Source organism: Rutidosis leptorrhynchoides, chromosome 1 (genome assembly GCF_046630445.1).
Source record: "Rutidosis leptorrhynchoides isolate AG116_Rl617_1_P2 chromosome 1, CSIRO_AGI_Rlap_v1, whole genome shotgun sequence".
NCBI lineage: Eukaryota > Viridiplantae > Streptophyta > Magnoliopsida > Asterales > Asteraceae > Rutidosis > Rutidosis leptorrhynchoides.
Genome location: NC_092333.1, coordinates 649,835,572 through 649,907,660, shown reverse-complemented (window position 1 = coordinate 649,907,660; position 72,089 = coordinate 649,835,572). Strand labels below are relative to the sequence as shown.

Sequence of the window (72,089 nt, the reverse complement as noted above, 5' to 3'; positions counted from 1 at the left end):
CCAACAATCGCAACATCAATCGCAACTACAACAAACGGCCCAACAACAACAACAACAACAACAACAACAACAACAACAACAACAACAACAACAACAACAACAACAACAACAACAACAACAACAACAACAACAACAACAACAACAACAACAGCAACTACAACAATCATCCCAACAACAATAACAACCGCAACAACAACAACAATCAGAAGCAGCTATGCCAAAGGTGTGAAAAGTATCACTCGGGGTTCTGCACCAAATTTTGCAACAAGTGTAAAAGAAATGGTCATAGCGCGGTGAAGTGTGAGGTCTACGGACCAGGGATTAACAGAACGAAAGGAACAAATGGTGTCGGAACGAGTAATGGCAGAGCAAGTAGTGTCGGAGCAAGTTATGCCAATGTAGTTTGTTATAAATGTGGAAAACCGGGCCACATTATTAGAAATTGCCCAAACCAGGAGAACACGAATGGACAAGACCGCGGAAGAGTTTTCAATATTAATGCGGCAGAGGTACAGGAAGACCCGGAGCTTGTTACGGGTACGTTTCTTATTGACAATAAATCTGCTTACGTTTTATTTGATTCGGGTGCGGATAGAAGCTATATGAGTAGAGATTTTTGTGCTAAATTAAGTTGTCCATTGATGCCGTTGGATAGTAAATTTTTACTCGAATTAGCAAACGGTAAATTAATTTCAGCAGATTATATATGCCGGAATCGAGAAATTAAACTGGGTAGCGAAATATTTAAGGTTGATTTGATACCAGTAGAGTTAGGGAGTTTTGATGTAATAGTTGGCATGGACTGGCTGAAGAAGGTGAAAGCAGAGATCGTATGTTATAAAAATGCAATTCGCATTGTACGAGAAGAAGGAGAACCCTTAATGGTGTACGGAGAAAAGGGCAACACGAAGCTACATCTTATTAGTAATTTGAAGGCACAAAAACTAATAATAAAAGGTTGCTATGTTGTTCTAGCACACGTCGAGAAAGTACAAACTGAAGAAAAGAGCATCAATGATGTTCCCGTCGCAAAAGAATTTCCCGATGTATTTCCGAAAGAATTACCGGGACTACCTCCACATCGATCTATTGAATTTCAAATAGATCTTGTACCAGGAGCTGCACCAATAGCTCGTGCTCCTTATAGACTCGCACCCAGTGAGATGAAAGAACTGCAAAGCCAACTGCAAGAACAATTAGAATGTGGTTTCATTCGACCAAGCACATCACCATGGGGAGCTCCTGTTTTGTTTGTCAAGAAGAAGGATGGTACATTTAGGTTGTGTATTGACTACAGGGAGTTGAATAAACTTACCATCAAAAACCGTTATCCACTGCCGAGAATTGACGACTTATTTGATCAACTACAAGGCTCGTCGGTTTATTCGAAGATCGATTTACGTTCTGGATATCATCAAATGCGAGTAAAGGAGGATGATATTCCAAAAACTGCTTTTACGACGCGTTATGGTCATTACGAGTTTATGGTTATGCTGTTTGGATTGACTAACGCACCAGCTGTGTTCATGGACCTTATGAACCGAGTGTGTGGGCCATACCTTGACAAGTTTGTCATTGTTTTCATCGATGACATACTTATTTACTCAAAGAATGATCAAGAGCACGAAGAACATTTGAGAAAAGTGCTAGAAGTATTGAGGAAAGAAAAACTGTACGCTAAATTTTCAAAGTGTGCATTTTGGTTGGAAGAAGTTCAATTCCTCGGTCACATAGTGAACAAAGAAGGTATCCAGGTGGACCCGGTAAAGATCGAAACCGTTGAAAAGTGGGAAACCCCAAAAACTCCAAAACACATACGCCAATTTTTAGGGCTGGCTGGTTATTACAGGAGATTCATCCAAGATTTTTCCAAAATAGCAAAACCCTTGACTGCATTAACGCATAAAGGGAAGAAATTTGAATGGAAGGATCAACAAGAGAAAGCATTTCAATTGTTGAAGAAAATGTTAACTACGGCACCTATATTGTCATTACCTGAAGGGAATGATGATTTTGTGATATATTGTGACGCCTCAAAGCAAGGTTGAAAGGACCCGTTCATATACATTATAAACGATTCACAATAGTTGATTACATTGCGAGGTATTTGACCTTTATATGATACATTTTACAAACATTGCATTCGTTTTTAAAAGACAGTCTTTCTTTACATCGAAAATTGACAGGCATGCATACCATTTCATAATATCCACTATCCAACTATAAATTGATTTAATAATAATCTTTGATGAACTCAATGACTCGAATGCAACGTTCTTCGAAATATGCTATGAAAGACTCCAAGTAATATCTTTAAAATGAGCAAATGCACAGCGGAAGATTTCTTTAACACCTGAGAATAAACATGCTTTAAAGTGTCAACCAAAAGGTTGGTAAGTTCATTAGTTTATCATAATCATTTATTTCCATCATTTTAATAGACCACAAGAATTTCATTTCCAGTTCTCATAAATATACGTCCCATGCATAGAGACAAAAAATAATCATTCATATGGTGAACACCTGGTAACCGACATTAACTAGATACATATAAGAATATCCCCTATCATTCTGGGATCCTCCTTCGGACATGATATAAATTTCGAAGTACTAAAGCATCCGGTACTTTGGATGGGGTTTGTTAGGCCCAATAGATCTATCTTTAGGATTCGCGTCAATTAGGGTGTCTGTTCCCTAATTCTTAGATTACCAGACTTAATAAAAAGGGGCATATTCGATTTCGATAATTCAACCATAGAATGTAGTTTCACGTACTTGTGTCTATTTTGTAAATCATTTATAAAACCTGCATGTATTCTCATCCCAAAAATATTAGATTTTAAAAGTGGGACTATAACTCACGCATATAATTATTATAAAACAGTTACTAAAGCATTTGCATGTATTCTCAGCCCCAAAAATGTAAAGAGTAAAAGGGGATCAATGAAACTCACCATACTTTATTTCGTAGTAAAAATACATATAACGTCATTGAACAAGTGCAAGGTTGGCCTCGGATTCACGAACCTAAATTAATTATATATATTTATGTGTTGGTCAATATTTGTCTAACAAATTAGGTCAAGTCATAGTGTACCACAATCCTAATGCTCGAGACTAATATGCAAAAGTCAACAAAAGTAAATTTGACTCAAAATAATTTCCAAAAAACTATACATGATTAATATATAGTTTAAATATCGTCATTTTATATTTTTAAATATTTTTAAAAGATTTATTAGAGTAAATAATATAATTTATTTATTAATAAATAAAATTTTATATTAAATTTATATAATAAAATATACTTTTATATATATTAAGTAATAAAATTTATAGGGTTCATTTAATATCATAAAGATAATATGATAGGTATTATTAAAGTAAGTTATTACACGTAGTAAAATATGTTTGTATCACATATTTATTTGATAAAATAATATCTATAATGATAGTAAGTAAAAGTTGTATTATTTTGTAATAATAATTATTATTATAAAAATATCAATATTTATAATTACTAAGATGACATTATGATAAAACGATAATTCTAATTATGATAACTTTAATATTTACGATAATTTTTAATATTATCTTTAAAATAATAATTCTATTTAAAATAATAATAATAATGATATTTTATAGTAACAATGACATTTCTATTAAAATGATATTTTTTGTTAAAATGATAGTTTTAATACTAACGATACTTTTAATAATAATAGTAGTGATACAAATAATAAGAACGATAATTTTATCTAAATCAATATCTTATAATATTTTAATTTCATCATGATACTCTTACCCATTATTTCCTAATCGTTTCATTTAATAGCTTTTAATCGTCTTTTATATCGTGTTCATAATAATGATAATAATAGTAATCAAAATAATTAGGTGTTACAAATATTTGTTTTAATTACACTAATATTAATAATGATAGTTACTATAACATTATTAACGATAATACTAATAATCATCTTAATGATAATATAGTAATAATAATAATAATAACAATAACAATAACCATTTTTAAATAATGATATATATATTAATAATGATAATAATAATAATAATACCAATAATAATAATAATAATAATAATAATAATAATAATAATAATAATAATTGGATAATAATAATAATATTAATTATAACTTTAATGATAATAACGATAGTAATAATAAAAAAAATATAATAATTTTTAATGATAAATCCCTTTTATTGATAAAGATAATAATAATGATAATAATAAGATAAAACTAGAACGACAATAAAAACGACGATAATAATAATCATTTTTAATAAAAATATCGAAAATTCAATTGATTGTAACTTCTAATCCGCTCATCGAAACCATTCGATATCTAAAGGAAAAGTTCTTAATTTTTCGCTAGCTTTTCAAGGACATGCATATCTTATATCTTATCTCAACTGCAAGTGTAACTAATTCAAGATTTAACCTAACCTGTCTAAGGGCAATATCAAAAGTACAAGCATGCATAATTCTAAATACTCGAGCACTAGTCAGGGATACACTATTAGTATGTAAAAGTTAAATTATAAGTACTCACGTATCATTATTGAGATTCAATATTGCAGGAAAGGTACGTAGACGCAACGGAAATGATAAACACTATATTGAGCTCACAAGCATACCCATGAACCATACTCAATCACCTCCATAGCTATAACCCATAATTTCCTTAATCCTATCCCACTCGAAAACAATTTTGAAATCACTCGGACAGCACTCCGTCGTAATATTTTATGTATACTAATAATATCTTGAAATAATACGGAGTAAATATATATATGTAAATCGATTGAGAGAGTTTAGAGAAAAATATTTTCAAGTTTCTATGAAATAATGAAACCTATTGAATTCTATTTATAATAGATTTTTGAATTATTAAAGTGAATTATTAAAGTATGAATTATTAAAGTGAATTATTAAAGTATGAATTATTAAAGTATGAATTATTAAAGTGAATTATTAAAGTATGAATTATTAAAGTGAATTATTAAAGTATGAATTATTAAAGTGAATTATTAAAGTATGGATTATTAAAGTGAATTATTAAAGTATGGATTATTAAAGTGAATTATTAAAGTTAAAATAAAGTAAAAATAAAGTAAAGGTAAAGTTTAAGTATAGTAAAAGTATAAAACTATGTACGTATAATACGCGTATAAATATATATAATATTAATTTAAATCGTTATATATATTTAATAAAATAAAATATAAATATCGTTATCTTTATCATACAAGTTAAGTAATGAGTTGTCAAAAGTGGTTCTAGATATTTATAAAAGTTATATACGTTTTAATAATAAAGTTCTTTTTAAACTGAAAACGTTTTTGTACGTTTGAAACTAAATAGACCAATCGAGTCTTTATGAGATTCAATCTTCCACTATCCTTTGTCTAGTTCTCAATGATTGACAATTTGTTCTTATTTATAAATCACTTTACCATTTTTTGAATATTGTTAAAATGGAAAGATTTCTCAAATCAATGTGGGCCTTTCAATAGAGACTTGTAATCATAATTCAATATATCTGATAATTTAATCATTTGATCTTATCTTCTAATTCCATTGATAAACATTTTGAAACAGATACAATCATATAAAGTATTTAATCTAATATTTTGTTTACGTTTCAAGTTATAATATATATACACATATACATATATAATCATATTCGTTTAATGGTTCGTGAATCGTTGGAACTTGGTCAAGGTTGAATGAATGTATGAACATAGTTTAAAATTCTTGAAATTTAACTTAACAAATATTGCTTATCGTGTCGGAAACATATAAAGATTAAAGTTTAAATTTGGTTGGAAATTTCCGGGTTGTCACAAAGGTCTCGGTTGTGTATTAATGCAACGAACAAAGGTAATTGCTTATGCATCTAGACAATTGAAGATTCACGAGCAAAATTATATGACGCATGATTTGGAATTAGGCGCGGTTGTTTTTGCATTAAAGACTTGGAGGCACTACTTATATGGGGTCAAAAGTATTATATATACCGACCACAAAAGTCTTCAACACATATTTAATCAGAAACAACTGAACATGAGACAGCGTAGGTGGATTGAATTGTTGAATGATTACGAATTTGAGATTCATTACCACCCGGGGAAGGCAAATGTGGTAGCCGACGCCTTGAGTAGAAAGGACAGAGAACCCATTCGAGTAAAATCTATGAATATAATGATTCACAATAACCTTACTACTAAATAAAGGAGGCGCAACAAGGAGTTTTAAAAGAGGGAAATTTAAAGAATGAAATACCCAAAGGATCGGAGAAGCATCTTAATATTCGAAAAGATGGAACCCGGTATAGGGCTGAAAGAATTTGGGTACCAAAATTTGGAGATATGAGAGAAATGGTACTTAAAGAAGCTCATAAAACCAGATACTCAATACATCCTGGAACGGGGAAGATGTACAAGGATCTCAAGAAACATTTTTGGTGGCCAGGTATGAAAGCCGATGTTGCTAAATACGTAGGGGAATGTTTGACGTGTTCTAAGGTCAAAGTGGAGCATCAGAAACCATCAGGTCTACTTCAACAACCTGAAATCCCGGAATGGAAATAGGAAAACATTACCATGGATTTCATCACTAAATTGCCAAGGACTGCAAGTGGTTTTGATACTATTTGGGTAATAGTTGATCGTCTCACCAAATCAGCATACTTCCTGCCAATAAGAGAAGATAACAAGATGGAGAAGTTAGCACGACTGTATTTGAAGGAAGTCATCTCCAGACATGGAATACCAATCTCTATTATCTCTGATAGGGATGGCAGATTTATTTCAAGATTCTGGCAGACATTACAGCAGGCATTAGGAACTCGTCTAGACATGAGTACTGCCTATCATCCACAAACTGATGGGCAGAGCGAAAGGACAATACAAACGCTTGAAGACATACTACGAGCATGTGTTATTGATTTCGGAAACAGTTGGGATCGACATCTACCGTTAGCAGAATTTTCCTACAACAACAGCTACCATTCAAGCATTGAGATGGCGCCGTTTGAAGCACTTTATGGTAGAAAGTGCAGGTCTCCGATTTGTTGGAGTGAAGTGGGGGATAGACAGATTACGGGTCCGGAGATTATACAAGAAACTACCGAGAAGATCATCCAAATTCAACAACGGTTGAAAACCGCCCAAAGTCGACAAAAGAGCTACGCTGACATTAAAAGAAAAGATATAGAATTTGAAATTGGAGAGATGGTCATGCTTAAAGTTGCACCTTGGAAAGGCGTTGTTCGATTTGGTAAACGAGGGAAATTAAATCCAAGGTATATTGGACCATTCAAGATTATTGATCGTGTCGGACCAGTAGCTTACCGACTTGAGTTACCTCAACAACTCGCGACTGTACATAACACTTTCCACGTCTCGAATTTGAAGAAATGTTTTGCTAAAGAAGATCTCACTATTCCGTTAGATGAAATCCAAATCAACGAAAAACTTCAATTCATCGAAGAACCCGTCGAAATAATGGATCGTGAGGTTAAAAGACTTAAGCAAAATAAGATACCAATTGTTAAGGTTCGATGGAATGCTCGTAGAGAACCCGAGTTCACCTGGGAACGAGAAGATCAGATGAAGAAGAAATACCCGCATTTATTTCCAGAAGATACGTCAACACCTCCAACTGCTTAAATTTCGGGACGAAATTTATTTAACGGGTAGGTACTGTAGTGACCCGAACTTTTCCATGTTTATATATATATTAAATGAAATTGTTATTTTACATGATTAAGTGTTTCCAACATGTTAAGCAATCAAACTTGTTAAGACTTGATTAATTGAAATAGGTTTCATATAGACAATTGACCACCCAAGTTGACCGGTGATTCACGAACGTTAAAACTTGTAAAAACTATATGATGACATATATATGGTTATATATATAGTTAACATGATATTATGATAAGTAAACATATCATTAAGTATATTAACAATGAACTACATATGTAAAAACAAGACTACTAACTTAATGATTTTGAAACGAGACATATATGTAACGATTATCGTTGTAACGACATTTAATGTATATATATCATATTAAGAGATATTCGTACATCATAATATCATGATAATATAATAATTTAAAATCTCTTTTGATATTATAAACATTGGGTTAACAACATTTAACAAGATCGTTAACCTAAAGGTTTCAAAACAACACTTACATGTAACGACTAACGATGACTTAACGACTCAGTTAAAATGTATATACATGTAGTATTTTAATATGTATTCATACACTTTTGAAAGACTTCAAGACACTTATCAAAATACTTCTACTTAATAAAAATGCTTACAATTACATCCTCGTTCAGTTTCATCAACAATTCTACTCGCATGCACCCGTATTTATACTCGTACAATACACAGCTTTTAGATGTATGTACTATTGGTATATACACTCCAATGATCAGCTCTTAGCAGCCCATGTGAGTCACCTAACACATGTGGGAACCATTATTTGGAAACTAGCATGAAATATCTCATAAAATTACAAAAATATGAGTAATCATTCATGACTTATTTACATGAAAACAAAATTACATATCCTTTATATCTAATCCATAACCAAAAACACCTACAAACACTTTCATTCTTCAATTTTATTCATCTAATTGATCTCTCTCAAGTTCTATCTTCAAGTTCTAAGTGTTCTTCATAAATTCCAAAAGTTCCAGTTTCATAAAATCAAGAATACTTCCAAGATTGCAAGTTTACTTCCAAGTTTTCTAAATCCATTCCAAGTAATCATCTAAGATCAATAAACCTTTGTCATTTACAGTAGGTTATCTTTCTAATACAAAGTAATAATCATTTTCAAACTTTAATTCAATTTCTATAGCTATAACAATCTTATTTCGAGTGGAAATCTTACTTGAAATTGTTTTCGTGTCATGATTCTGCTTCAAGAACTTTCAAGCCATCCAATAATCCTTTGAAGCTAGATCCATTTTTCTCATTTCCAGTAGGTTTATCCAAGGAACTTGAGGTAGTAATGATTTTCATAACATCATTCGATTCATACATAAAAAGCTGTCTTATTCAACGTTATAAACTTGTAATCACTAGAACATAGTTTAGTTAATTCTAAACTTGTTCGCAAATAAAGTTAATCCTTCTAACTAGACTTTTAAAATCAACTAAACACATGTTCTATATCTATATTATATGTTAACTTAATGATTTAAAACCCGGAAACACGATAAACACCATAAAACTGGATATACGCCGTCGTAGTAAAACCGGGGGCTGTTTTGGTTGGGATAATTAAAAGCTAAGAAGAACTTTGATTTAAAAGCTATACTTCTGGAAAAATGATTTTTCTTATGAACATGAAACTATATCCAAAAATCATGGTTAAACTCAAAGTGAAAGTATGTTTTTTCAAAATGGTCATCAAGATGTCGTTCTTTCGACGGAAATGACTACCTCTTTCAAAAACGACTTGTAACTTGTATTTCTGACTATAAACTTATACTTTTTCTATTTAGATTCATAAAGTTAAGTTCAATACGAAACCGCGACCACTGGAATCACTCAAAACGGATTAGAAACGAAGAAATGGCGAGTAAAACAAGATTGATAAAAACTACTCATTTTACCTACGTGAAAGTTAGTAATAAATCTATTCCAACCATAACCTAATAAACTTATATTGTATATTATGTAATCTTGAGATACCATAGATACGTATACAATGTTTCGACCTATCATGTCGACCCATCTATATATATATTGTGGAACAACCATAGACACTCTATGTGTGAATGTTGGAGTTTGCTATACAGGGTTGAGGTTGATTCCAAAATATATATATAGTTTGAGTTGTGATCAATACTGAGATACGTATACACTGGGTCGTGGATTAATTCAAGATAATATATATCGATTTATTTCTGTACATCTAACTGTGGACAACTAGTTATAGGTTACTAACGAGGACAGCTGACTTAATAAACTTAAAACATCAAAATGTATTAAAAGTGTTGTAAATATATTTTGAACATACTTTGATATATATGTACATATTTGTTATAGGTTCGTGAATCGACCAGTGGCCAAGTCTTACTTCCCGACGAAGTAAAAAATCTGTGAAAGTGAGTTATAGTCCCACTTTTAAAATCTAATATTTTTGGGATGAGAATACATGCAGGTTTTATAAATGTTTTACAAGATAGACACAAGTACGTGAAACTACATTCTATGGTTGAATTATCGAAATCGAATATGCCACTTTTTATTAAGTCTGGTAATCTAAGAATTAGGGAACAGACACCCTAATTGACGCGAATCCTAAAGATAGATCTATTGGGCCTAACAAACCCCATCCAAAGTACCGGATGCTTTAGTACTTCGAAATTTATATCATATCCGAAGGGTGTCCCGGAATGATGGGGATATTCTTAAATATGCATCTTGTTAATGTCGGTTACCAGGTGTTCACCATATGAATGATTTTTATCTCTATGTATGGGATGTGTATTGAAATATGAAATCTTGTGGTCTATTGTTACGATTTGATATATATAGGTTAAACCTATAACTCACCAACATTTTTGTTGACGTTTAAAGCATGTTTATTCTCAGGTGAATACTAAGAGCTTCCGCTGTTGCATACTAAAATAAGGACAAGATTTGGAGTCCATGCTCGTATGATATTGTATAAAAACTGCATTCAAGAAATGTATTTCGATGTAACATATTTGTATTGTAAACCATTATGTAATGGTCGTGTGTAAACAGGATATTTTAGATTATCATTATTTGATAATCTACGTAAAGCTTTTTAAACCTTTATTGACGAAATAAAGGTTATGGTTTGTTTTAAAAATGAATGCAGTCTTTGGAAAAACGTCTCATATAGAGGTCAAAACCTCGCAACGAAATCAATTAATATGGAACGTTTTTAATTAATAAGAACGGGACATTTCAACCCGAGCGTATACGAATTTGGATCCTCTTCACAAATGCATGCTTTAAATCAAACAATAGTGATTGAAGATGATAACCAATCCGATGATAGTTCAGAGGTGATGATCATCACAGAGCAAGAGTTTAGGGCTGCTGTAGGGGAACATCAACCATGGATCAGCAATGACGTCTATGTTTTCATGAAACTGCTGAAAGGCATGGTCTGGGTAAGTCATTTTTATTTTCAAACAATGTATATTTGAATCAGTGTAATTTAATCATTCTTAAATTGCATACATGAGTGCATTAGACAATGTTTCGTATATTTTACATGCTATTCACAACTATTGATGCATTGCGTAACAATTATAATATGAATATGAATGTGATTCAGCGTCTACCACAAGAGTTTGTGACACTACCAGAGCTAAAGAGCGGTCACACATACTCTTAGGAATTACTATTGGAGTTCGAATGCGATATCGAACTCACAACGTGATTATTTTCTGGTACGAACCAAACATAAATTCTTTTAGAAACAATTATTTTATAAAATTTTAAGCCTATCTAATCCACTCATAATTTATTGCCTTACCTAGTCACCTACAAATTATTTAATGTACCAAACGAAAATTTAACCTAAAATTCTTAACCTAATAAATGCATACTCTATTAACTAATATTTTCCATTACAATATACGGTTTATATAATTTAATTAATTTAATTTAATATATACTTTTATAATACACATTAAAATATATTTAATGAAATGATTTCTGTTTATGTAAATATCAAAATTTTTGATTAATACACACTAAAAATTTTAAAATTGATCAAGTACTACATTGCATTCAATATGACATACATTTAATTAGTGAGGGTCCTATAACCTCTTTTCTTTCATAATAGATAAACGGTTGGTAAAAAGAATTCGACAAGAGACGATAAATGACGATCGAAAAAAGGTTGCTTCAATTTTGGTGAACAAAATAGAGACAAACCTGCCATTTAAGAAAAGAGGTCAATAGATTGTTGTCGTCTTTTAGTTGGTTGTGTTTTAGTTTTCATGTTATATTGTGTAGTTTTTTGTGGTTGTATTTTGCATGTTCGTTTTGTCGTTTGTGTTGATTGGTTTTACGGGTGAGATTCGGTTATAGATAGCTCTCTAGTTAATTTCTTTGTAACTTTATAAGTTCAAGCTTCGTCCCGTCCTCCGCTTTGTGTCTCCCATTGTTGACGTTTTTAACTGGAAAATGTCTTCATTTCTATTTGAGTTTTCGTCATTTTAGCAACAACAAAAAAACACACAATATAAATTTTATATAAAAATTTTCTTAATTAAATATGCTAATTGTGTTTCGAACGATACATATAATAGAAGTCGTATATATAGTACACATAGTATTTAACATTTATTCTTATCTTATACGGAGTAACACGATAGTTAGGTCTCGTTTGTTTAATTGCGAGGCTAGCCTCATTTATACTTGATGTATTTTTTTTAAGGTTGTTTTTATTTTTGATGAAAGTTTAATTTTATAAAGTTTTAGTTTTTTTTTTTTTTTTTTTTTTTTTTGAAAAAGATAGAATAATACATCACGCTCCTGTCATATTTCAATTATCAATTTGTAGTGATTAATGATTAAATTAACTGTACCACCTATATACTCCGTATTTTGAATTATAAATTTTAAAATTTAATTCGATAATTTAATTAATAAAATACTCATAGACTTTTCAATCTTGTTCCCTGGTTAGTTGAGCTAGATTTAATGTTGATTTTGAGTCCGAATGAGAGAGTGTGTGGGTTTTAGAATTTAAAGATAAATCTATGTGAATACCTGCATCATCTGTGTCTGACCAAACTATCCTTTCCTTTTTCATCTGCTTCTCGTCTTCCAACTGTTCGACGAAAGTCCTCAATGAATTTTTGCATCTTACTTAATTACTCCACTAATTATCATACTCCGGTGTAGTGGTTGACCTTCATTTCTGAAGGGTTTTTATAAATTTATGTATCTAAAGGTTTAGATCTACAATCTTGCATTATTTACCCTGCTTAATGCGCTCTAATTGGGGCTCTCATTGAGACTCTAATTTAGGAAAAATTTGAAGCTTTTTCTGGATCTATCTGCTGGTTTTTCTTGATTTTTATAAAGAAGTTCAGACACTTTTGGGAGTAATTTCAAAAATTAAAGTTCGTTACTTTAATTTTTTTTGCGTTCTTCAATTTCAGATTTGATGGATTTTTAACCTGCATCAACAGGTTAGTTTCTCTTTTGTTATTCCTGTTCTGCACTATTTGAATTTGATTTATTTTAAATTATTATAAGCATATACATGTAATATAAATATAAAATTACTTGTAAACATGAGTAATCTAGTCTAGTGAGTATATTATATGAATGAGATAGGTGTATGCAACCTGCCTAGATTGATGATGCTGGATTTTGTTCACAAAGTGGTCAATAAACATAAAAAATAAACCCTAAATTAAAATAAATTGGGGTTTTTTAAATTGCTGATAGGAAAGTCTTTGACTTTTTCATTGCCAGTCATATTCTCATTGCTGTACATGGTCAAAATCTTGTGGGACAAACATTATTTGAAGTCTATGCTCATAGTTTCTCCAAGTTTTTTTCTTTTTTCTTTTTTAAAGAGTAATCTAAGCTAAATACCCATATCATCATAATATTTCTTTAACATGTATGTAAAAATTACATCTTGTTATCTACCCACTTTTTTGTATTATATTTTTATCCAATTTTGACTAAATATTCTTCTGATTCTCTTGCAGCCATTGAAATTGTTGGAGGTTTTCTTTTGAAAAATGTCGTTTCGTAGCATAGTTCGTGATGTGAGAGATGGATTTGGGAGTCTATCAAGGCGTAGTTTTGACGTGAGGCTTTCGGGGATTCATACAAGAGGAAAATCACAGGGTTCAATCAATGATTTAACTGATAATCATCTGTCACTTGTGGTTCAAAACAGTAGGTGGGCTAATCTCCCACCCGAGCTTCTTTTCGATGTAATTAAAAGATTAGAAGAAAGTGAAAGCACTTGGCCTGCAAGAAAACATGTTGTTGCGTGTGCTGCGGTTTGTATGTCTTGGAGGAGTATGTGTAAGGAAATTGTTCGAACTCCCGAATCTTGTGGGAAGCTTACTTTCCCAGTTTCGTTAAAGCAGGTAACGAGTCGAACAGATTTTATGTCAAAATGGGTGGGAATCAGTTTGGGTTGTGGTAAACAACTTTTTCTTTGAAGTTCCTTCATTAGTTGTAAATAGTTAGTACTCAAAGTTGCTTACAAAAATATATCAGTAAGAATACATTCCTTTTTTTGACTTAAATGATTCGACTGTTTTTCGTTTTGGTTATATTTTGACTTTATCTTGTTGACCCGGTAGAGATAAAACTTCATCCAAATAGACCCTTTAATTAGCAAACTTGTAATGCGAGTTTCTGGAGTTTTCCATCTTTATTTTACAAAAAAAAAGAAAAAGAAAAAAATTATATTAGGTGATTACTAATTGCTATTCATATTTCAGCCAGGGCCACGTGACGTTACTATCCAGTGTTTCATCAAGAGGGATAAATCAAATTTGACTTATCATCTTTATTTGTGTCTTAGTCCAGGTGAGCAGATGCTATTTATATAAATTTCTTTAGTCTCATGATAATTACCAGATTTATTTAGCTATGTAAAACAGTCGGAGTGTGAGACCCATGATATGTTGCTAAGATTTGGTTTATAAAGTTTGTAAATATGGTTTTACAGCTGCTTTACTTGTTGAAAATGGGAAATTCTTGCTGTCTGCGAAAAGAACTCGAAGAACTACTTGTACGGAATACGTCATCTCCATGGACGCTGAAAACATATCGAGATCAAGCAACACTTATATTGGAAAGCTCAGGTATGAAATCCATTATTTTCATTATACTGTCATTATATATGGTCGCTTATGATTGATATAAGGAGACTTCAATCCTTTCAGAAGAATATAGGTCGAAATTACTAGCTCTAAACCTATGGAATAATGTAATTTTTTTCTTCCTTAGGGTGCATTTTTTTGCCTCAAAATAAATTGTTTAGCACTGAATGCTGAACCGTTCAACACTCAGTGCGTTTGTTTTTGACATTTGAATGACAAATGATGTTGAACCATTCAACAATACGTGATGAACCATTCAGAGTTGAATTACTCTCTTAACCATTCTTTTATTTAGAATGGTAACTACAACATGCTTATGTTGGAAAGTTCAAATATTTAAATTGTTTTTTTCGTTGATTTTGCAGATCTAATTTTCTTGGGACAAAGTTCTTAATATATGACACACAGCCTCCTCTTTCGGGTGCCAATATCCCACCACCAGGTCGATCGAAAAGATTCTATTCCAAAAAAGTCTCACCAAAAGTGCCAAGTGGCAGTTACAACATCGCCCACATCAACTACGAGCTTAACGTTCTCGGCACACGTGGCCCACGTAGGATGCACTGCGTCATGCACTCAATTCCTGCCTCCTCACTTGAACCAGGTGGGTCCGTGCCAGGTCAGCCTGACCAGCTCTTGCCTCCACGCTCACTCGAAGACTCATTCCGAACCATGTCTTTCTCAAAGTCACTTGACCACTCAACCGAATTCAGCAGCTCCAGATTTTCAGAAATCATGGGAGCTGCCATGTCATCCGACGTCCCTGATAGCGAAAAGTCAAAATTGCCCTTGGTCTTGAAAAACAAGTCCCCTAGGTGGCATGAACAGTTGCAGTGTTGGTGTTTGAATTTTAGGGGACGAGTGACAATAGCTTCTGTCAAGAACTTTCAGCTGATTGCCTCCCTGCCAGCTGGCGGAACGTCACAACCACCACAACCACCGCCACCGGATCACGATAAAGTAATATTGCAATTCGGTAAGGTCGGGAAAGATATGTTTACGATGGATTATCGGTACCCTTTATCTGCATTTCAAGCATTTGCAATCTGTTTAAGCAGCTTTGACACCAAGTTAGCCTGTGAATAGAAATTTAACATTAGGGTTCTGAGAGGGAAATGGACTAGCAATGCAGTTATTTGGTTGTCCATTTTGTGTGTACCTTGTTGAAATCAACAACTTGATATTTAACTGTTTGTCTTGTTTACAACTAAAAGATCCTTACTTGTTTTCTTGTTCTAAGGATCATCTATATGGTTTTAATGATACTGGAACTTGTGATCTTTCAAATATCATGATATTGCCGTATATATAATATCCAGTTCAGGAGATTATGTTCTAATCATTAGTTGCATCTTAATCTTAATTTGGGTTTGGGTTTCATACTAGATTGTTTGGTTGTGTTACTGTAATTAATTTGTAGCTAATTATTGGGTTGGGCTGACCCTAACTTGTCCACTTCTTTTACTCCACCTGTTTCAAGGTTTACTTAATATCCGGTTTATGAATGATGTAGCAAAATTTTCTTCAACCCTAAGCTATACACTTCCTAAAATTCACTCCATAAAGTTGTGTTCTATTGGGATGGGTGGATTCACAAAACGGAGATGAATCAAGACAAATAAAAATACAGGTAAGAATCTTCTTATCTAGTAGCCATTCAACCTCAAAGCATGCAGTTCAAGTACCACAACGGTCACAATGGTATTGTTGAAGCTTGCTTGAACATGAAGGTCAACTTCGTTCACCACTACATTCTTTCGAAACCGCTATGTAGGCTTCCTTGAAAACGTCCTAGCTAACACGCCTCTTATTGAAAAGTCAACGATAATGCCAATGGCGAATGATATAGAGTTTATAGCGATTACGCCTATAAAGGGCAGTCAAACTATAACCGGAATTGGCAAAGGGAGTTCATAGATTGCACATTTTTTATCAGTGTTAGAATTTTTTGTATATAATGAGTGACTTTTGCATAAATAAACTTGCCAGATATACTCCATTGACATTAATTTGTAGGGATGGCAACGGGCGAGAAAAAACCCGTGACCCGCGAGTACCCGATCCGCGATGGGCGGGTAAAATATCAAATCTTACCCGCGGGCACGGGTACGGGTAAAAATTATACCCGCTGACGGGTCGCGGACGGGTCGCGGGTATATACTACCCGTCACGGGTAAAACCCGACCCGTGAATACATGAGACTTTTCTTAATTTACCCACTACAATTATTAAATTTAAATGCTATTTTACTAGTATTTGAATAATTATTAAAAATATAATATTACATACAAGTAAAAAAGCTTAATTTTAACGTCATTATACATATAGCTTGTACATATATTTTTATAATTAATAAATTATTTGGATTTTCTAACAAAAAGTTGTATATTATTATTACCCGCGGGTTACCCGCGGGTCACGGGTATTCACGGGTCATGGGCATGGGCGAAAAGTTTTTAACCATGGGCGGGTAACGAGTCTCAACGTGCAAAAAAGAAACCCGACGGGCGGGTCGCGGGTATATAGAACCCGTGCCCGTTACCCGTGGGCGCCATCCCTATTAATTTGTGACAATTTGGTCAAGTGGGAGTGCCTAAAAAGTAGCCATTCTAGGAGAATTATTGAACCTACCCTTTTTATCCAATTTGCCACTTCTCTTTGAGATGGTTGAAAGATGAAGGAAAGAATCTTGTTGATAGGACCATAGAATGTGGGCTTGGCTTTTTCTATACAAACATTATGAATGTTATTATTTGTGAGCAAACATAATAAAGTTTTCCAAATGGTGGGGGTCATAAATAAAGTCCATTTTCTGACCCCTGTGAATAGAGTGAGCCAAATTTGGTGCATCCACAATTCAACATTATGAATTATGAATATGACATTTGGTGTTTTCTTCTACACCCAATCTAAAGTGTGTAAATGTGGGATATATATATGCTTACAAATCACTCCATATAATATTTCATTAAATTAAATTGCAACGAGAGATACATATGCTTACAAATTATTCCATACAATATTTCACTAAATTACATTACAATGTTTTGGATGTAATGTATTAAATAGTTCTAATCAGGTGGTTGTGTTACTTTGTAGAGCGAAATAATAGTTCTTTTGTGGTCCTAAGAGGCTAAGAAGCACAATTATTACTCCGTATGTCAATGTCAAGATCATTAACTTGAAATGGTTTGGCATGACTGGAACAATGACAGGACTAAAAAAATACTATGAATTTAATTTAAATGATAAGTTTAAATACGAGAAATAATTCATTAAACAATGACGTTTTAATTACAATAATCCAAATTTAAACTCGATAAATTTTGAGATACAACCAAATGAACTAATCAGATCAATGTAATTCATTGCAAGTCTTTTATTTAGAAAGATTATAGGAATCAATTGTTAGTTTTTTTTAAAGGCAAACAAACTTTATTAAAGATACCAAAAATACATCAGGAGAGATATTACAGCTATATTACATTGAATAGAAAAACTATTAATCACAGCTATGTACCAAATCTAATCAGGGGAAACAAAAATAAAAAAGAAGCGAGTATACTATGAATTCTGCATTACGATTAATCACATAGAGTAGTAGTTGGAGGACTGACTTGCGGGCAAACTGGAGGAATTGAGCAGAACAGTGCTAACAAGTTAGCGACAAAGCCCCACTCAACCCACCCATTTAGACCCCAACTAGACTGAACTATGATAAAAAAAACAAGCAGAAGTTTAAAGAAAAAAAACCCAGGAGCAGTAGTAAATTCAAAAAAGGAAAAAGCAGAGGGTTGAAACAGCCACAGGAATTGGCAGCCCATTACACAACATGATAAAGGGTTCAGCCGATCCCAGTTTTGTCAGGAGGGTTGACATCATAGAACCTAGGGTTCGAGAACCATTTCAGCCATTCTAGGTTTCCTTTTTTCCAACGACATGATATCCATTCGAAAGTTTTTGTTTGGATTTCGGAGATGAGAGAGGGGGAGCTTTGGCGATCTTTGCCGAAGACAAAGGAGTTACGATTCTTCCAGATTGAATAGCCCGTGACCCATACGACCGCTTGCCAAATGGAAGTTCCCGTGAAAGTTTTTATATCCGAATTAGAACCTTTGATAGTGGAGGAAATATTAGAGGTGTCGATATTATCAAGCATCCACCATTTCCTAATTCTATCCCAAATATCTACCGCCTTTTTGCAAGACAATAATGCGTGCTCGATTGTCTCAATTTCTTCATCACATACGGGACATCTAGTCGAATCTAAATCGATACCACGACAGTCTAATTCCGTTCGAACCGGGAGTTTATTTTGCATTGCTCTCCAAACGAAAATGCCAATTTTTTGCGGAAGTTTTTTGTTTAGCAGAGTAGGACCTAGATGAGGTAGCTTGGTTATGACATTTGATTCAAGGATATTTATGAGTGATTTGGTGGAGTAAGTACAATTGTTCTCAAATCTCCATGTCCACTTGTCTTGACCTTTACCATGAGGAGAGTGTTCTTTGATTTTTACTTTAATTTTGTTGGTGAGTAGTACCAAATCAGCTTCTGTACGCCATCTTGGAACTTTACTCCATTTCCAAGCAAAGTTTAGAGAATTTTCATCCCAAACAACTCACTCGGCAATGGATGCTTCTTTGTTTTTTTCAAGGCGATAAAGTCTCGGGTAAGAGCATTTTAGAGATTCTTCTCCACACCACTTGTCGGTCCAAAACTTCGTGTCTTTGCCATCACCTATCACCTTGACAAAAGCGTTAGAAAAATCACATCCTAACTTATTCAGGGTGTGTTCGATGTTTATAATGTTAAACCATGTTCGTCCGGATAAGTTTTTCAAGTCATTACCAACGTTTGATGAAATACTCCTAAGCCCTCCATTTTGCCCATAAATACTTTTAATAACCCGGGACCAAAAAGTATTGTTATCATTATTAAGTTAAATTACCCTTTACTTTTCATAATGATGATGTCATAATTATATATTAATTTAATTAAAAAAACAATACAAAATCTTTTATAAAAGGAAATATTAATCTCTCCTAAATTGTAATTTTATTTTTCTAAAAAAATTTTAAAAGGCATTTAATAATAATAATAATAATAATAATAATAATAATAATAATAATAATAATAATTATTATTATTATTATTATTATTATTATTATTAAAAATATAAATATAAATATTCAACTTTGAGCGAACTTTATGTTTGTAAAATCAATGACAAGTTTCTTAGTCAGAATCCGTGGTTCCACGGGGCAATAAACTAAATGACTTTAACATTTACATTCACTTAATACAAAGAACATATCATTAAACTGTTTCGTTTAAACAAACCCGTGTTTTCACGGGTCATTTCACTAGTATACTATAAAACTATAAAAATGATGATGTCATCATTAAGCTAATTATCTTTTAATTTTCATAATGATAATGTCATAATTTTATATTAATTTAATTAAAAAAATAATACGAAATCTTTTATAAAAGGAAATACTAATCTCTCTTAAATTGTTAAATCTTCAACACCCAAATTTTAAAGCATATTGTACGACTTTTAAATAATAATTGTTTTTAATTTTCTGATAATATTTAAAAGACATTTATTAATACTAATTATTATTATTATTATTATTATTATTATTATTATTATTATTATTATTATTATTATTATTATTATTATTATTAAAAATGTAAATACTCAACTTTGAAAATACTTTATTATTATTAATATTTACTTTTAATATAATAATTATAATTATTCAAATATGGATTCTTTTTACGAAATTAATTACGTTACATATGTATGCGAAAATATATGTCTCTATATATTTGTAAAAACAACAAGTTTCTTAATCAAACGGGTCATTAAAATAAATGATTTTAGCATTTACATTCACTTAATACTTAAAATATGTAATTAAATTGTTTCGTTTAAACAAACCCGTGATTTCACGGGTCATTTCACTAGTTGGTAAGAAATCTCCACCACCATTTAGCTAAGAGTGCCAAGTTTTTAAATTTTAAAGAGGTAATGTTTAGAGCACCGGAATCATGTGGTAAGAAAATTTGGTCCCATTTTAACCATGCTAACTTTTTTTTATCAAAAGACCCGCCCCAAAAGAAATCGCGACGCATACCTTCGAGTTTTTTGATGACACCCACGGGAGCTTGAAAGAGAGAATCTTGTTAAACTTACATACAAGTGCATAAAAAAGTTTTAATCGTCGAGGGTGCCAGACTCAAATGACCTATAGTGGCTCCGGCCCTGGTCCAAACATGCCCATCACCTCGTCTATATTTTGTCAATGTGGGATATAGAATGTATATCGTGGAGGGAGTGGTAGTGGCCTGGCTCTTTTAGCGAGACGTCAGGAATTCAACCCAAGAGTGTCTTTCACACAACGTGTTGCGGGGCAGTGAGGGAGGGAGGGTTTTACCGCCTATATCCTCAGATTTGGCGGCTGGGTTTTCTTCTGGCAGTAGTTGGGGGCGGGTTATGCAACTGCGTGAGATGAACGCGTGAGTGAATTCCCACCTCGGTGATCCCGAACTGCTTTTAAAAAACTGTAATACAATTTTTTAAATCAAGGATTATTAGTTCGTAACAAAAAGTAAAAGGATTCTTACCGATATATACTTACTACTAGAGGGGTAAATTTTGTAAGTTTTCTTTTTTTTTTTTGAAGGGCAAACGGTCCCAAAAAAGAGAGAAGATAATATGCAATTTAGCGCCTTTTCTAGGGTTCCATACATCCCATATGTTTTCCTCAACTTTGGAGCCCCTTCAAATCCTTCTCTTCATAATTCTATGATCGTATCCAACGGTATATATTTTCTGAATTTAATTTCCTGATTGAATCTGTCTTTCTAGCTTCATTGATATATAAATTGCAAATCTGTTTTATATATGCATTGCATGAACTGAAAGCGTAACAAAAATGAAGAATATATAAAACAGATTTCAATTCATGTTATCGAGAACACTAACTTTTATCGAGTATTTTGGACGAGTGTACTCAAATGTGATGTGTGTTATGAGTGATCATGTTGTGGAAATCATAGGTTCGTATACTATTGCATTGTAAATTTGGGCTTTTTCATGACAACTTTGCTCAACTGATTCAAATCGAATTATCAACCGTAGCTAGTCTGTTATCTAGAGTTATTAAATTCCTAGTGTTAAAGATTATCAATTGGGTTAGTTGATCTTTATTTGAAGTAGTATAGTTATAGTTATTTACTTTGAGTGTCGTTTAATTTGCACGTCCTAACAGTGAATTTCGATGATTTGGTGTTATATTCACAAACTCGAAGAGTGAGTTTGATCTACTTAATGTTTATGATTGAATAAGAATATCAATAAATGCTAGCTTTCAAATAAATGAGTTTGGTGAATTCCTGTTCAATTAATTTTGAACTGAAATAAAATTGTGAATTCAATTTCATTGAATTTCACAAAATTCTTTGAATTAAACGCAACCTAAGTAGTCATGAACGCAAAACTCATTTTGTTTTAAAATCTTAGCAGCTTGAATTTCCGTTCTTTAACTATTGTCAATCTTAAAAACCTTTAGGGGGTGTGAGTTTGCCTTTCAAAAAAACCTTGAGGTTGAGGGTTCAAGTCCTGTTTAGGACATTTAGTGGTGTATATATTCGTGTAATTAGTATTAGTATTAGGGGGTGTGAGTTTGCCTTTCAAAAAAAAAAAAAAAAAAACTTTAGATGAATTAAAAGATTCATGTATTATATAATTTTAACAGTTCGAGATGGTTATTTCAAGAAAAAAGGTGTTTTTATTTTTGCTAGTCATGGTTTGAGTTTTTGTTTTAAATTTGATTATTTCCAGGAGGTATTTTCCGGTAACGGAAATAGAAGAGAAGAGATCTCAAACAGGGGTTCCAAAGAAGCTTTAATTATTGCCACAATGCCGTCTCCCAATGGTTACCCAATGTCACGTAGGACGTTTAGTCGATTACTTTTTGGGTTTGGGAGCAATTCTATATCTAATCAAGTTTATTCAATGGAAGTGTTTACCCATTTTGATATCCATCTTGATAAGGATATCGAGTCGTTTCAATATAAGGTCTTTAGCCAGTTCAAAAAACTTTCAGACTCGTCTGATGATGAACTTCTCTCCTTTAATTGGTTGTCCAAATTATTAGACGCTTTTCTCGCTTGTCATCAAGATTTTGAAGATTTTCTATTAAAACATACGTTAGCTTTTTCAAAACCGCCTTTAGATTATCTTGTTAATGAGTTCTTTGAAAAAAGCATTAAGGCACTTGATATTTGTAACGCCGTTTGTGATGGGATTGAGAAGATTAGGCGTTCACATAAGTACTTACAGATTGTTTCGGATGCTTTAAATTCAAAACACAAAAAACTAATCACCAAAGGGCAGTTTAGGAGGGCGAGAAAAGCATTGACCGATTTAAATAACGTAACGCTTGAGAACAATAACGCTGCCCAATGGTTCTTTTTGGGCAGATTCAAATCTTTTGGGCATTCAAGTAAAAGAAAAGACCTAAATAGATCTATTTCGCGAAGTATATCTAGTAATTCATGGTCAACAAGTAAACAACTTCAGTCAATGGTAAATGGATTAATTTTACCTCGAGCGAGTGAAGTAACTGCCACTCGTGGCCTTGTAAATGTTATTTTCACCATGAGTTTTGTTCAAATGTTTGTCATGTGGGCCCTAGCTGCTTCTATTGATTGTCAAGATAGAGGTTCTATTACTAATTTTACCATACCAAACAATTACTTATGGGGTAGTCCATTGTCGGTTATCTATACTCGAATCATAAATGAATCCAAGAAGTGTGATCGCAAGAACAATGTTGGGTTGTTAAAGGAGATATATCAAATGGAAAAAACCGTTCATTTTGTGACATATTTGGTAGATTCGAGTCACCAGTTTCCCTTGACCGAAGAACATAAGGAAAAGGTGAGACATGGGGCTAATGAAGTGTCTATAGTTAGTGATGCGCATGGCAATTGGTTGTATCCATTCGAGTGCCAAGTGAGACAAGTCTTTCACAAAATTATTTCGTGTCGGTTAGAGGGTCTTGAAAACTTGTGCAGGACATCATCATGATGATCTAATGACCTGTAAAACTAGGCGGGTGAAGAGAAAACCACACATAGTATGGATTTCTGGCAGGTAACCATCTAGTTAATCCGATGCCTATATTTTGTATGCAAATAACATATAGAGTTTGCTAACGGTCATGTAGGGCTAGCTAGGTTTGAAATGGGTCGAAACAGGTTCGGGTCAGGATGGGTAATTTTCTATAAGAGTCGAAATGGGTTGGGTGGCATCGACCTGCTTTATTATATTAAGTGACTTTCTTTTCAACGTATTTCGGGTTACTTTTGTTCCATATCAGTTTTAACTAAGTATTTTGCTAAAATTGTGATAATCTCTTTGGTTGACATCCATATCCATTCTTGAAGAATCAAGATAGGAAGACATCCATCTATAGGAGTAGTAATTCAAGGGTTTGAAGGTATTTATATCAACTTAATTAATATTCAAATCTTGAAACCTCTTATTAGCTTTTAACATGTGTTGTTGTTGTTTAAGATTTTATGGTCTGGCAGGTTGCAGGTTCGAGCTTTGGAGGCGTTTCTTCTAAAAAAATTGTGTCTTGTAAATATAAAGAAAAGTCTTGAACAATTTTTTATGTTCCCAACCTTATGTTAAGGAGTCTTGGTGTACTTGGGTCACCATTTAGCTGTAATTCTGTACCCATTTTGTCCGCTATTCGGCTATGAAGATGCCATGCTTTAGTCTTCCATTAGTGTGAAAAATGCTAATTTCTTTGACAACCTTATATTGTTATTGTTATTCTTATTCTTATGGTTAATTGGTTATCCTCTTTTTTTATACACACCAGTATTGAATTATTATTCTACTGATGTTAAATGATGAAGAAAGTTAGATTTAAGGGGAACCTGCTAAAACTTTTACATAAGCATGGGCAGCTTCAGGATCGGTTATAAGTACTAACCCGCGTTGCGTTCATGTTGGTTTATTACCCAAAAATGATTCGTCCGTGTTCATTTATACAAAATAAGCATAAACGGATGAAAAAGGTAAATTACTACTTAGGCTTAACACTAAAGTACTCGTTCAACATCATCAAACATCCAAAATATGATTACCATATTCTAAAATCTAAAGATTAAACCAAACAAATGACATACAACGATCCAAATAAATAAATGTTAAGTAAAATTTTAAATTTATATCTAAACTAACTCGATTATGTTGAATATGTATAATGCTAACAAGTTTGGGTTCATTCAAGTGAATAAGATGTAAAAAACAATTGGTTGTTCATATAATGATAATGATAATAATGATAATGATAACTATATAACTATATAAACGAAACTAAGATGTTGATATCCTTTTACCAGGTGAAGTAGTTAACATTAATATTAACATTTAACATTAAAATTATCATATTAATTAAATATTTAACATATTAACATATTAACATTAACATAAACGTATGATTACAAATTTACAATGTTAAAAATCTATGATTAAAATCTAATTGGTTTGTTTTTTGTTTTATTAGTTCCATGGAAGGGCTGACAAAAAAATAAAGAATACGATTTAGGGAGAGATGTCTTTGCATCCCTCAATCCCACATCGCTTGGGTGAACAAAACAATTTAGAAAATAACCACTATAAAATAACAGCCCAAAGGTTGGGAGACTCATACCTTTCTCGGCCTTTTGGCTAAGATCAAGTGTAGTATCTGTTCTTATCAGTTTAATATCTGATATGTGAGCCATCGGTTCACTCGATATTAATCTAATTTTTAATGGGGGAAGACCCACTACACTAGCTTGCTAGTGGGGTTCTTCACGTGTTGCCTTGGTGTTGCACTACAACCTAGGCCAGGCACACCTCTCCAATTATCAGTTCAATGTTTTTAATCCTTTGTTAAGTTTTTGTCTGTGAACCCACTTGCTGAGGGCATTGATCTTGATGATCCAATGGCCTGCTTAAAGCTACGAGTTTATAAATAACAAATTCGCAGGTGCATTCAGTCCGCATTTATGATTGAATATTAAAATTCCAAGTTAATTAATTCTGAACTTAATTGAAATTAAAATTTCAGTTTGGTACACAAAATTCTGTGAATTAAACGCCAACCCAAGTAACCAAACTAATTTTGTGTTAAAATCTTAGCTAAAATGTCTGTTGTATAACTATTGTCAATCTTAACTACCTTCAGGTTGGAATAAAAAGATGTGCGTATATTATGTTTTAAACAGTCGATGATTATTTCATGAAAAAGACTTTTTTTTCTTTTTCGTTTGGGTAGAGTCTTGCTTGAGAATTTTGTAACCTGTGTGCAGTTGCACCTCTTAGACACACTAATCTTGCAGTGATAGTTTGAGTTTTAATGAGTTGTCACGAATTTAATTCTTGTTGGAGAATTTGATTATTAGATAATCTTGTTAATACATAAAAAAAGATAAAGATATTGAACGAGATCCACCCAAAATGTCCCAATCGCTCCCTAACCTTTCAAATTACCTTCCACCACCGCCACCCTCCAACCTCCACCCACCTTTCCCACCCCCACCCCCACCTCTACCTCCACCTCCACCATCACCACCCCCACCACCACCACTTCTCCCTTCCCTTCCAACTCCACAGTTAACCATAACCCCATCCCTTCTTCGTACACCCTCACAACCGTCACCTTCTCCACTTAATTCAACTTTTTATAGTAACAATATAACTACTATTTATGTCGGAGGGTTAACCTCAAAAGTTAACCTTTCCTTTCTTTCAAACGCCTTCAGTAAATTCGGTTGTATCCAACGCATCTCATGGTTGACAGGCTGTACTTACGCTTTTATTAAATTCCTCAACAGATCTGAAGCAGAGCAAGCCAAATCTGTTATGAATGGAAGGCTTTTTAAAGGAAAACGTATCATGGTGGGTTATGCCAAGACCGAAATGCGTGTGGCAATGGCTAATAACAAGGCACAATACTCTAGTTTGCAGGCTACATGCTTTGAATCCGATGAAGACTTGGTAAAACTTTTGGACAGATCGGTTATGTTAATTGATCGAATTCCAATTTCAAAGGACAAAGTCCTAAAGTGGTTGAAGAACAGGAACATTCTAATTACCTCTATTAGTGTGTGGGGTGTTTATGGTTGTATTGTAACTTGTTTGAATGATGATGGTTACTCACGTGCTATGCAAGGTCCTGCCTCGCGTGGTGACGAGTTCGTGGCTGTACAGGCTATGAAAGACAGAGAAGGTGCATTCTCTAAATTCATATGGTTAAAAATACAGGGTCTACCGTTCGAGTGTGGTAAAGTTGATAATGTCATTGCAATTGCAAAGAATTACGGTTCATTGTTATGTGTTGACCGTGCAACCCACAGAAAATCACAGGCCTGCTTTTCTTATGTGTTTATTGAGACACAAATCCCTGGTGTCATTCATGAACATCGGGTGGTTAGATTCAAAAACTCTAAATCTTATAGAGTTTGGGTGGAAGAGGATAAGGCTCATTCATTTAATGATGAACTGTTTACTGATTTTGATTTAGTTTGTTTTAATGATGAAGTCTCTAAACTGTTGTCTCCTGCCGGCTGTTCTGTAATCCCACCGGAAGTGGTAATCATCTCAGATGCCGGTGATAATAGAGTCAATGGTGTTAATTCAAATTTTGAATCGGGTAATCTTGGTAATGGTGAAAAAGTGGAGAAAAAGAGGGATTTTCTACCTTTATCTATAGATGAAGAAGGGTTTGCAACCGACATGTACAATAATCTCCTTAACATTTTCAACACAACGCAAAATAGTTCAATCCCAACTAAAATGTCTAAAGGGAACCAAAAGGAGTTTACTTTACCAAAAAGTACCAAGGTACATGCTCATTTTGACCTATCCCACCCAATTGCAGCACTTTCTTCTCCTTTAGTCAACTCCATTCCAACCTCTTCAACTAATACTTTAGTCAATACTCAACAAACTAAAAAAGCTTGTCATACCTCTGACTGTGCACCATCATGTTCTACCTTTTTAGAAAATTATCAAAAAGTTAAAGACTTACAAGCACATGAACCTTCATCAACAGCTTTAGCTTATAAAGCAAAACCCTCCAAAAGTGATAAAAAGAAACTATTGAAATCTAAATCTGGCAACTTGGATAAGGATCCATTCGTTTCTTCTTCAAGTGTAGCTTCGGAGGACGATGATCTAGATGGGTTCACAGATTCTGCAGGGCCACAGTTACTTTCCAAACATTCAAAACAACCAAATATAATTGCAACATTAGTTAACCCAAGTAAAGAAGGTGTATCAATAAAGAGTTATAATGAATTTTTTTAGCAATATGAGGGAATACGGTGAGCCTCCTACTCCTCCAAACAAAAAGATTCGATGAGATTGGCGTCTTGGAATACGAGAGGCCTAGGTGCAGTGGGCATGTTTGGAGGGTTATTTTCATTATTTTGTATCTCTAGGTGAGGGTGTTTACATGAAATCGTTTCTCGGAAATGGCTAGTGGATATGGGCGGTTGGCAATGGTTCACGGTTTTATTTTTGGCAAGACTTTTGGACCTGAGGACTCTAGAAGATAGGCTTTAGTAGAGTGATTCTTGGTTCAAGATATTATCCAACTCAAGTGGATATGGAAGATTTTTGTTATTCTGAGTGACTAAGTACTACCGTTTCCTGGTTTTGTTTGGTATAAATGAGCTGTTTTGATTTTGATGGATTTACTTCGGTCACGAAATTTTGGGTGGGTTATGCCACTTTCATTAGCTTCGGTTATTTACGATGGGGTTCGGGAATGAGAATCAAGGGGATTAAATTTTGAAGTTTAATTGGTCCAGGTACTAGTTGGTTCAATTGGCTCGCTTGTATTAATGCGTTATTCAATGACGTTTTCACATGATGGTTTACGATAGTCAAGAAGGTCAAAGTCAAATCGTTTGTATTGGCAATTAATGCAAAGTTGAGGTGCGCACCAATTCTACATATGGATCTCAAACCAGTGGGTTTGGATTTAATGGTGATGTCAAGTATTATGTTAAAGAAATTTTGTTACAAACCTAGTTAGTTTTTACGTTGTTTAGATGTTTTGTAACAACCCGACTTCGCTTTTCCAAAAACACACTACAAAAAAAATTTTCTGATGCAGCACATCTGGACGGCGTCCAGCAATGAAAGGTGGGACGGCGTCCAGCAGATCTGGACGGCGTCCAATTTGCGTTCCAGCTGCTGTCCCCGGGTCCAACTTACACGAGCGGAAATCCCACTTCCCGACACTTTTAAACGAAAACCTTTTCACAACATAACACAATATAATAAACTAAGAGGTTTTCATCATCAAAACAAGTTTTACATCACCGGGCCCACATCGGCCCGAATTACGCGTTTCGTTCAAAAATACAAGTTTCGACCATACTAGTTTAATTTCCAAACGACACTAGAGCATGGTGTTTGGGGTTAAACTACCCAAATCTTGGCCAAACTTCCAAAAGCTACCCATAAGCATCACCTATCAAAATAAGCGGGAGACCACTAATCCAACCGAATACCTTTGCCTTTGTCCACGCCGGAGCCTAAAAAGGTAAACAACGAGAGGGTAAGCTAACGCTTAGTGAATGCAATAATTATACATATACATATATAACCTACTTACTTGCATCACTTACACAATACCATACACGGGCTAGCAATTCTACAACCATGCAAAACATTATGCATATACCAATAACCGCAATTCACAATGAGCTAGCAATACCAAAAGCATATAGTTCATAATTAAATATGCTAACACAAAATTCGTACAACCATGGTTAACCAAACGAACAAGGGAACGGTACTTAAAGACCGTCGGAGTTCATAACATCCATTAGTGTTACTTAAACACCGCGTAATTACTAATTCCCTCGGGTGATGTCTTGAACAACGCGACTGTAGTGACCCGAACTTTTCCATATTTATATATATATTAAATGAAATTATTATTTACATGATTAAGTGTTTCCAACATGTTAAGCAATCAAACTTGTTAAGACTTGATTAATTGAAATAGGTTTCATATAGACAATTGACCACCCAAGTTGACCGGTGATTCACGAACGTTAAAACTTGTAAAAACTATACGATGACATATATATGGTTATATATATATAGTTAACATGATTTTATTATAAGTATGTATCTCATTAGGTATTTTAACAATGAGTTATATACATAAAAATGAGACTATTAATTTAAGAAACTCGAAAACGATATATATAACGATTATCGTTATAACAACGTCTTACTAGGTACATATGAATCATATTAAGATATTGATACACTTGGTTAATTATGTTAAATGATAATTAAATATATTATTAAGTGTATTAACAATGAAATACATATGTAAAAATAAGACTACTAATTTAATGATTTCGAAACGAGACATATATGTAACGATTATCGTTGTAACGACATTTAACTGTATATATATCATACTAAGATATATTATATATCATAATATCATGATAATATAATAATTTAACATCTCATTTGTTATAATAAATAATGGGTTAACAACATTAAACAAAATCGTTAACCTAAAGGTTTCAAAACAACATTTACATGTAACGACTAACGATGACTTAACGACTCAGTTAAAATGTATATACATGTAGTGTTTTAATATGTATTCATAAACTTTTTAAAGACTTCAAGACACTTATTAAAATACTTCTACTTAACAAAAATGCTTACAATTACATCCTCGTTCAGTTTCATCAACAATTCTACTCGTATGCACCCGTATTCGTACTCGTACAATACACATCTTTTAGATGTATGTACTATTGGTATATACACTCCAATGATCAGCTCTTAGCAGCCCATGTGAGTCACCTAACACATGTGGGAACCATCATTTGGCAACTAGCATAAAATATCTCATAAAATTACAAAAATATGAGTAATCATTCATGACTTATTTACATGAAAACAAAATTACATATCCTTTATATCTAATCCATACACCAACGACCAAAAACACCTACAAACACTTTCATTCTTCAATTTTCTTCATTTAATTGATCTCTCTCAAGTTCTATCTTCAAGTTCTAAGTGTTCTTCATAAATTCCAAAAGTTCTAGTTTCATAAAATCAAGAATACTTCCAAGATTGCAAGTTTACTTCCAAGTTTTCTAAATCCATTTCAAGTAATCATCCAAGATCAAGAAACCTTTGTTACTTACAGTAGTTTATATTTCTAATACAAGGTAATAATCATATTCAAACTTTAATTCAATTTCTATAACTATAACAATCTTATTTCGAGTGGAAATCTTACTTGAAATTGTTTTCGTGTCATGATTTTGCTTCAAGAACTTTCAAGCCATCCAAGGATCCTTTGAAGCTAGATCTATTTTTCTCATTTCCAGTAGGTTTATCCAAGGAACTTGAGGTAGTAATGATGTTCATAACATCATTCTATTCATACATATAAAGCTATCTTATTCGAAGTTTTAAACTTGTAATCACTAGAACATAGTTTAGTTAATTCTAAACTTGTTCGCAAATAAAAGTTAATCCTTCTAACTTGACTTTTAAAATCAACTAAACACATGTTCTATATATATATATGATATGCTAACTTAATGATTTAAAACCTGGAAACACGAAAAACACCGTAAAACCGGATTTACGCCGTCGTAGTAACACCGCGGGCTGTTTTGGGTTAGTTAATTAAAAACTATGATAAACTTTGATTTAAAAGTTGTTATTCTGGGAAAATTATTTTTATTATGAACATGAAACTATATCCAAAAATTATGGTTAAACTCAAAGTGGAAGTATGTTTTCTAAAATTGTCATCTAGACGTCGTTCTTTCGACTGAAATGACTACCTTTACAAAAATGACTTGTAACTTATTTTTCTGACTATAAACCTATACTTTTTCTGTTTAGATTCATAAAATAGAGTTCAATATGAAACCATAGCAATTTGATTCACTCAAAACGGATTTAAAATGAAGAAGTTATGGGTAAAACAAGATTGGATAATTTTTCTCATTTTAGCTACGTGAAAATTGGTAACAAATCTATTCCAACTATAACTTAATCAACTTGTATTGTATATTATGTAATCTTGAGATACCATAGACACGTATACAATGTTTTGACCTATCATGTCGACACATCTATATATATTTCAGAACAACCATAGACACTCTATATGTGAATGTTGGAGTTAGCTATACAGGGTTGAGGTTGATTCCAAAATATATATAGTTTGAGTTGTGATCAATACTGAGATATGTATACACTGGGTCGTGGATTGATTCAAGATAATATTTATCGATTTATTTCTGTACATCTAACTGTGGACAACTAGTTGTAGGTTACTAACGAGGACAGCTGACTTAATAAACTTAAAACATCAAAATATATTAAAAGTGTTGTAAATATATTTTGAACATACTTTGATATATATGTATATATTGTTATAGGTTCGTGAATCAACCAGTGGCCAAGTCTTACTTCCCGACGAAGTAAAAATCTGTGAAAGTGAGTTATAGTCCCACTTTTAAAATCTAATATTTTTGGGATGAGAATACATGCAGGTTTTATAAATGATTTACAAAATAGACACAAGTACGTGAAACTACATTCTATGGTTGAATTATCGAAATCGAATATGCCCCTTTTTATTAAGTCTGGTAATCTAAGAATTAGGGAACAGACACCCTAATTGACGCGAATCCTAAAGATAGATCTATTGGGCCTAACAAACCCCATCCAAAGTACCGGATGCTTTAGTACTTCGAAATTTATATCATATCCAAAGGGTGTCCCGGAATGATGGGGATATTCTTATATTATGCATCTTGTTAATGTCGGTTACCAGGTGTTCACCATATGTATGATTTTTATCTCTATGTATGGGATGTGTATTGAAATATGAAATCTTGTGGTCTATTGTTACGATTTGATATATATATAGGTTAAACCTATAACTCACCAACATTTTTGTTGACGTTTAAAGCATGTTTATTCTCAGGTGAATACTAAGAGCTTCCGCTGTTGCATACTAAAATAAGGACAAGATTTGAAGTCCATGTTTGTATGATATTGTGTAAAAACTGCATTCAAGAAACTGATTTTGATGTAACATATTTGTATTGTAAACCATTATGTAATGGTCGTGTGTAAACAGGATATTTTAGACTATCATTATTTGATAATCTACGTAAAGCTTTTTAAACCTTTATTTATGAAATAAAGGTTATGGTTTGTTTTAAAAATGAATGCAGTCTTTGAAAAACGTCTCATATAGAGGTCAAAACCTCGCAACGAAATCAATTAATATGGAACGTTTTTAATCAATAAGAACGGGACATTTCAGTTGGTATCCGAGCGTTGGTCTTAGAGAACCAGAAAATTTCCATTAGTGTGTCTTATCGAGTTTGTTAGGATGCATTAGTGAGTCTGGACTTCGACCGTGTTTTCTTTAAAAATGATTACTTAACATTTTTGTTGGAAACTATATATTATTAACATGTATATATTATGTGATATATTAATCTCTTAACATGTTTGATATTGTGTGATAGATGTCTACCTCTAGCACAAATCCCATTGACTCACCTAATAATAACGAAGAGTCGAATATATATTGGACTGATTCACAAGTTCCCGAAGAAGAACCGGAAGAAGAATCAGAACCGGAAGAAGAATCAGAACCGGAAGAGGAGGAACCGGAGGAGGAAATAGAACCGGTGGGGGGAATAATAAAACGGTTAAGTAAAAGAAAATCCTCAACCAACCGACCAAGGTTAATTATGGTCAATGGTGTTTCCGCCAAGGAAGCAAAATATTGGGAGGATTACCAATTCTCCGATGAATCGGATTCCGACGAGAATTACGATGATGTTATAGAAATTACCCAAACTGAATTTAAAAAGGCAAAAGAAAATAATAAGGGAAAGGGCATAAAAATAGAGAAATCTAATTCCAACCCCGATGAACTTTATATGTATCGTCAACCCCCGAAGCCCTTAAGTTGTAACAATGACCCGGGAACCTCTAAACCACCAGGTTTTTCTTAACCGTTGTGGAAAACGACAGCTCGTATTAGGGGAACATCATATATCCCTAGAAACTTGGCAAAACGAACCAAAACCGAAGAAGAAGAAACGAGCGAGTCGGAATAAGATAGTTGTATTCGTGTGGTGTAATATATGTAATATAGTGTGCTTATGCTTTATGATATATGTAAAAATTGCTTGTATTAATAAGTATTTTTTTTATGAATCTAACTCTTGTCTATTTTACAGTATAAAAACACAAAATGGATAGACAACCCAATATTTTAAGAGACCTACCCGGAGACATGATTGATGAAATCTTGTCTAGATTCGGTCAGAATTCTTCGGCACAACTTTTTACGGCGAAATCAGTTTGTAAGACATTCGAAGAACGTTCCAAGAATGTCTTGGTTTATAAGAGACTTTCGTTTGAAAGATGGGGGATATCACATTGGGAAACCCATAAGTTACGATGTGTTTACTTTGACGCATATATTGCGGGGAACCCAAATGCTATTTTATGCAACGGGTTAAGAAATTATTTTGACTCAATGTATCCGAATATAGGACTTCATGATTTAGAAAAAGCGGCTAACATGCAACATAAAGAAGCATGCTATGCTTACGGGTTAGTAATGTTCGCTTCTCACCAAAGTGAGAAAAAGAACATCAGGCTACAACTATTAAACAAAACGTTTCCACAAGTGACAGTGTCGGTAATTGGGGTAAGTGTGATGACCTGGGAATTTCCGACCAAATTTAAACTTAATCTTATATGATTTCGACACGATAAGCAAAGTCTATTAAACTGAGTTTCATAATGTTGGAACTATTTCCCTGAATGCATTTGACTTTGACCATCTCCGACGATTCACGAACTATAGTTGCAAATAAATATGTGTATATATATATATATATATATATATATATATATATATATATATATATATATATATATGTATATATATAATAATTTGAAATTATAAAATATAATTTAAACATTTGAATTTAATATACAAAATAAAATAAAAATAAGATATTATAATAATTATTAATTAAAACATAACTATATATATATTAAAAATAAATATTAATTGATCATAATACTTGTTGGACGTTTAGATTATTATTTAGAGAAGTTTAATTTGAACTTATGTGATTTTAAAATAAACGGTGATCCGAAAATGAGTTCTATAAATTTTTGGCTTACTAAAAAAATATATATTTAGAATCTAGTTATTAAATTTTAGAACTTTTTATATTTTACCCTTAAATGAGAGGGACAGTTGGTGTAGTTGTTATTCAACAAATTAGGGATCGAATTTTATACCATAACGACCTAAATAAATAAAGATACTTAAAATAAAATTTTGGAATTTTTCTGAAGACTTTTATCCGCCCCTGTTTTCAAATAGTGCACGATACCCGGTCCGGAAAGAAGTGTCGGCAGAATAGGAGATATATATTCTCTGCACATTTTTAAAAATTGGAAAAATGATTGCGTTTCACTTTTGACTTTCCTTATAATTGATTGTAATTGATTGTAAAGTATTTTATATATATATATATATATATATATATATATATATATATATATATATATATATATATATATAACCAAATGCATATGATGAATCCTAAAACTATCGTCACCCTCACCAACCGACACCTACACCTGCCACCACCCTAACCATCACCGGAGCCGTCACCACCGGCAGTCATTATCACCGTAAACCTCATCACCATGTCACCCTACAACCACCACCATTCACCACCGTTATCTCTTATCTCTCTCATCTTTCTCATTTTCATTTTCTATTCGTAAACCATCACCACCATGGAACACCACAACACACCTCCTACAACCAAATACCGAAAATCACCACCACTAAACCACCATCATCATTATTTTCTTCGAAAACCATCACTTCTTCTCTCTACAGCTCTCTTTCTCTCTCTAAAACCTGCAACTATCCTCTTCCCGTTGCTGCTATTCTATTTTCGAACAAACATCTCAAAACTCACTTGTTTGTTTCTGTTCCTTGTTTGAAACAACCACCGTAACCATCAAACTGCAGCTACAGTACATTCTGTTTCTTTTACGGTTAAATAACGATGATATGAATATAAGTGATGAAGATGATAATTTCAGTACAGTACATTGTTTGTTTCTTAAAAGATTGTTGTTGGTTACCTCGATCATAATTTCTTTTGTTACCTGATACCTTCACATCAGTATTGGATACTTTCTTATCCATGATGACCTGATCCATTAGCTCGTTTGCCATAGTCATAGCTTCATGAATTGTCTTAGGTTTCGATGATGTAACGTTTGCCTTGACCTTTTTGGGCAAACCATCTTTGTACATTTCAATCTTCCGTTCTTCGGTTGGAACCAATTCAGGACATAGCAAAACTAATTCCATGAATCGCTGATTGTAGTTGGTGATTTCAGTACCAACAACCTTCAGACTTCGTAATTCATCTTCCAACTTCCTAACCTCGTTCCTTGGACAATATTCGTTGATTAACATTGTTTTGAATTCTTCCCATGGAGTATCATAAGCTACATCTCCTCCTACAGCCTTCACATAATTTTTCCACCACGTGAGTGCACTATCTTGTAAAGTGCATGATGCATACTTGGTCATGTCCTTTTCAACACAACCACTGATTTTAAACACAGTCTCCATCTTTTCTATCCATCGGGTTAAACCGATCGGTCCTTCTGTTCCACTGAATGATGAGGGCTTGCAAGCTTGAAAAGTTTTATAAGTGCACCCCACACGAGGATTTGGGTTAACTGCAGCACCTCTTGCAGCCTCGACCCATAACATTCTGTCGTTCACTCGTTGATTGATGAGTTCCTGGATTTCTTGTTCCGTCATTCGGTTCAATCGCGCCATATTCTTCTATAAGAATGAAAAGAAAATAATTATTCACATGGAATATTATAGATGTAGTGTATATTTACAGTACATTATAGCTTATTAATAATATGAACCAGGTATTATTATAAAAGCCTTTTCTTCTTATTAGCGTTTTATAATTATATCTAGGGTAGTACCTACCCGTTAATGTCCATACTTAATAGCTTAGTACAGAATCAATTACTACCATCTAAATAATACTTAACCATGGAAAATTATTGCATTTCACACTTCACTATTTTACATATGCTTATCTTACATCGAACATTAAGCAAACCACACTAATAATATTATACAAAACATTATATGATCCCATGGTTTAATACGGCAGCGCATCGTTTGGTCTATTTTCTAGGACGTTTAGGTTCAAAGAATCGCTTAACGCTTATCCTGGCTGTCTGCCTATATTTTGGCTGTGGGACTGAAGAACTGGATGCCGGGATAGAACGAATAGGAATAGCGGGAATAGGGGTGGTAGTGTCTAGTGGAGTTGGTGCCACATCATCCTTATTAAACTCAGGATTTGAATTTTCTAATTCATTAGCCTTTCGTTTCTTTCCTAGTTCGAACTCGTCTTTTGTAATTTCCTGTATTTCTTCCTCGGGTTCACTTTCCTCCTCGGGTTCACTTTCCTCCTCGGGTTCACTTTCCTCCTCGGGTTCACTTTCCGGGTTTTCTATAGTTGGTTCATCCGGAATTTGTGAGTCTTCCCCAAAGATATCATTTTCGTCATCGGATAGGTTAATGACTGGAACACCATCTGAAGATTCTGGTTCGGAGTCGCTGAATGTGATAACAAGTTTTGAGCCCGACATCTATCATACAACAACTAACCCATTAGTACTACATAATATTTACATATAAATTTTAACCAACAATGATAAGCAATGGTTTTTAAATCAGACCCGGTCAAAGTCCAGACTTACTAATGTATCCTAACGACTTATCGGTTAGACACACTAATGCAAACCTGGTTCGCTAAGACCACCGCTCTGATACCACATGTCATAACCCGTCCTTAACCATAAAAACGTGTTAAATAACGTATGATTTCATTGCGAGGTATTGACCTCTATATGCGACATTTTTAAAAGAAAAACTGCATATATTATACATTACAAACCATGATTCTTATTTTTGTTACAAGCTTTGGACAACATAAAAATGATTATCGTTTAGCGATAATCTTCGACTTACAAACTTTACATATAATGATAACAACACGGTTTCTAGCATATTTTACAACACAGATCCTCGGGTATGCAGTTTTATTTTTGACACAAATATGCGTACGCAAGATCCTGCTCAAATTCAACATTATGCAGCGGAAGCTTTAGTAATCTCCTGAGAATAGACATGTTTTAAAAGGTCAACATAAAGTTGGTGAGATATAGGTTTAGTGCCGGCAGCAATATATATATATAGACCACAAGATTTCGTATATAAACAGTTTAATAAAAATATTCTAAGTGGTTGAGCACTTGGTAACCATACTTAACATTTAATCACGTCGCATATTCCCTTTAATATGAAATCTTACTACACCGTACCAAGTGTAGTCACAAAACGAAGTACTATGCAACCGTTGAATACTGGTCGTCCAGTCCGGTTGGGGTTGTCAGGCCCGATAGATCTATCAACAGGATTCGCGTTTACAATACCGCTGTAAATATTAGTTACCAAGCTACAGGGAAGTATGCCAGTGGTACAACTCAACGTAGAATATATTTTTCAGTTACTTGTGTCCATAACGTAAAACATAAAATACATGTATTCTCATCCCGAAATATTTAGAGTTTAAAAGTGGGACTATATACTCACGTTCGTCTTGAAGATATATATATTTTTGACTTGGTCTTCCGGTTGATATCACAAACCTATCCATATATAATATATCAATACCTTTTCTTTTTAAACAAATGTCTCATATATATACTTGTTATACTTTTAATACTTTGAATAATTCCTTAGTCCGTAGTTAGCATTTCGTTGTTAGTAATTCAATTTTAATGGTTCATTTGTAGATGTTTAATATACCCGCAATGAAATAAATAAAACCCCCAACGAAATAAATAAAACCCCATCGTATATGTATTGGTCGAGATTAATCTTGACCCACGGTACCGGTGTTGTCAAATGACGTGTTGCGTACATAAAGTACCGGTGTTGTCAAATGACGTGTTGCGTACAAACATGGGATCTTATGATTAATCTTCTCGTATTGTTTATGGGTGATCCTGAACCATATAAAATTGAATTATAAGTACATATATATAAAATATCATGTTATCTTAGAAAGATGTGATTTTATTTAATTTTTCCCAATTAATCCCGAAGTTAAACAAGTCTTGGATAACCAATTTTGTTTCGGTCATAGTTTCTTCGTTACAAATCCGTTTTCGTTGATTCAACTTGCCATCTCCTTGGATCGAGTTCCTCTTTAAGACTATGAACTGAAAATACCTTGGTTTGTATTCAAAATCACACGGCATAGGTGAAACTTTAGTGAAACTTATGAAGTTAAACATTTTCCTTTATGTAAACAACCTTAAATGATTATTTTTCTAAAAATACTTATACTTTGAATTAAATCATGAAATTTTTATGTGTTATCATATTCATATTAAAAATCATTTTTCCAGAAGATAAACTTCCAATTCAAAGTTTAAGATGGTTTTTAATTATCCAACCCAAAACAGTCCCCGGTTGCACTCCGACGTCGTAAAAACAGTTTTTAAGGTGTTCTTTGAAAAACCAAGTTATACCTTGTTAAATTAGCATGTAATTAAGTTATATTACAGGTCTTGAAGTATTTTAAAAGTTAAGTTAGAAGGATCTATTTAGTTTGCAAACAAGTTTGAAAACTTTCAAACTATGTTCTTGTTGTTAAAATTTTATACCACAAAATAAGATAGCTATATATATATGAATCGAATAAGGTTATGAACATAGTTACTACCTCAAGTTCCTTGGACAAGGTTGCTGTAAAAGAGGAGTAAGAACCTAGAACTAAAAGGGTGATGGAATTGGATGAAAGATTGGAAGTAAGTTTGTGTTCTTGGAAGGATTCTTGAAGTGTTTTTGTAAGGGTTTTCTTATGGTGATTAAGTGATGTTTTTGAAGCTAAATGATGGGGAAAATGCTTGGAGATGATCAAGTATGAAGTTAAGAGTATTTTGAGAGAGAAATGGGAGTGTAAGTATGAGAAAATGGGGTGAAGAAATGGTGTGCATGCATAAAAACGTTTTTAGGTTATAAAGGAAAAAAAAGATACCTAACTTTGTTTTCTTGCTAAATAATTCATGCTACTTGACAAATGGTTGGTTCCACATGTTTCTTAATCATTTAAGGCTGCTAAGGAGCAGATTTTTATTGGTATATACCAATAGTAAATACATCTAGAAGCTGCGTATGATACGGGTACATATACCCTGGATATACGTGTAGAAATCTTTGAGAAAACGGAACGAGGATTCAAATATAGCTATCTTTTGTAAATATACTTATATTGTTTTATGTATGTAAGCCCTTTAAAAGTGATAAAATACATATCTATACGATGCATGTATAAGTATTATAGGTTATAAGTATTTATGTCGAAGAACGTTACGTATAGTTATCGTTTTGAAAACTTAAGTTAGTAGTTTCAAAATATACTTATAACTCATTGTTATTAGTACCCAATGAGATGTTAAACATCCTTAGATCATGTTAAATATATATAAATACATATATATACATAAACGTATAATTATCGTATGTTATATAGTTCGTGATATCATCGGTCAAATTGAACGGTCAAACGTTGTGTAAAACTCTTTTCGAAGACATAAGTCTCAACAATTTGGATTGCTTGTCATGTTGGTAAGGTTTAATTTATGTAAATATTAATCTTATAAATATAGAATGATCGAAAAAGTGCGGGTCATTACAGTACCTACCCGTTAAATAAATTTCGTCCCGAAATTTTAAAATTGTACCTATTTTGCGTCATCGGGAAACAAGTGTGGATACTTTTGTTTCATTTGATCCTCTCGTTCCCAAGTAAACTCGGGACCCCTTCGAGCATTCCAACGAACCTTAACGATCGGTATGTTGCTCTGCTTGAGCCGTTTAACTTCACGATCCATGATTTCGATTGGTTCTTCGATGAATTGTAGTTTCTCGTCGACATGGATTTCTTCAAGAGGAATGGTGAGGTCTTCCTTTGCAAGACACTTCTTAAGGTTCGAGACGTGAAAGGTATTATGTACTCCGGCGAGTTGTTGCGGTAACTCGAGTCGATAAGCTACCGGTCCAATGCGTTCGATGATCTTGAACGGGCCTACATATCTTGGGTTCAGTTTACCTCTTTTACCGAAACGTATTACACCTTTCCAAGGTGACACCTTTAGCATAACCATGTCACCGATCTGAAACTCTAATGGTTTCCTTCGGACATCGGCGTAGCTCTTTTGGCGACTACGGGCTGTTTTCAATCTCTCTTTGATTTGTACTATCTTTTCAGTAGTTTCATGTATGATCTCGGGACCAGTTAATTGTCGATCTCCTACTTCATTCCAACAGATAGGAGATCTACACTTCCTTCCGTACAATGCTTCGAATGGTGCAGCTTTAATGCTCGCATGATAACTATTATTATACGAGAATTCTGCTAATGGTAGATACTTATCCCATCCGTTTCCAAAATCGATCACACATGCCCTGAGCATGTCTTCAAGAGTCTGAATTGTTCTTTCACTCTGCCCGTCCGTTTGCGGATGATATGCGGTACTCATATCCAAACGAGTTCCTAGTGCCTCCTGTAGTGATTGCCAGAACTTTGAGGTAAATCTACTATCACGATCAGATATAATGGAAATAGGTATTCCATGCCTTGAAACTATTTTCTTTATATATAATCGTAATAATTTCTCCATTCTATCTGTTTCCTTTATAGGCAAGAAATGTGCAGATTTGGTAAGACGATCAACAATTACCCAAATGGTGTCGTATCCCCAGGCAGTCTTTGGTAACTTCGTGATGAAATCCATGGTAATACCGTCCCATTTCCATTCTGGAATTTCTGGTTGTTGAAGTAACCCTGACGGCTTCTGGTGTTCTGCTTTGACTTTGGAACAAGTTAAACATTCCCCAACATATGTTGCAACGTCTGTCTTCAAATTAGGCCACCAATAATGCGTCTTAAGATCTTGGTACATCTTTCCAACTCCAGGATGTATCGAATATCTTGTCTTATGTGCCTCGTTCAATATCAACTTCCTTAATCCACCCAACTTCGGTACCCAAATACGATTTGCAAAATATCGAATTCCATCTTCCCGCATAACGAGTTGCTTCTCATACTTCTTCATTATTTCATTTCCTATATTTTCTTTAGTAAGTGCTTCTCGTTGAACTTCTTTGATTTGTGAGTTGAGATTCATGCGAATTTTTATGTTCATCGCTCGTACTCGAATTGGTTCTCGTTCCTTTCTGCTTAATGCGTCAGCCACTACATTCGCTTTCCCGGGATGATAGCGAATCTCACAATCATAGTCGTTTATCAGCTCGACCCACCTACGTTGCCTCATGTTCAGCTGTTTCTGATCGAAAATATGTTGAAGACTTTTATGATCAGTAAACACAGTGCATCTAACCCCATATAAGTAGTGTCTCCATATCTTTAACGCAAACACGACTGCTCCCAGTTCTAGATCATGCGTCGTATAATTCCGCTCGTGAATCTTCAATTGTCGAGATGCGTATGCAATAACTTTCTTTCGTTGCATAAGAACACAACCAAAACCTTGTCGCGAAGCGTCACAATATATTTCAAAATCATCGTTCCCTTCAGGTAACGATAAAATAGGCGCCGTAGTTAACTTCTTCTTCAGTAATTGAAATGCATTCTCCTGCTCCGAGGTCCATTCGTATTTCTTCCCTTTTTGCGTTAATGCTGTCAACGGCTTAGCTATTCGGGAAAAATCTTGAATAAACCTTCTATAATAACCGGCTAAACCCAAAAATTGGCGTATCTGCGTTGGTGTCTTATGAGTCTCCCATTTTTCAATGGCTTCAATTTTTGCTGGATCAACCTGAATTCCTTTGCTACTAACAACGTGGCCAAGAAATTGCACTTCTTTCAACCAGAAAGCACATTTAGAAAATTTAGCATATAGCTGTTCTTTTCTTAACAACTCTAATATCAACCTTACATGCTGCTCATGCTCTTGCTCACTCTTGGAATAGATAAGAATATCATCAATGAAAACGATAACAAACTTATCTAAATATGGACTACAAACTCGATTCATGAGGTCCATGAATACAGCTGGCGCATTCGTCAATCCAAACGGCATAACCAAAAATTCGTAATGACCGTAGCGTGTCCGAAAAGCAGTTTTCGGTATATCTTCTTCTTTGACACGTAATTGATGATAGCCCGATCTTAGGTCAATTTTCGAGTACACACATGATCCTTGGAGTTGATCAAATAAGTCGTCAATTCTCGGTAGTGGATACCGATTCTTGATAGTTAACTTATTTAATTCACGATAATCTATACACATTCGGAAAGATCCGTCTTTCTTCTTGACGAATAAAATTGGAGCTCCCCACGGTGAAGTACTTGGTCGTATGAATCCACGATCCAGTAATTCTTTTAACTGACTTTGAAGTTCTTTTAACTCAGACGGTGCAAGTCTATATGGAGCACGGGCAACCGGTGCAGCTCCTGGTACAAGATCTATTTGAAATTCTATAGATCTAAATGGAGGTAATCCCGGCAACTCTTCCGGAAATACTTCAGGAAAATCTCTTGCCACAGGCACGTCATTGATGCACTTCTCTTTTTCTTTCTTTTCGACTTTATTAACATGTGCTAAGATAGCATAGCACCCTTTCTTCAAGCACTTTTGAGCTTTCAAATAACTAATGAGTTTTAGCTTTGAGTTACCCTTCTCTCCATAAATCATTACTGGCGTTTTATTCTTACGAGGAATCCGAATTGCCTTCTTGGCGCACACAACTTCGGCTCCTATTTTGGACATCCAGTCCATGCCGACTATTACATCAAAACTTCCTAATTCTACGGGTATCAAATCAATCTTAAATGTTTCTCCGGCTAAATTTATTTTACAATCACGGCAAATTTTATCGGCTTTAATTAGTTTACCATTAGCTAACTCAATCATGTACTTAGCATCTAGAGGTAATGATGAACAATTCAATTTAGCGTGAAAGTCTCTACACACGTAACTTCTATCAGCACCAGTATCAAATATAATAGATGCGGATAAGTTATTAATGGTAAACGTACCCGTAACAAGCTCCGGGTCTTCACACGCCTCTCTAGTATTAATAACAAATGCTCTCCCTCGTGCAGGTCCGATATTTTTCTCTGGATTCGGGCACTGGCTCTTATAGTGACCTTGTTTTCCACACCCATAACAAGTAATGGTAGCCAAAGCAGTTCTATTTGCATTGGTGGCAGGAGTCTTGGTACCATTTGTATTTATAACGAGAGCCCTACAATCTTCAGCAAGATGACCCTTTCGATTACATTTGTTGCATACCACATTACAGTAACCAGAGTGATGTTTGTGGCATCGGTTGCATAAAGGATTTTGTCCTTTATAACCAAAGCTTAAACCACTACCCGCACCTTGCGTGATTTCTTGTTTCTTAAAAGATTGTTGTTGGTTACCTCGATCATAATTTCTTTTGTTACCTGATACCTTCACATCAGTATTGGATACTTTCTTATCCATGATGATCTGATCCATTAGCTCGTTTGCCATAGTTATAGCTTCATGAATTGTCTTAGGTTTCGATGATGTAACGTTTGCCTTGACCTTTTTGGGCAAACCATCTTTGTACATTTCAATCTTCCGTTCTTCGGTTGGAACCAATTCAGGACATAGCAAAACTAATTCCATGAATCGCTGATTGTAGTTGGTGATTTCAGTACCAACAACCTTCAGACTTCGTAATTCATCTTCCAACTTCCTAACCTCGTTCCTTGGACAATATTCGTTGATTAACATTGTTTTGAATTCTTCCCATGGAGTATCATAAGCTACATCTCCTCCTACAGCCTTCACATAATTTTTCCACCACGTGAGTGCACTATCTTGTAAAGTGCATGATGCATACTTGGTCATGTCCTTTTCAACACAACTACTGATTTTAAACACAGTCTCCATCTTTTCTATCCATCGGGTTAAACCGATCGGTCCTTCTGTTCCACTGAATGATGAGGGCTTGCAAGCTTGAAAAGTTTTATAAGTACACCCCACACGAGGATTTGGGTTAACTGCAGCACCTCTTGCAGCCTCGACCCATAACATTCTGTCGTTCACTCGTTGATTGATGAGTTCCTGGATTTCTTGTTCCGTCATTCGGTTCAATCGCGCCATATTCTTCTATAAGAATGAAAAGAAAATAATTATTCACATGGAATATTATAGATGTAGTGTATATTTACAGTACATTATAGCTTATTAATAATATGAACCAGGTATTATTATAAAAGCCTTTTCTTCTTATTAGCGTTTTATAATTATATCTAGGGTAGTACCTACCCGTTAATGTCCATACTTAATAGCTTAGTACAGAATCAATTACTACCATCTAAATAATACTTAACCATGGAAAATTATTGCATTTCACACTTCACTATTTTACATATGCTTATCTTACATCGAACATTAAGCAAACCACACTAATAATATTATACAAAACATTATATGATCCCATGGTTTAATACGGCAGCGCATCGTTTGGTCTATTTTCTAGGACGTTTAGGTTCAAAGAATCGCTTAACGCTTATCCTGGCTGTCTGCCTATATTTTGGCTGTGGGACTGAAGAACTGGATGCCGGGATAGAACGAATAGGAATAGCGGGAATAGGGGTGGTAGTGTCTAGTGGATTTGGTGCCACATCATCCTTATTAAACTCAGGATTTGAATTTTCTAATTCATTAGCCTTTCGTTTCTTTCCTAGTTCGAACTCGTCTTTTGTAATTTCCTGTATTTCTTCCTCGGGTTCACTTTCCTCCTCGGGTTCACTTTCCTCCTCGGGTTCACTTTCCTCCTCGGGTTCACTTTCCGGGTTTTCTATAGTTGGTTCATCCGGAATTTGTGAGTCTTCCCCAAAGATATCATTTTCGTCATCGGATAGGTTAATGACTGGAACACCATCTGAAGATTCTGGTTCGGAGTCGCTGAATGTGATAACAAGTTTTGAGCCCGACATCTATCATACAACAACTAACCCATTAGTACTACATAATATTTACATATAAATTTTAACCAACAATGATAAGCAATGGTTTTTAAATCAGACCCGGTCAAAGTCCAGACTTACTAATGTATCCTAACGACTTATCGGTTAGACACAATAATACAAACCTGGTTCGCTAAGACCACCGCTCTGATACCACATGTCATAACCCGTCCTTAACCATAAGAACGTGTTAAATAACGTATGATTTCATTGCGAGGTATTGACCTCTATATGCGACATTTTTAAAAGAAAAACTGCATATATTATACATTACAAACCATGATTCTTATTTTTGTTACAAGCTTTGGACAACATAAAAATGATTATCGTTTAGCGATAATCTTCGACTTACAAACTTTACATATAATGATAACAACACGGTTTCTAGCATATTTTACAACACAGATCCTCGGGTATGCAGTTTTATTTTTGACACAAATATGCGTACGCAAGATCCTGCTCAAATTCAACATTATGCAGCGGAAGCTTTATGAAATGTCCCGTTCTTATTGATTAAAAACGTTCCATATTAATTGATTTCGTTGCGAGGTTTTGACCTCTATATGAGACGTTTTTCAAAGACTGCATTCATTTTTAAACAAACCATAACCTTTATTTCATCAATAAAGGTTTAAAAAACTTTACGTAGATTATCAAATAATGATAATCTAAAATATCCTGTTTACACACGACCATTACATAATGGTTTACAATACAAATATGTTACAACAAAATAAGTTTCTTGAATGCAGTTTTTACACAATATCATATAAGCATGGACTCCAAATCTTGTCCTTATTTAAGTATGCGACAGCGGAAGCTCTTAATAATCACCTGAGAATAAACATGCTTAAAACGTCAACAAAAATGTTGGTGAGTTATAGGTTTAACCTATATATATCAAATCGTAACAATAGACCACAAGATTTCATATTTCAATACACATCCCATACATAGAGATAAAAATCATTCATATGGTGAACACCTGGTAACCGACAATAACAAGATGCATATATAAGAATATCCCCATCATTCCGGGACACCCTTCGGATATGATATAAATTTCGAAGTACTAAAGCATCCGGTACTTTGGATGGGGTTTGTTAGGCCCAATAGATCTATCTTTAGGATTCGCGTCAATTAGGGTGTCTGTTCCCTAATTCTTAGATTACCAGACTTAATAAAAAGGGGCATATTCGATTTCGATAATTCAACCATAGAATGTAGTTTCACGTACTTGTGTCTATTTTGTAAATCATTTATAAAACCTGCATGTATTCTCATCCCAAAAATATTAGATTTTAAAAGTGGGACTATAACTCACTTTCACAGATTTTTACTTCGTCGGGAAGTAAGACTTGGCCACTAGTTGATTCACGAACCTATAACAATATATACATATATATCAAAGTATGTTCAAAATATATTTACAACACTTTTAATATATTTTGATGTTTTAAGTTTATTAAGTCAGCTGTCCTCGTTAGTAACCTACAACTAGTTGTCCACAGTTAGATGTACAGAAATAAATCGATAAATATTATCTTGAATCAATCCACGACTCAGTGTATACGTATCTCAGTATTGATCACAACTCAAACTATATATATTTTGGAATCAACCTCAACCCTGTATAGCTAACTCCAACATTCACATATAGAGTGTCTATGGTTGTTCCGAAATATATATAGATGTGTCGACATGATAGGTCGAAACATTGTATACGTGTCTATGGTATCTCAAGATTACATAATATATAATACAAGTTGATTAAGTTATGGTTGGAATAGATTTGTTACCAATTTTCACGTAGCTAAAATGAGAAAAATTATCCAATCTTGTTTTACCCATAACTTCTTCATTTTAAATCCGTTTTGAGTGAATCAAATTGCTATGGTTTCATATTGAACTCTATTTTATGAATCTAAACAAAAAAAGTATAGGTTTCTAGTCGGAAAAATAAGTTACAAGTCGTTTTTGTAAAGGTAGTCATTTCAGTCGAAAGAACGACGTCTAGATGACCATTTTAGAAAACATACTTCCACTTTGAGTTTAACCATAATTTTTGGATATAGTTTCATGTTCATAATAAAAATCATTTTCTCAGAATAACAACTTTTAAATCAAAGTTTATCATAGTTTTTAATTAACTAACCCAAAACAGCCCGCGGTGTTACTACGACGGCGTAAATCCGGTTTTACGGTGTTTTTCGTGTTTCCAGGTTTTAAATCATTAAGTTAGCATATCATATAGATATAGAACATGTGTTTAGTTGATTTTAAAAGTCAAGTTAGAAGGATTAACTTTTGTTTGCGAACAAGTTTAGAATTAACTAAACTATGTTCTAGTGATTACAAGTTTAAACCTTCGAATAAGATAGCTTTATATGTATGAATCGAATGATGTTATGAACATCATTACTACCTTAAGTTCCTTGGATGAACCTACTGGAAAAGAGAAAAATGGATCTAGCTTCAATGGATCCTTGGATGGCTCAAAGTTCTTGAAGCAAAATCATGACACGAAAACAAGTTCAAGTAAGATCATCACTTGAAATAAGATTGTTATAGTTATAGAAATTGAACCAAAGTTTGAATATGATTATTACCTTGTATTAGAATGATAACCTACTGTAAGAAACAAAAATTTCTTGAGGTTGGATGATCACCTTACAAGATTGGAAGTGAGCTAGCAAACTTGAAAGTATTCTTGATTTTATGAAACTAGAACTTTTGGAATTTATGAAGAACACTTAGAACTTGAAGATAGAACTTGAGAGAGTTCAATTAGATGAAGAAAATTGAAGAATGAAAGTGTTTGTAGGTGTTTTTGGTCGTTGGTGTATGGATTAGATATAAAGGATATGTAATTTTGTTTTCATGTAAATAAGTCATGAATGATTACTCATATTTTTGTAATCTTATGAGATATTTCATGCTAGTTGCCAAATGATGGTTCCCACATGTGTTAGGTGACTCACATGGGCTGCTAAGAGCTGATCATTGGAGTGTATATACCAATAGTAAATACATCTAAAAGCTGTGTATTGTACGAGTACGAATACGGGTGCATACGAGTAGAATTGTTGATGAAACTGAACGAGAATGTAATTGTAAGCATTTTTGTTAAGTAGAAGTATTTTGATAAGTGTATTGAAGTCTTTCAAAAGTGTATAAATACATATTAAAACACTACATGTATATACATTTTAACTGAGTCGTTAAGTCATCGTTAGTCGTTACATGTAAGTGTTGTTTTGAAACCTTTAGGTTAACGATCTTGTTAAATGTTGTTAACCCAATTTTTATAATATCAAAAGAGATTTTAAATTATTATATTATCATGATATTATGATGTACGAATATCTCTTAATATGATATATATACATTAAATGTCGTTACAACGATAAACGTTACATATATGTCTCGTTTCAAAATCATTAAGTTAGTAGTCTTGTTTTTACATATGTAGTTCATTGTTAATATAATTAATGATATGTTTACTTATCATAATATCATGTTAACTATATATATAACCATATATATGTTATCATATAGTTTTTTTACAAGTTTTAACGTTCGTGAATCACCGGTCAACTTGGGTGGTCAATTGTCTATATGAAACCTATTTCAATTAATCAAGTCTTAACAAGTTTGATTGCTTAACATGTTGGAAACATTTAATCATGTAAACATCAATCTCAATTAATATATATAAACATGGAAAAGTTCGGGTCACTACAGTACCTACCCGTTAAATAAATTTCGTCCCGAAATTTTAAGCTGTTGAAGGTGTTGACGAATCTTCTGGAAATAGATGCGGGTATTTCTTCTTCATCTGATCTTCACGCTCCCAGGTGAACTCGGGTCCTCTACGAGCATTCCATCGAACCTTAACAATTGGTATCTTGTTTTGCTTAAGTCTTTTAACCTCACGATCCATTATTTCGACGGGTTCTTCGATGAATTGGAGTTTTTCGTTGATTTGGATTTCATCTAACGGAATAGTGAGATCTTCTTTAGCAAAACATTTCTTCAAATTCGAGACGTGGAAAGTGTTATGTACAGCCGCGAGTTGTTGAGGTAACTCAAGTCGGTAAGCTACTGGTCCGACACGATCAATAATCTTGAATGGTCCAATATACCTTGGATTTAATTTCCCTCGTTTACCAAATCGAACAACGCCTTTCCAAGGTGAAACTTTAAGCATGACCATCTCTCCAATTTCAAATTCTATATCTTTTCTTTTAATGTCAGCGTAGCTCTTTTGTCGACTTTGGGCGGTTTTCAACCGTTGTTGAATTTGGATGATCTTCTCGGTAGTTTCTTGTATAATCTCCGGACCCGTAATCTGTCTATCCCCCACCTCACTCCAACAAATCGGAGACCTACACTTTCTACCATAAAGTGCTTCAAACGGCGCCATCTCAATGCTTGAATGGTAGCTGTTGTTGTAGGAAAATTCTGTTAACGGTAGATGTCGATCCCAACTGTTTCCGAAATCAATAACACATGCTCGTAGCATGTCTTCAAGCGTTTGTATCGTCCTTTCGCTCTGCCCATCAGTTTGTGGATGATAGGCAGTACTCATGTCTAGACGAGTTCCTAATGCTTGCTGTAATGTCTGCCAGAATCTTGAAATAAATCTGCCATCCCTATCAGAGATAATAGAGATTGGTATTCCATGTCTGGAGACGACTTCCTTCAAATACAGTCGTGCTAACTTCTCCATCTTGTCATCTTCTCTTATTGGTAGGAAGTGTGCTGATTTGGTGAGACGATCAACTATTACCCAAATAGTATCAAAACCACTTGCAGTCCTTGGCAATTTAGTGATGAAATCCATGGTAATGTTTTCCCATTTCCATTCCGGGATTTCGGGTTGTTGAAGTAGACCTGATGGTTTCTGATGCTCAGCTTTGACCTTAGAACACGTCAAACATTCTCCTACGTATTTAGCAACATCGGCTTTCATACCCGGCCACCAAAAATGTTTCTTGAGATCCTTGTACATCTTCCCCGTTCCAGGATGTATTGAGTATCTGGTTTTATGAGCTTCTCTAAGTACCATTTCTCTCATATCTCCAAATTTTGGTACCCAAATCCTTTCAGCCCTATACCGGGTTCCGTCTTCCCGAATATTAAGATGCTTCTCCGATCCTTTGGGTATTTCATCCTTTAAATTTCCCTCTTTTAAAACTCCTTGTTGCGCCTCCTTTATTTGAGTAGTAATGTTATTATGAATCATTATATTCATAGATTTTACTCGAATGGGTTCTCTATCCTTCCTGCTCAAGGCATCGGCTACCACATTTGCCTTCCCCGGGTGGTAACGAATCTCAAAATCGTAATCATTCAATAATTCAATCCACCTACGCTGCCTCATATTCAGTTGTTTCTGATTAAATATGTGTTGAAGACTTTTGTGGTCGGTATATATAATACTTTTGACCCCATATAAGTAGTGCCTCCAAGTCTTTAATGCAAAAACAACCGCGCCTAATTCCAAATCATGCGTCGTATAATTTTGTTCGTGAATCTTCAATTGTCTAGACGCATAAGCAATCACCTTCGTTCGTTGCATTAATACACAACCGAGACCTTGCTTTGATGCGTCACAATAAATCACAAAATCATCATTCCCTTCAGGCAATGACAATATAGGTGCCGTAGTTAGCTTTTTCTTCAATAACTGAAACGCTTTCTCTTGTTCATCATTCCATTCAAATTTCTTCCCTTTATGCGTTAATGCAGTTAAGGGTTTTGCTATTCTGGAAAAGTCTTGGATGAACCTTCTGTAGTAACCAGCTAGTCCTAAAAACTGGCGTATGTGTTTCGGAGTTTTCGGGGTTTCCCACTTTTCAACAGTTTCTATCTTTGCCGGATCCACCTTAATACCTTCTTTGTTCACTATGTGACCGAGGAATTGAACTTCTTCCAACCAAAATGCACACTTTGAAAACTTAGCGTACAATTCTTCCTTCCTCAATACTTCTAACACCTTTCTCAAATGTTCACCGTGTTCTTGGTCATTCTTTGAGTAAATAAGTATGTCATCAATGAAAACAATGACAAACTTGTCAAGGTATGGTCCACACACTCGGTTCATAAGGTCCATGAACACAGCTGGTGCATTAGTTAAACCAAACGGCATGACCATAAACTCATAATGACCGTAACGTGTTCTGAAAGCAGTCTTTGGAATATCATCTTCTTTCACCCGCATTTGATGATACCCGGAACGTAAGTCAATCTTTGAATAAACAGACGAGCCTTGTAGTTGATCAAATAAGTCGTCGATTCTCGGTAGTGGGTAGCGGTTCTTAATGGTAAGTTTGTTCAACTCTCGGTAGTCGATACACAACCTGAATGTACCATCTTTCTTCTTGACAAACAAAACAGGAGCTCCCCACGGTGATGTGCTTGGTCGAATGAAACCACGCTCTAAAAGTTCTTGTAATTGGCTTTGCAGTTCTTTCATCTCGCTGGGTGCGAGTCTGTAAGGAGCACGAGCTATTGGTGCAGCTCCTGGTACAAGATCTATTTGAAATTCAACGGATCGATGTGGGGGTAATCCCGGTAATTCTTTCGGAAATACATCGGGAAATTCTTTTGCAATGGGAACATCATTGATGCTCTTTTCTTCAGTTTGTACTTTCTCGACGTGTGCTAGAACAGCATAGCAACCTTTTCTTATTAGTTTTTGTGCCTTCAAATTACTAATAAGATGTAGCTTCGTGTTGCCCTTTTCTCCGTACACCATTAAGGGTTTTCCTTTTTCTCGTATAATGCGAATTGCATTTTTGTAACAAACGATCTCCGCTTTCACTTCTTTCAACCAGTCCATACCGATTATCACATCAAAACTCCCTAACTCTACTGGTATCAAATCAATCTTAAATGTTTCGCTAACCAGTTTAATTTCTCGATTCCGACATATATTATCTGCTGAAATTAATTTACCATTTGCTAATTCGAGTAAAAATTTACTATCCAAAGGCGTCAATGGACAACTTAATTTAGCACAAAAATCTCTACTCATATAGCTTCTATCCGCACCCGAATCAAATAAAACGTAAGCAGATTTATTGTCAATAAGAAACGTACCCGTAACAAGCTCCGGGTCTTCCTGTGCCTCTACCGCATTAATATTGAAAACTCTTCCACGGCCTTGTCCATTCGTGTTATCCTGGTTCGGGCAATTTCTAATAATGTGGCCTGGTTTTCCACATTTATAACAAACTACATTGGCATAACTTGCTCCGACACTACTTGCTCCGCCATTACTCGTTCCGACACCATTTGTTCCTTTCGTTCTATTAACCCCTGGTCCGTAGACCTCACACTTCGCCGCGCTATGACCATTTCTTTTACACTTGTTGCAAAATTTGGTGCAGAACCCCGAGTGATTCTTTTCACACCTTTGGCATAGTTGCTTCTGATTGTTGTTGTTGTTGCGGTTATTATTGTTGTTGGGATGATTGTTGTAGTTGCTGTTATTGTTGTTGTTGTTGTTGTTGGGCCGTTTGTTGTAGTTGCGATTGATGTTGCGATTGTTGGGATAATTGTTGCGATTATTGTTGTAATTGCTGTTGTTGTTGTATTGGTGATTCTTATCACCGTTTTCCTCCCACTTTCTTTTGACTTGCTTCACATTGGCCTCTTCAGCAGTCTGTTCTTTAATTCTTTCTTCAATCTGGTTCACTAGTTTGTGAGCCATTCTACATGCCTGTTGTATGGAGGCGGGCTCGTGTGAACTTATATCTTCTTGGATTCTTTCCGGTAATCCTTTCACAAACGCGTCGATCTTCTCTTCCTCATCTTCGAATGCTCCCGGACACAATAGGCACAATTCTGTGAATCGTCTTTCGTACGTGGTAATATCAAATCCTTGGGTTCGTAACCCTCTAAGTTCTGTCTTGAGCTTATTGACCTCGGTTCTGGGACGGTACTTCTCGTTCATCAAGTGCTTGAATGCTGACCACGGTAGTGCGTACGCATCATCTTGTCCCACTTGCTCTAGATAGGTATTCCACCATGTTAACGCAGAACCTGTGAAGGTATGCGTAGCGTACTTCACTTTGTCCTCTTCAGTACACTTACTTATGGCAAACACCGATTCAACCTTCTCGGTCCACCGTTTCAATCCGATCGGTCCTTCGGTTCCATCAAATTCCAAAGGTTTGCAGGCAGTGAATTCTTTGTAGGTGCATCCTACACGATTTCCTGTACTGCTAGATCCAAGGTTATTGTTGGTATGTAGCGCAGCCTGTACTGCGGCTATGTTTGAAGCTAGAAAAGTACGGAATTCCTCTTCATTCATATTCACGGTGTGTCGAGTAGTCGGTGCCATTTCCTTCAAAATAGTTAAATGGAACAAGTTAATCATACAGAATATTAAGAGTAGTTAATAGTATTTCGTAGCATAATATGAACTCATTTATAAAAGCTTTTTCTTCATATTAGCGTTTTATAAGTTTAAATTCGGGTAGTACCTACCCGTTAAGTTCATACTTAGTAGCTAATATACAATTCAACTACTACAATTCTATATGAAAAACTGATTATAATAATATTTCGCGTTCAAACTTTTATACAATATTTTACAAACTTACAATACCGCTTATTTTACATAAAGCATGAAATATAGCACACAATAACTTTGATACAAGATAGTTGTGAAGACAATTCTAGCTAGTACACAAGTCGTTCAGCAAAGGCAATAAAGACACGTAATTCATACGTCCAGAAACAAGTCATGCATTCTGGTTTTACTAGGACTACTTCCCATCCTTGGTCTTGTGCAACATAACCGTTATGGCCGTTGATAAGACAGCGTGTTGTAACGTCATCAAAGGGACGAGGGTTACGTAATGTCCAACAGTCCCGTAATAATCTAAAAACCTCATTTCTTACCCCAATTACCGACTCCGTCACTTGTGGAAACGTTTTGTTTAATAGTTGTAGCCCGATGTTCTTGTTCTCACTTTGGTGAGAAGCGAACATTACTAATCCGTAAGCATAACATGCTTCTTTATGTTGCATGTTAGCCGCTTTTTCTAAATCACGAAGTCCAATATTCGGATATATTGAGTCAAAATAATTTCTTAACCCGTTGCGTAAAATAGCATTTGGGTTCCCCGCAATATATGCGTCAAAGTAAACACATCGTAACTTATGGGTTTCCCAATGTGATATCCCCCATCTTTCAAACGAAAGTCTCTTATAAACCAAGACATTCTTGGAACGTTCTTCGAATGTCTTACAAACTGATCTCGCCTTAAATAGTTGTGCCGAAGAATTCTGGCCGACTCTAGACAAGATTTCATCAATCATGTCTCCGGGTAGGTCTCTTAAAATATTGGGTTGTCTATCCATTTTGTGTTTTTAAACTGTAAAATAGACAAGAGTTAGATTCATAAAAAAAATACTTATTAATACAAGCAATTTTTACATATATCATAAAGCATAAGAACACTATATTCCATATATTACACCACACGAATACAACTATCTTATTCCGACTCGCTCGTTTCTTCTTCTTCGGTTTTGGTTCGTTTTGCCAAGTTTCTAGGGATATATGATGTTCCCCTAATACGAGCCGTCGTTGTCCACATTGGTTTAGAAAAACCTGGTGGTTTAGAGGTTCCCGGGTCATTGTTACAACTTAAGGACTTCGGGGGTTGACGATACATATAAAGTTCATCGGGGTTGGAATTAGATTTCTCTATTTTTATGCCCTTTCCCTTATTATTTTCTTTTGCCTTTTTAAATTCAGTTGGGGTAATTTCTATAACATCATCGGAATTCTCGTCGGAATCCGATTCATCGGAGAATTGGTAATCCTCCCAATATTTTGCTTCCTTGGCGGAAACACCATTGACCATAATTAACTTTGGTCGGTTGGTTGAGGATTTTCTTTTACTTAACCGTTTTATTATTTCCCCCACCGGTTCTATTTCTTCATCCGGTTCCGATTCTTCTTCCGGTTCCGATTCTTCTTCCGGTTCCGACTCTTCTTCCGGTTCCTCTTCGGGAACTTGTGAATCAGTCCACAAATCATTCCAATTTACATTTGACTCTTCATTATTATTAGGTGAGTCAATGGGACTTGTTCTAGAGGTAGACATCTATCACATAATATCAAACACGTTAAGAGATTAATATATCACATAATATTCATATGTTAAAAATATATAGTTTCCAACAAAAATGTTAAGCAATCATTTTTAAAGAAAACACGGTCGAAGTCCAGACTCACTAATGCATCCTAACAAACTCGATAAGACACACTAATGCAAATTTTCTGGTTCTCTAAGACCAACGCTCGGATACCAACTGAAATGTCCCGTTCTTATTGATTAAAAACGTTCCATATTAATTGATTTCGTTGCGAGGTTTTGACCTCTATATGAGACGTTTTTCAAAGACTGCATTCATTTTTAAACAAACCATAACCTTTATTTCATCAATAAAGGTTTAAAAAACTTTACGTAGATTATCAAATAATGATAATCTAAAATATCCTGTTTACACACGACCATTACATAATGGTTTACAATACAAATATGTTACAACAAAATAAGTTTCTTGAATGCAGTTTTTACACAATATCATATAAGCATGGACTCCAAATCTTGTCCTTATTTAAGTATGCGACAGCGGAAGCTCTTAATAATCACCTGAGAATAAACATGCTTAAAACGTCAACAAAAATGTTGGTGAGTTATAGGTTTAACCTATATATATCAAATCGTAACAATAGACCACAAGATTTCATATTTCAATACACATCCCATACATAGAGATAAAAATCATTCATATGGTGAACACCTGGTAACCGACAATAACAAGATGCATATATAAGAATATCCCCATCATTCCGGGACACCCTTCGGATATGATATAAATTTCGAAGTACTAAAGCATCCGGTACTTTGGATGGGGTTTGTTAGGCCCAATAGATCTATCTTTAGGATTCGCGTCAATTAGGGTGTCTGTTCCCTAATTCTTAGATTACCAGACTTAATAAAAAGGGGCATATTCGATTTCGATAATTCAACCATAGAATGTAGTTTCACGTACTTGTGTCTATTTTGTAAATCATTTATAAAACCTGCATGTATTCTCATCCCAAAAATATTAGATTTTAAAAGTGGGACTATAACTCACTTTCACAGATTTTTACTTCGTCGGGAAGTAAGACTTGGCCACTAGTTGATTCACGAACCTATAACAATATATACATATATATCAAAGTATGTTCAAAATATATTTACAACACTTTTAATATATTTTGATGTTTTAAGTTTATTAAGTCAGCTGTCCTCGTTAGTAACCTACAACTAGTTGTCCACAGTTAGATGTACAGAAATAAATCGATAAATATTATCTTGAATCAATCCACGACTCAGTGTATACGTATCTCAGTATTGATCACAACTCAAACTATATATATTTTGGAATCAACCTCAACCCTGTATAGCTAACTCCAACATTCACATATAGAGTGTCTATGGTTGTTCCGAAATATATATAGATGTGTCGACATGATAGGTCGAAACATTGTATACGTGTCTATGGTATCTCAAGATTACATAATATATAATACAAGTTGATTAAGTTATGGTTGGAATAGATTTGTTACCAATTTTCACGTAGCTAAAATGAGAAAAATTATCCAATCTTGTTTTACCCATAACTTCTTCATTTTAAATCCGTTTTGAGTGAATCAAATTGCTATGGTTTCATATTGAACTCTATTTTATGAATCTAAACAAAAAAAGTATAGGTTTCTAGTCGGAAAAATAAGTTACAAGTCGTTTTTGTAAAGGTAGTCATTTCAGTCGAAAGAACGACGTCTAGATGACCATTTTAGAAAACATACTTCCACTTTGAGTTTAACCATAATTTTTGGATATAGTTTCATGTTCATAATAAAAATCATTTTCTCAGAATAACAACTTTTAAATCAAAGTTTATCATAGTTTTTAATTAACTAACCCAAAACAGCCCGCGGTGTTACTACGACGGCGTAAATCCGGTTTTACGGTGTTTTTCGTGTTTCCAGGTTTTAAATCATTAAGTTAGCATATCATATAGATATAGAACATGTGTTTAGTTGATTTTAAAAGTCAAGTTAGAAGGATTAACTTTTGTTTGCGAACAAGTTTAGAATTAACTAAACTATGTTCTAGTGATTACAAGTTTAAACCTTCGAATAAGATAGCTTTATATGTATGAATCGAATGATGTTATGAACATCATTACTACCTTAAGTTCCTTGGATGAACCTACTGGAAAAGAGAAAAATGGATCTAGCTTCAATGGATCCTTGGATGGCTCAAAGTTCTTGAAGCAAAATCATGACACGAAAACAAGTTCAAGTAAGATCATCACTTGAAATAAGATTGTTATAGTTATAGAAATTGAACCAAAGTTTGAATATGATTATTACCTTGTATTAGAATGATAACCTACTGTAAGAAACAAAAATTTCTTGAGGTTGGATGATCACCTTACAAGATTGGAAGTGAGCTAGCAAACTTGAAAGTATTCTTGATTTTATGAAACTAGAACTTTTGGAATTTATGAAGAACACTTAGAACTTGAAGATAGAACTTGAGAGAGTTCAATTAGATGAAGAAAATTGAAGAATGAAAGTGTTTGTAGGTGTTTTTGGTCGTTGGTGTATGGATTAGATATAAAGGATATGTAATTTTGTTTTCATGTAAATAAGTCATGAATGATTACTCATATTTTTGTAATCTTATGAGATATTTCATGCTAGTTGCCAAATGATGGTTCCCACATGTGTTAGGTGACTCACATGGGCTGCTAAGAGCTGATCATTGGAGTGTATATACCAATAGTAAATACATCTAAAAGCTGTGTATTGTACGAGTACGAATACGGGTGCATACGAGTAGAATTGTTGATGAAACTGAACGAGAATGTAATTGTAAGCATTTTTGTTAAGTAGAAGTATTTTGATAAGTGTATTGAAGTCTTTCAAAAGTGTATAAATACATATTAAAACACTACATGTATATACATTTTAACTGAGTCGTTAAGTCATCGTTAGTCGTTACATGTAAGTGTTGTTTTGAAACCTTTAGGTTAACGATCTTGTTAAATGTTGTTAACCCAATTTTTATAATATCAAAAGAGATTTTAAATTATTATATTATCATGATATTATGATGTACGAATATCTCTTAATATGATATATATACATTAAATGTCGTTACAACGATAAACGTTACATATATGTCTCGTTTCAAAATCATTAAGTTAGTAGTCTTGTTTTTACATATGTAGTTCATTGTTAATATAATTAATGATATGTTTACTTATCATAATATCATGTTAACTATATATATAACCATATATATGTTATCATATAGTTTTTTTACAAGTTTTAACGTTCGTGAATCACCGGTCAACTTGGGTGGTCAATTGTCTATATGAAACCTATTTCAATTAATCAAGTCTTAACAAGTTTGATTGCTTAACATGTTGGAAACATTTAATCATGTAAACATCAATCTCAATTAATATATATAAACATGGAAAAGTTCGGGTCACTACACTTTAGTAATCTCCTGAGAATAGACATGTTTTAAAAGGTCAACATAAAGTTGGTGAGATATAGGTTTAGTGCCGGCAGCAATATATATATATATATATAGACCACAAGATTTCGTATATAAACAGTTTAATAAAAATATTCTAAGTGGTTGAGCACTTGGTAACCATACTTAACATTTAATCACGTCGCATATTCCCTTTAATATGAAATCTTACTACACCGTACCAAGTGTAGTCACAAAACGAAGTACTGTGCAACCGTTGAATACTGGTCGTCCAGTCCGGTTGGGGTTGTCAGGCCCGATAGATCTATCAACAGGATTCGCGTTTACAATACCGCTGTAAATATTAGTTACCAAGCTACAGGGAAGTATGCCAGTGGTACAACTCAACGTAGAATATATTTTTCAGTTACTTGTGTTCATAACGTAAAACATAAAATACATGTATTCTCATCCCGAAATATTTAGAGTTTAAAAGTGGGACTATATACTCACGTTCGTCTTGAAGATATATATATTTTTGACTTGGTCTTCCGGTTGATATCACAAACCTATCCATATATAATATATCAATACCTTTTCTTTTTAAACAAACGTCTCATATATATACTTGTTATACTTTTAATACTTTGAATAATTCCTTAGTCCGTAGTTAGCATTTCGTTGTTAGTAATTCAATTTTAATGGTTCATTTGTAGATGTTTAATATACCCGCAATGAAATAAATAAAACCCCCAACGAAATAAATAAAACCCCATCGTATATGTATTGGTCGAGATTAATCTTGACCCGCGGTACCGGTGTTGTCAAATGACGTGTTGCGTACATAAAGTACCGGTGTTGTCAAATGACGTGTTGCGTACAAACATGGGATCTTATGATTAATCTTCTCGTATTGTTTATGGGTGATCCTGAACCATATAAAATTGAATTATAAGTACATATATATAAAATATCATGTTATCTTAGAAAGATGTGATTTTATTTAATTTTTCCCAATTAATCCCGAAGTTAAACAAGTCTTGGATAACCAATTTTGTTTCGGTCATAGTTTCTTCGTTACAAATCCGTTTTCGTTGATTCAACTTGCCATCTCCTTGGATCGAGTTCCTCTTTAAGACTATGAACTGAAAATACCTTGGTTTGTATTCAAAATCACACGGCATAGGTGAAACTTTAGTGAAACTTATGAAGTTAAACATTTTCCTTTATGTAAACAACCTTAAATGATTATTTTTCTAAAAATACTTATACTTTGAATTAAATCATGAAATTTTTATGTGTTATCATATTCATATTAAAAATCATTTTTCCAGAAGATAAACTTCCAATTCAAAGTTTAAGATGGTTTTTAATTATCCAACCTAAAACAGTCCGCGGTTGCACTCCGACGTCGTAAAAACAGTTTTTAAGGTGTTCTTTGAAAAACCAAGTTATACCTTGTTAAATTAGCATGTAATTAAGTTATATTACAGGTCTTGAAGTATTTTAAAAGTTAAGTTAGAAGGATCTATTTAGTTTGCAAACAAGTTTGAAAACTTTCAAACTATGTTCTTGTTGTTAAAATTTTATACCACAAAATAAGATAGCTATATATATATGAATCGAATAAGGTTATGAACATAGTTACTACCTCAAGTTCCTTGGACAAGGTTGCTGTAAAAGAGGAGTAAGAACCTAGAACTAAAAGGGTGATGGAATTAGATGAAAGATTGGAAGTAAGTTTGTGTTCTTGGAAGGATTCTTGAAGTGTTTTTGTAAGGGTTTTCTTATGGTGATTAAGTGATGTTTTTGAAGCTAAATGATGGGGAAAATGCTTGGAGATGATCAAGTATGAAGTTAAGAGTATTTTGAGAGAGAAATAGGAGTGTAAGTATGAGAAAATGGGGTGAAGAAATGGTGTGCATGCATAAAAACGTTTTTAGGTTATAAAGGAAAAAAAAGATACCTAACTTTGTTTTCTTGCTAAATAATTCATGCTACTTGACAAATGGTTGGTTCCACATGTTTCTTAATCATTTAAGGCTGCTAAGGAGCAGATTTTTATTGGTATATACCAATAGTAAATACATCTAGAAGCTGCGTATGATACGGGTACATATACCCTAGATATACGTGTAGAAATCTTTGAGAAAACGGAACGAGGATTCAAATATAGCTATCTTTTGTAAATATACTTATATTGTTTTATGTATGTAAGCCCTTTAAAAGTGATAAAATACATATCTATACGATGCATGTATAAGTATTATAGGTTATAAGTATTTATGTCGAAGAACGTTACGTATAGTTATCGTTTTGAAAACTTAAGTTAGTAGTTTCAAAATATACTTATAACTCATTGTTATTAGTACCCAATGAGATGTTAAACATCCTTAGATCATGTTAAATATATATAAATACATATATATACATAAACGTATAATTATCGTATGTTATATAGTTCGTGATATCATCGGTCAAATTGAACGGTCAAACGTTGTGTAAAACTCTTTTCGAAGACATAAGTCTCAACAATTTGGATTGCTTGTCATGTTGGTAAGGTTTAATTTATGTAAATATTAATCTTATAAATATAGAATGATCGAAAAAGTGCGGGTCATTACATTAATCAAGGAAGAAGCTGAAAGAAGACGGATGGTTATATATTTGTTTTGTAAATCAGAGAGTATAACAGAAATAAAGGTGTAGCGTGATGGTTAAGTGTATTGGTGATTATCGGGTGGCCTTGGGTTCAAAACTAGCTGCTGCCTTTAATTTTTTTATTTAGCAAAATGGCTCATGGATTAAATTTGGGCTTCAAGTGTTTAAATATTGGGCCACGGCTAGGTTATTATGAATTAGGCTAATTGGATTTAGTTATTTAGTTACCTGGGCTAATCAAGTCGTTGGGCTATTAATTGCAATATGGGCCGTGAGTTTATGTTCTAGTTGGACTGATTAGCCTGAACAGATGAAGATTAAGTAAATTAATGTTATAACTAAAATCAGAGAAGAATCAAGCAGAGGGATGGTTAAGGGTATTTGTGTTATCCGAGAGGTTTTGGGTTCGAGTCCTGTTTGGAGCACTTCTTTTTACTAAAAGCTTTTGAGGGTATACACATTTATTATTATTTATCATTTATTTATTATTATTATTATTATTATTTTTTGTTATTATTATTGTTGTACAGAAATAACACAAACTATTATTATTATCATTAATATTAGTATTAGTATAAGGTTATTATTATTATAATTATTATTATTATTATTATTAACATAGGTATTATTATCAATATTATCATTATTGTTATTAAAAAGATTATTACTACTATTTTATTTTATTTTTTTTATCAAAAATTAACATTTTATTTATTTATTCAAAGTTATTATATATATTAAAAATTTCATTTAGGTTAGTATCATTATTATGAACATTATTTATAAAAATATTTAAATATAACAAACTATCGTTTTTTTAAATAAAATACTAAACAGATATTTATAGATATATTAATATAACAAATGGATATAAAAAAAGTTATTTTAAATGTATATATATAAAATAGATACACAATAAATATAAATAAAGTATATATATAAAATATTAAATATATGTAACATAACAAAATCTATATTTTTATATAAAAATGAATATATATTAATAATGAAATACATAGTTACTAATATAAAAATTATATCATTAAAAATAACATAATTGTTCAATTACAATTATATGTTTTAATATATATACAAATGATATAGGTTCGTGAATCCGAGGTCAACCCTACAATTGTCCAATGTCGTTATATGTATTTTTACTACAAAATACATTAGGTGAGTTTCATTTACCTTTTTACCCTTTATATATTTTTGGGCTGAGAATACATACGCTGCTTTTATAACTGTTTTACGAAATAGACACGAGTAAATGAAACTACATTCTATGGTTGGATTATTAAACCGAATATGCCCCTTTTTAGTCTGGTAATCTAAGAATTAGGGAACATAAACCCTAATTGACGTGAACTCTAAAGATAGATCTATCGGGTCCAACAAGCCCCATCCAAAGTACCGGATGCTTTAGTACTTCGAAATTTATATCATGTCCGAAGGAGGATCCCGGAATGATGGGGATATTCTTATATGCATATCGTGAATGTCGGTTACCAGGTGTTCAATCCATATGAATGATATTTTTATCTCTATGCATGAGACGTATGTTTATGAGAAATAGAAATATGAAATCTTGTGGTCTATTAAAATTATGAAATGATTATTTATGTTAAACTAATGAACTCACCAACCTTTTGGTTGACACTTTAAAGCATGTTTATTCTCAGGTACGAAAGAAATCTTCCGCTGTGCATTTGCTCATCTTAGTGATACTACTTGGAGTCATTCATGACATATTTCAAAAGACGTTGCATTCGAGTCATTGAGTTCATCAAGATTATTATTAAGTCAATTATAGTAAGATATATTACGAAATGATATGCATGTTGTCAACTTTCGATGAAATGAAAGTTTGTCTTTTCAAAAACGAATGCAATGTTTGTAAAATGTATCATATAGAGGTCAAGTACCTCGCGATGTAATCAACTGTTGTGAATCATTTATAATCGATATGGACTTCGTCCGGATGGATTAGGATGAGTCTCTACAGTTGGTATCAGAGCGGTGGTCTTAGCGAACCAGGTCTTGCATTAGTAAGTCTAACTGATAGTTGTTTAAAAGCATTAGTGAGTCTGGACTTCGACCGTGTCTGCATGTCAAAAGTTTTGCTTATTATTTCTAGTCGGAAATCATCTGCTTATCATCCTTAGGAAATTATCTGCTTATCATTCTTAGTCTGGACATGTCTTACTGCCTCTATTGCATAGACAATGTATAGATAAATTCATATCTTAGCGTATCTGTTAGTGTTATCTTTGTCTGACAGCTTCCGTAGATTCCTCCTTAACTTATGGGATTTTAGTATTATATATGCATATGTAAATTATGTATTGCAGGGTACTAATCTACATCCTATAATCTATTTCTTATTGAAATTCCTTCATCTGATCATACGAGATGAATCCCTCAACCAGCTCGAGTCCCTCAGATCTCAATAGCTATTCCGACATGGATATTCACCTAAGCTCCGAAAGCAGTGTCACCAGAATGTATCACCCAATCAGCCATTCCCAATTCATCTGATGGGTTCATAGACGATTAAACCGATGGAAACCCAAAGAAGAAGATCCCTTCCACCAACTGAATACACCTTTTGGCGAAGAACCTGAAGCACTTACCGGCGAACCCATTCGAAGCACCACTTTGACACTCACTACCAGAGTATCTCACCCCGATTATATTCTATCTAAAATTCTAAATCTTATTCATTCGATCATTCCTACCGACAATCATTTTGGAGTAATAAGTCAACAAGCTTCATGCCCAAGTTGTAGCATTTGAAAGTATGGTGCAAAACATACCAGCTTCAGCAACATCATCGGCATCAACAGAACCATCAGTAACAACACCAGTACCATCAACAATCCATGCCTCGATATCTCATTCTGTACCTCGAATATAATTATTGTTCTACGAATCATTCTACATCATCTATCTTCGTTCGACATGGTGATTATGTAATCTCTAATATGTTAGAGATTATATATTCTTGTTCTAACGATAAATCAAATGAGTTTAATATCATATTGACTCATTAAATCCATGATTTCATCTGAAGAAAATATATATGTATATATGTTTTCAAAAAGATTGTAATTAAAAATTATTTTGTACAAACTGTTAATGGTGAAAATATTTTAACGGGTAGGTAATACCCGGGGAATATTTAAATTTCACATTAATAAGTTACACTGTATATTCTTCGAATCTGATTCAACAGTTATTCACTATCCTATTTACAACCACCGAGATACGTATCCGTTCACCAAAGAATAACTATTTTCATTCAAATTTAATTTCATATTTGGATTTTGACCTATCAGAATCCAACAAGTGGCATAATGAAGAAATAATGGACACAATAAAAATTAATTAGAAACAGACTAATTAACAATATTAAATTTTATTAAGAAACCACGCTAACAAAATCCTAGCTAACTGTTCCTAGCTAACTGTTAATTCCGTATTACATTTTATTTATCGCAATTTAACTATCGCAATTTATTTTATCGCAATTTATATTCTCGCAATTTTATTTATTGTCATTTAATTTCTGTTATTTACTTTACGCACTTTATTTATCGTTATTTAATTTCTGTTATTTATTTTACGCACTTTAAATATCGGGACACGTATACAAGGTTTTGACATATCATATCGACGCATCTATATATATTATTTGGAATCACCATAGACACTCTATATGCAGTAATGATCGAGTTCTCTATATAGGATTGAGGTTGATTCTACAATAATATATATAGTTTGAGTTTTGATCGAGTCTGAGACGTATACGGGTCACGACACGTATTAATTAATTCTAATATTATATATTAAACTATATATATGAATTATTAGACTGTCAACAGTGGACTATCGACTGTGGACTAATAACATTAGACAATTAAAATGAATTAAAATATTGATTATAATATATGAAACTAAACAATTCTTCAAGTTTGCCACTTGATTTTTTTTAAACGCCATTTGTATCTTGACAATTCTAATTTACGTTCAAACCTTTCATGATTCTTGAAAATACCTTTATCGAGAGGATGAATCAACCGCACTTCATCTACGAAAGAAAAGATTGATGTATATAATTATGCACTTGAAAACATTCGAAACTTGTGTAAGCGTTTAACACGTATCTGTGCTAACTTCTTTGGCGTGTTATTATCGAAAAAAACTTTACAACACCTCTCCAAATTAGCCAATTTTGTCACAGCTCCAACAAATCAACTTCAATTTTCATTCGAATTAGCCTTATTATAACCTCGATATATAAGTTTACCTGTCATCATCGTTACCGGAGAACCGTTTATATTTCACCACATTAGCAGTAAAATTACCAGCAACTTCAATGAATTTGGACTCTCCGAAAAATCATTATATTCATTGAAACCCCATCTTGTATTCATCTATACCCTGTAACAATAATTGCCATACCAATTACCGGGGATCAGCAATCAGTATTTCGAATCTCGTAGCATTTCTACATCAATAGTTATATGTATACATATAACAATTATCTCCTAGAATTACGACCTTCAATTCTGAAATTTTGAAAAGGCACCCAGTTTACGAATCGATACTCTGAATGTTGAAAAAGCTGAATGAAGCAGCAGAAACTGTAGGCAACCGTAAACGACCTTAGTCGTCGGAAGTTTGATGATAAAGAATAATATGTTAGAAAAACTCAGAAACGTTAGATCTGGAACACGGAAAGAGTTAACCATGAAGGAGACCAAGGACAAATACAAGGACCATACCCTATATTCAAAGAATCCAGATAATTCTGGATCCGTTGAAATCTTTAGAGAATATCTCACCCCGAAGTCATGTTAAAATCTTGCGGAAAATCTTTCTCCATCAACCATCGAACTTAGAAATTCCAAAATATCATCATCAATATCTTCGATATTTCTGAGGATATTTTCATAAATATTCTCGTCCGAAATTATATACCTCTTCGTGCTTCCTGTGTATCATTATATTGGAAACATTCAATAGAAAATTTAGTACCGAAAAGCAGATTATGCAAAACTATGAAGAAAGCCGTGAACAAATCATAAAGAATAAGTTTGACTTCAAAGAATTTAAATGATTCAATGTCTGCTGAAGTCTTTAGCGAATATCTTGCTCTTTACTCTAAACCCTTGCAGACAATAGTTTCCATCATCCTCTGATCTTAGATATTCCGAGATATTATCGTATCTTTCATTATAAATATCCCCGATATTTCTGAATATATTTTCATAACTATTCTTATCTGAAATCATTAATCTCTTCGTGCTATCAGTGTTACATCATATAGAAACTGTTAGTTTCTATATTCTGTAAACTTTCGAGCTTAAAATATGAATGTTATTGAAGTAATGTTGGGAACTGATGCATGGGTTAGTATAATATAATGATACTTGATCAACGTGATTATATTACAGTAAGTCATGCTGAGTTCTAATGTGACGTGATGATTCACAGATCCTAACGTCATCACATGCCATGTTACATAACTCTTTCATTATGCTTAACTTCTGAACATATCAAGAAAGTATTTTCTTGATAGTTCAATTCTCAGTGATTCTGGTAATTTGATAAATCAAATCGTGCTAATACATTAGTTCTTATTTAGAACACGATGTTTATTCGAAATTCCATACTTACGAATTCTAGACTATTACTCGCTTTACTAGAGGTCGGGAGAATAATAAAAAGACAAAGAGCTCTAAAATATAAGAGAAAATATAAAGCCCAACAACAACACCGAAATTACAAACCGTGGATATCAGTGCGTATAGCAATATAAAGACACGGGAGGATTATAAATACAATAATCCCTAAAGCATGGTAGAAATAAACGGATTCCTTTGGTGGAAGTTGGAAAAGGAGAATGATTGTTGCGATAATCAGGATAAGGACAAGGATCAGAACTGGATTAAGCATTTCACGATCTTTTGAATTTGAGAATTGAGTATTGAAGTGGTGAAGATTAATAGAACGGAAAAGGTAAAATTTATAGTAAAAAATATCAGACAGAGGAATCGAGGCAGATCACCGTATTTAATTATAGAAATCTAAATTTCCTTATTCGCAGAAGAATCAAATCTTTTAGATTTCGAAGATTTTCTTCAAATCCCTTGAATTCCGGAATTCAACCCTCTACGTCAAAAGTTAAGACGCACCTTATTTTCGGAATTCAACCCTCTATGTCAAAATTTAAGACGCACCTTATTTTCTGAATTCAACCCTCTACGTCAAAAGTTAAGACGCACCTTATTTTCTAAATTCAACCATGACTAGTGAAAAGTTATGATGACACATGTCTTTCTCATTTCACTATTTAGTGATAGCTTCACTCGTACTCTTCGAGTAATCTAATTATCTTATTCATATTACTCAAACAGTAATAAAACTCTATTTATCAACTCATATTCGTCATGAAAACATTTTTATTGTTAGCCATGACCACCTAACTCAAAATTTCGGGACGAAATTTCTTTAACGGGTAGGTACTGTGATGACCCGGGAATTTCCGACCAAATTTAAACTTAATCTTATATGATTTCGACACGATAAGCAAAGTCTATTAAACTGAGTTTCATAATGTTGGAACTATTTCCCTGAATGCATTTGACTTTGACCATCTCCGACGATTCACGAACTATAGTTGCAAATAAATATGTATGTGTATATATATATATATATATATATATATATATATATATATATATATATATATATATGTATATATATATATATATGTATATATATAATAATTTGAAATTATAAAATAGAATTTAAACATTTGAATTTAATATACAAAATAAAATAAAAATAAGATATTATAATAATTATTAATTAAAACATAACTATATATATATATATATATATATTTAAAATAAATATTAATTGATCATAATACTTGTTGGACGTTTAGATTATTATTTAGAGAAGTTTAATTCGAACTTATGTGATTTTAAAATAAACGGTGATCCGAAAATGAGTTCTATAAATTTTAGGCTTACTAAAAAAAATATATTTAGAATCTAGTTATTAAATTTTAGAACTTTTTATATTTTACCCTTAAATGAGAGGGACAGTTGGTGTAGTTGTTATTCAACAAATTAGGGATCGAATTTTATACCATAACGACCTAAATAAATAAAGATACTTAAAATAAAATTTTGGAATTTTTCTGAAGACTTTTATCCGCCCCTGTTTTCAAATAGTGCACGATACCCTGTCCGGAAAGAAGTGTCGGCAGAATAGGAGATATATATTCTCTGCACATTTTTAAAAATTGGAAAAATGATTGCGTTTCACTTTTGACTTTCCTTATAATTGATTGTAATTGATTGTAAAGTATTATATATATATATATATATATATATATATATATATATATATATATATATATATATATATATATATAACCAAATGCATATGATGAATCCTAAAACTATCGTCACCCTCACCAACCGACACCTACACCTGCCACCACCCTAACCATCACCGGAGCCGTCACCACCGGCAGTCACTATCACCGTAAACCTCATCACCATGTCACCCTACAACCACCACCATTCACCACCGTTATCTCTCATCTCTCTCATCTTTCTCATTTTCATTTTCTATTCGTAAACCATCACCACCATGGAACACCACAACACACCTCCTACAACCAAATACCGAAAATACCACCACTAAACCACCATCATCATTATTTTCTTCGAAAACCATCACTTCTTCTCTCTACAGCTCTCTTTCTCTCTCTAAAACCTGCAACTATCCTCTTCCTGTTGCTGCTATTCTATTTTCGAACAAACATCTCAAAACTCACTTGTTTGTTTCTGTTCCTTGTTTGAAACAACCACCGTAACCATCAAACTGCAGCTACAGTACATTTTATTTCTTTTACGGTTAAATAACGATGATATGAATATAAGTGATGAAGATGATATAAAAGCATGATAATTAATGGATGATGGTGAATAGAACATAAAATGATGAGTGGGTTTGTAACGAACTGTTTTGTGTTTTAAATGATGATAGATGTCAACGGTGAAGATGATGATCACGGTGATAATTTTATGATAATGATAATTAGGTTAGTGATAATTAATAATAATACCATAAAGATGATGATATGTAATAAATGGTCGATGATTATGATAATGAAGTCGATGATGATGGAATGATGATGTTAATCAAGGAAGAAGCTGAAAGAAGACGGATGGTTATATATTTGTTTTGTAAATCAGAGAGTATAACAGAAATAAAGGTGTAGCGTGATGGTTAAGTGTATTGGTGATTATCGGGTGGCCCTGGGTTCGAAACTAGCTGCTGCCTTTAATTTTTTTATTTAGCAAAATGGCTCATGGATTAAATTTGGGCTTCAAGTGTTTAAATATTGGGCCACAGCTAGGTTATTATGAATTAGGCTAATTGGATTTAGTTATTTGGTTACCTGGGCTAATCAAGTCGTTGGGCTATTAATTGCAATATGGGCCGTGAGTTTATGTTCTAGTTGGACTGATTAGCCTGAACAGATGAAGATTAAGTAAATTAATGTTATAACTAAAATCAGAGAAGAATCAAGCAGAGGGATGGTTAAGGGTATTTGTGTTATCCGAGAGGTTTTGGGTTCGAGTCCTGTTTGGAGCACTTCTTTTTACTAAAAGCTTTTGAGGGTATACACATTTATTATTATTTATCATTTATTTATTATTTTTTTTTTTTTGTTATTATTATTGTTGTACGGAAATAACACAAACTATTATTATTATCATTAATATTAGTATTAGTATAAGGTTATTATTATTATAATTTTTATTATTATTATTAACATAGGTATTATTATCAATATTATCATTATTGTTATTAAAAAGATTATTACTACTATTTTATTTTATTTTATTTTATCAAAAATTAACATTTTATTTATTTATTTAAAGTTATTATATATATTAAAAATTTCATTTAGGTTAGTATCATTATTATGAACATTATTTATAAAAATATTTAAATATAACAAACTATCGTTTTTTTAAATAAAATACTAAACAGATATTTATAGATATATTAATATAACAAATGGATATAAAAAAAAGTTATTTTAAATGTATATATATAAAATAGATACACAATACATATAAATAAAGTATATATATAAAATATTAAATATATGTAACATAACAAAATCTATATTTTTATATAAAAATGAATATATATTAATAATGAAATACATAGTTACTAATATAAAAATTATATCATTAAAAATAACATAATTGTTCAATTACAATTATATGTTTTAATATATATACAAATGATATAGGTTCGTGAATCCGAGGTCAACCCTACAATTGTCCAATGCCGTTATATGTATTTTTACTACAAAATACATTAGGTGAGTTTCATTTGCCTTTTTACCCTTTATATATTTTTGGGCTGAGAATACATGCGCTGCTTTTATAACTGTTTTACGAAATAGACACGAGTAAATGAAACTACATTCTATGGTTAGATTATTAAACCGAACATGCCCCTTTTTAGTCTGGTAATCTAAGAATTAGGGAACATAATCCCTAATTGATGCGAACTCTAAAGATAGATCTATCGGGTCC

The 72,089-nt window shown here is 33.4% G+C and overlaps 2 protein-coding genes and 1 non-coding gene across 3 annotated transcripts; all 3 read left to right on the top strand.

The window, feature by feature from the left end:
- The first annotated feature begins 12,693 nt into the window (after nucleotides 1-12,693).
- On the top strand, nucleotides 12,694-16,226 carry LOC139885777 (tubby-like F-box protein 8). Its single transcript, XM_071869533.1, has 5 exons — nucleotides 12,694-13,240; nucleotides 13,772-14,161; nucleotides 14,522-14,609; nucleotides 14,752-14,887; nucleotides 15,271-16,226. Exons 2-5 carry the CDS (start codon nucleotides 13,805-13,807, stop codon nucleotides 15,989-15,991), a joined length of 1,302 nt encoding a protein of 433 aa, XP_071725634.1. The 5' UTR covers nucleotides 12,694-13,240; nucleotides 13,772-13,804; the 3' UTR covers nucleotides 15,992-16,226.
- Nucleotides 16,227-22,838: 6,612 nt separating this feature from the next.
- On the top strand, nucleotides 22,839-24,011 carry LOC139849798 (protein ROH1D-like). The gene has a single exon (XM_071839422.1). It carries the CDS (start codon nucleotides 22,839-22,841, stop codon nucleotides 24,009-24,011), a length of 1,173 nt encoding a protein of 390 aa, XP_071695523.1.
- A 1,635-nt stretch (nucleotides 24,012-25,646) lies between these two features.
- Nucleotides 25,647-25,843, top strand: LOC139887480 (U2 spliceosomal RNA). The gene has a single exon (XR_011773307.1). It is a non-coding gene; the product is annotated as a U2 spliceosomal RNA (small nuclear RNA).
- Nucleotides 25,844-72,089: the final 46,246 nt, after the last annotated feature.

What these genes read in the sequence shown, in the direction of transcription:
- LOC139885777 (XM_071869533.1), top strand. Translation starts at nt 13,805, where the DNA reads ATGTCGTTTCGTAGCATAGTTCGTGATGTGAGAGATGGATTTGGGAGT. An exon ending in TCCCAGTTTCGTTAAAGCAG is followed by an intron (nt 14,162 to 14,521) that starts GTAACGAGTCGA and finishes TTCATATTTCAG; the next exon opens with CCAGGGCCACGTGACGTTAC. An exon ending in ACTTATATTGGAAAGCTCAG is followed by an intron (nt 14,888 to 15,270) that starts GTATGAAATCCA and finishes TTGATTTTGCAG; the next exon opens with ATCTAATTTTCTTGGGACAA.
- LOC139849798 (XM_071839422.1), top strand. Translation starts at nt 22,839, where the DNA reads ATGCCGTCTCCCAATGGTTACCCAATGTCACGTAGGACGTTTAGTCGA.